We start from the raw sequence: 72089 nt of genomic DNA on the forward strand, positions 1-72089 counted from the left end.
AGCCCTAGTTATGCAATTTGGTAGGATACAAATCCCATCACAGTTCAGGTGGAGCCCATCCCATTGGCACAGTTCCCTCCTTCCCCAATACTGATGCCTATTTCCCATGAAGTCAAACCCCCTTCTTCTATACCAATTCTTGAGCCATGCATTTAACTCTCTAAACTTAAATGAGATTCTCCCTTATCCTTCTAAATTCCAGCTAGTAAAGGCTCAGAGCCATCAGAGCCTTCATTTGAATAAGCCTTTCAATCCCAGAACCATTCTCCTGAACCCTCTTCAATGTCAGCACATCCTTTCTAAAATAAAGAGCCCAAAACTGCTCTCAATACACCGAGAGGCCTTAGCTTTAGCAACAGACCAATCGATTCACAATTTGTTAGCAGGAGCAAATAAAAGTAAAGCAGAGTCAAAGCAGAGCGGCCATTGTAGGAGTAGGAACAAGGCTTTGGCAGCGAGGCACGGGTAAGATTTTGTAGAGGTTGAATAAAAAGTGTGTGTGTGTGTGTATATATCTATTTTAAAAAAAATAAAGATTGTTCCTTGGTCCTTTCTAACCTCAAATCCACGCCCTTGAGGAAGGTGATTGAAACACAACCTAGGGTTCATGGAGCCTGGTTTCCTCCCTGAGCTTATGGGGGTCAGGTCTTTAAAGTGAGCCCCAAGCTATAAATGGGAAATTAAGACGAGGGGTGGTGGTAGTGAAGAATCATTATCGCCCGAGGGTTGCAACAGGGAGCCACTGACTAATTGAAATTGACATTTAAGAGCAAGTTCAATCTGTGTTTGGAGTGATATGAGCTGAGCCTCTCCTGAGATCAGCGTTCTCTCTGCCTTTAGGATAAATGGCTTGTGGTACCAGAAAGTTTATTAGATCAATTGTTTTCAGCTGATGTTCAGATTATTGCTGACACTGCTCCCAGGTGGCAAAAGATGTTACTGCAGCATTATAATCATGATTTAATGTGTACCATTTGAAGAAAGCTGGTACACAATGTGTTTGCTTAAGTGGGTTCAGCCACAGCACAGTTCCTTTACACACCAACTACAACTCAAGGTTAGACCACACAAAAGACTGCAGATGCAGGAATCTGGAGCAAAACACAAACTGCTGGAGGAACACAGCAACTTGAACAGCATCAGTGTCAGGAAACACACAATTCAGGTCAACACCTTTCATCGAGATTGCTCTACACGTGCTATGTGACCCGAGTCCCTCTAACTCGGGACTCCACAGCAACACATTGCATTTCTAGCTGTGTGTATGGACTCCTGGCTGCTGCACAGATTCCCCAACATGCTCATGGCAAGCTTCTCTTTGACCCCTTAACTGTAGTCTTTTGCCAGCCCATGGTAATGATGTCAAAGGACGGCTGCAATCTGCACACGTGTAATGGAAGACTGCAAACAGTCTGTGAGGTGGCAGCAGCAGGGTTTTGTGTAGGAGTCTGGAACGGCCAGTCACAGGAGTAAATGACAGTAATTCACTAGGTATCTTACTTACTAAGCTGTTGGAATCAGCAAACCACCACATCTCTTACTGCATTGTGCTTATCAAGATTTAATTTGATCAAAGGAAAGAGACATTTTTAAAAATTTATTAATCAAAGCAGTATATCTTTAAAAAACACACTTAGAATTTATCTGGATTGGCCTCCATTTCCTGTTTGATTCTGTTTTCCACTTCTAGCAACAGGTTAGTGTTGGTATTAGGCAGGTTATAGCTGATAAACACCTGTTTCCCAGTCTTCTTAGCTGCATTAAACATAAAGGAAGGTTTTAAGTAAGCCAAATAAGTTAGCAAAATAAAACTACAAAAGCTTAAAAACGTCAGGTCATACACAGCAGGTCAGGCAGCATCTGTGGAGAAAAAAACTTACTATTTCACTCCACTACCCTTTCATCAGAACTGGGAAAAGTTAGAAATAAGATATTTAAAGTTGTGATAGGATGGAAACCAAGAGAGAGTGCTTGATACAAGCAGTGGTGCTGCTGAGAGAGGGTGAGAGAGACTGTTTAGTTATGAATGAGGGCAAGGGAACAACACCTTATATACCATCTGGGTAGCCTCCCAACCTGATGGCATGAACATCGATTTCTCGAACTCCTGGTAATGACCCTTCCCCCCCCTTCACCAGTCCCCATCCCCTTTTCCTGTTCTCACTGTTATCTCCTTACCTGCCCATCGCCTCCCTCTGGTGCTCCTCCCCCCTTTTCTTTCTTCCATGGCCTTTTGTCCTCTCCTGTCACACTCCCTCTTCTCCAGCCCTGTATCTCTTTCACCAATTTCTTTATCCATCCCTCCCCCTTCATGGTTTCACCTTTCACCTATAACCTCCCCCACCTTCTAAATCTGCTCCTCATCTTTTTTTCTCCAGTTCTGCTGAAGGATCTCGGCCCAAAACATCGACTATACTTTAGATCTTGTGGATCCTCCAGCATTTTGTGTGTATTGCAAGGGATCCACCATGGCTTTTCTTCTTCACTCCTCATTCAACTGCCTTTTCTCTGCACAGATAGAGCTAGCCAGCTTTCCACACAAAACCTCTCAGCTGCACCAACTGTATCAGCCCAGCCTGTGACTCCGTTGATTAACCTGTCTAGTCCTGAAACACTCACTGTGCTTCTCTCTCCATAGATGCAGCCCAGCCTGTTGTGTAGTTCCAGCATTTTACAAAACAGCTTCAAACGGAGAGTAGTATATTTCAGCATGTATTAGCATCTAACTGGATGTATTACTGTCCATAAATTACCTTGAAATGCAGTACATAGTTTTATGAGTAAGCGAGTAAATGATTCACACATCAAATGTAATCAAAATAAAAATCCTTTGCTGTTCCACCCCTCTCCCACCTCCAAATTCTTCCCAAATTTTAGGGCTGGAAAGTAACTTGACAAAAATGAAAGGGTTAATGAATTACAACAGTGAACTGGATTTTCCTCTTGTGGTTGCAGAATATAGAAATGAGCAACAGGTTAATTCAACATATGATGTTCCAACTTTAATTATTAAGAAAATGCAGGAATTGATTGTTCAGAAAGCTGTAACACCAAACATTCAGAAATTGGATTGTAGCTTTAAGAAAGGATCACAGATCTAAAAGAACCATGATAAAGGGAACCACTAGATGTGGTGTATTTGGATGTCTATAATGCATTCGATAAGTCACCAGATAGACAAAAGGTTCCGCCGCAGGGAAAGGGTTGTGGTACAGCGAAGAATGTACTCACGTGGACAGAACTGACAGAAAACAGGGTGACAATAGTTGTTTATTATTGCCACAAGTGCCAGCGAAAATCTACTCTGAATGCCATCAATAAAGACCATTTCAAAACGTAAGTATATTGAGGAATGGAACGAGGAGAAATGCAACAAGATAATGTGGAATATAGTATTGCAGAGAAGATGCAGTACAAGTAGAAAGAAAGGCCATAATCAGGCAGATTTTGAGGTCAAGAGTACATTAATGTGAGATGCCAGAACTAATCAAAAATTCTCAGATGTTGGAAATAAAAACAGAAAATGCTGGAGGCACACCAGATCAGAGAATGTCTGTGGAAAGGACTATATTAACACCACAGATGCCAAGCTTCCTTGGCCAGTGTGGGGGAGGAATTTAAGGATCCTCTTGGATCTATCACCATGTTTGTAAACTGGCCTCTCTCTCCAGCCAGTAAATGTAGGTCCTTTTCACCATATCAGAGAACACAAACTGCGAGCAAAGATTCTGTCAATGGACCTGGGTCCAGAAACACAATGGAAAACAAAATTCTTTCAAATGAATAAGTTATCTTACCAAGCCTTTGTGCTAATGAATTAGACGTGGTATCAGAGGTGTCTCCAAGGATTAGCGAGGATACTGGAGTTGGGTCCTGAAAACAAGGAGCACAAGTTACATTAGCCCGAATACTCATAACTCCTTAATCTCCTAATAAAGGAAAGCTTCATCTTTTCGTATATCACACCTGAAAATCACACTTATTGCTTTATACTTGTTCTGGCTGGTCTTGTTTCCAGTCTGACCACTGTTTTCAGAGACAGACAAAGTATATCACATTAACAACCTGTATTGGTACAATTGATGTCAACAACAGTATCCACTCTTATAGACAATAGACAATAGGTGCAGAAGTAGACCATTTGGTCCTTTGAGCCTGCACCGCCATTTTGAGATCATGGCTGATCAATTCCTATCAATACCCAGTTCCTGCCTTGTCCCCATATCCCTTGATTCCCCTATCCATAAGATACCTATCTAGCTCCTTCTTGAAAGCATCCAGAGAATTGGCCTCCACTACCTTCCAAGGCAGTGCATTCCAGACCCCCACAACGCTCTGGGAGAAGAAGTTTTTCCTTAACTGTGTCCTAAATGACCTACCCCTTATTCTCAAACCATGCCCTCTGGTACTGGACTCTCCCAGCATCTGGAACATATTTCCTGCCTCTATCTTGTCCAATCCCTTAATAATCTTATATGTTTCAATCAGATCCCCTCTCAATCTCCTTAATTCCAGCGTGTACAAGCCCAGTCTCTCTAACCTCTCTGCGAAAGACAGTCCAGACATCCCAGGAATTAACCTCGTGAATCTACGCTGCACTTCCTCTACAGCCAGGATGTCCTTCCTCAACCCTGGAGACCAAAACTGTACACAATACTCCAGGTGTGGTCTCACCAGGACTCTGTACAAATGCAAGAGGATTTCCTTGCTCTTGTACTCAATTCCCTTTGGAATAAAGGCCAACATTCCATTAGCCTTCTTCACTGCCTGCTGCACTTGCTCATTCACCTTCAGTGACTGATGAACAAGGACTCCGAGATCTCTTTGTATTACTCCCTTACCCAACTCTATACCGTTCAGATAATAATCTGCCTTCCTGTTCTTACTCCCAAAGTGGATAACCTCACACTTATTCACATTAAATGCCATCTGCCAAGTATCTGCCAGCCTATCCAAGTCACCCTGAATTCTCCTAACATCCTCATCACATGTCACACTGCCACCCAGCTTAGTATCATCAGCAAATTTGCTGATGTTATTTTCTATGCCTTCATCCAAATCGTTAACGTAAATGGTAAACAGCTGTGGTCCCAATACCCAGCCCTGTGGCACCCCACTAGTCACCACCTGCCATTCCGAGAAACACCCATTCACCGCTACCCTTTGCTTTCTATCTGCCAACCAGTTTTCTATCCATGTCAATGCCTTCCCCCCGATGCCCTGAGCTTTGATTTTACCCACCAATCTTCTATGTGGGACCTTATCAAATGCCTTCTGAAAATCAAGGTACACTACATCCACTGGATCTCCCCCCGTCTAACTTCCTGGTTACATCCTCAAAAAACTCCAACAGATTAGTCAAGCATGATTTACCCTTGGTAAATCCATGCTGGCTCGGCCCAATCCTATCACTGCTATCTAGATATGCCACTATTTCATCCTTAATAATGGACTCTAGCATCTTTCCCACCACCGATGTCAGGCTGACAGGTTGATAGTTCTCTGTTTTCTCCCTCCCTCCTTTCTTAAAAAGTGGGATAACATTAGCCATTCTCCAATCCTCAGGAACTTATCCTGAATCTAAGGAACATTGGAAAATGATTACCAATGCATCCGCAATTTCCAGGGCCACCTCCTTTAGTACCCTAGGGTGCAGACCATCTGGACCTGGGGATTTGTCAGCCTTCAGTCCCATCAGTCTTCTCATCACCGTTTCCTTCCGAATGTCAATCTGTTTCATTTCCTCTGTTACCCTATGTCCTTGGCCCATCCATACATCTGGGAGATTGCTTGTGTCTTCCTTAGTGAAGACAGATCTAAAGTACTCATTAAATTCTTCTGCCATTTCTCTGTTTCCCATAACAATTTCACCCAATTCATTCTTCAAGGGCCCAACATTGTTCTTAACTATCTTCTTTCTCTTCACATACCTAAAAAAGCTTTTGCTATCTTCCTTTATATTCCTGGCTAGCTTGCGTTTGTACCTCATTTTTTCTCCCCGTATTGTCTTTTTAGTTAAGTTCTGTTGTTCCTTAAAAACTTCCCAATCATCTGTCCTCCCACTCACCTTAGCTCTGTCATATTTCCTTTTTTTTTAATGCTATGCAGTCTCTGACTTCCTTTGTCAACCACTGAGGCCCCTTTCCCCCCTTTGAATCCTTCCTTCTCTGGGGGATGAACTGATTTTGCACCTTGTGCATTATTCCCAAGAATACCTGCCATTGCTGTTCCACTGTCTTTTCTGCTAGGCTATCCATCCAGTCAACTTTGGCCAGCCCCTCCCTCATGGCTCCATAGTTTCCCCTGTTCATCTGCAACACTGACACCTCCGAGCTGCCCTTATCCTTCTCAAATTGCAGATAAAAGCTTATCATATTGTGATCACTACCTCCTAATAGCTCCTTTACTGCGAGATCGCTTATCAAATCCTGTTCATTACATAACACTAAATCCCATCGGGCTATACGCCCCTAGAATTTTGTTGTCCTTCCTACATTTACTTATTCTTTCAGCACATTTAACTCCATGTTCCGTCAGACCATCCCTCTGTACACGAGTCCTCCTTATCACTTGTTCCGCCCCACCTTCCTCTACTACACACTTAATATTCCGGAACCGTGTAGTCCCCACCTGTCCTTTATTCTTCCTCTCGCTATCCTCGCTCACATTCTGGATCCCTGCCCCCTGCAAATTTAGTTTAACCCCCCCCAAGAAGCTCTAGCAAACTTCCCTGCAAGAATGTTAGTACCGCTCCAGTTCAGGTGTAAACCGTCCCTTCGGAACAGATCCCACCTTCCCTGGAACAAGGCCCAATTATCTACAAAACTGAAGCCCTCCCTCCTGCACCATCCTCTCAGCCACGTATTAATCTTTATAATCTTTCTGTTCCTTGCCTCACTCGCACGTGGCACAGGTAGCAATCCTGAGATTGTTACCCTGGTGGTCCTGCTCTTCAGCTTCGCACCTAACTCCCTACGCAGGACCCCCTCACTCATCCTACCCACGTCATTGGTCCCTACATGGACCACAACATCTGGATTCTTGCCCTCCCTCTCGAGAATAACCTGCACCCGATCTGAGATGTCCCGGACCCCGGCACCAGGGAAGCAACATACCATCCGAGACTCCCGATCTTCCCCACAAAATCTCCTATCCGCCCCCCTGACTATAGAATCCCCTATCACTACCGCTCTGTTCTCTTCCCTCCTCCCCTTCCTAGTCGCGGGTCCAACCTCAGTGCCAGAGACAGGACCACTGCAGCTTGTTCCTGGTAGGTCATCCCCACCAACAGTATCCAAAACGATATTCTTACTTTTGATGGGAACGGCCACAGGGGTGCTCTTCTCTCTCTGTCTGCTCCCCCTGCCTCTCTTGACTGTCACCCATTTGCCTACCTCCTGTCTTTTCGGTGTGACTACCTCCCGATAACTCTTATCTATCTCTGCCTCTGCCTCCCGAATGATCCGTAGTTCATCCAGCTCCTGCTCCAATTCCCTAACTCGGTCTGATAGGAGCTGCAGCTGGATGCACCTATTGCAGGTGTGGTCATCAGGAACAACTGTGTTGACCCTGACCTCCCACATACTGCATACGGAGCACACCACTGCTCTAACCGTCTCCCCCATTACCTGATCCCAGATTAGTCAGAATAAATGAAAAGCAGGCTTCTTGCCGAAGTCCTCTTGCGCCGAAGCCCGCTGAGCCAAATAATCTTGACCCAATAATCTCAGTTATCACTGCATCAGACACTTTAAAGAATCTCACTGCACCATCCACGACAGGTACACCAGCTCACCTGTCTGCTCCACCATTCTTACCTCAAGATTCTTTTTCTTGCAGGCATTCACAGTAGAACAACGAAGAACAACAGATCAGTGAAAAACTACAAACAGCACTTGCCACTAACCCCATGTGATTCTCTTTATCACTACTGATCTCTGACCCCAGCTTACCAAGCCACTTGGCTTCCTCTCCTGTCTGCTGAAGCATTTCTTCTCATCTAAGGCTACATCCACACTAGACTGGATAATTTTGAAAACGCCGGTTTTGCGTAAAAACAATAGGCGTCCACACTATGCGTTTTTGAAAATATCTCTGTCCACGTTGAAACGGAGATTTTGGTGAATCTCCTCCTACTGGGCATGCGCAGGACACATCTACCGAAAACAAGCGACATGTTTGGTGTCAAATCTCGCTGTTAAAGTGCCCGTTTGTGTAGTTACAGACTAGAAAAACTTAAAATGACGGACAGCTGTTGGCTCTCGCACAGGAGAACTTAAAACTAAAAAAAAAACAAATACTGGAGCGTATGGAGGCAACCGACGGAGTTCACGGACAGATTGACCCGGCTGACGACGAACATTGAAAAACTGATTAACTCTGTTGCATTAATAAAGTACCATGTTAAATGTATAAATGTTTTAATGTCTGCATCAGTGTTATCTTGTATTTCCATACGATGTTACATTAGGCTGTCACAAATCTATCGTCAAAGTACTTGCATAAATAGGTAAACCACCTTCATACGAGCAAGGACAGAAAACAGGGCAAAGTGAGTATACTTATTTATTCAGTAAGTTATGGGTCAAAGTATTTGCCGAGTACTTTTCTAACTCTTCTGGCTTCAGTCTCGTTGCCGTCTGTTCTGAAATTGTTAGGTTGCGTTCAAGAAAACAATGAAATAGCGCGCTGCCGTCTGATAGCGTTTTCAGAAGTCTCTGGTTACCCCGTCCACACTGATCTGCCCGAGCGGCGTTTTCAAAAATACCCACCCTGGAAAGCGTTTCTGAAAAGCTCCAGTTTCGGGGGATGAAAACACCATTTTAGTGTGGACGGAGGGTAAAAATGAAGAGGAAAAAGCTTCGGTTACGGATTTATCCGGTGTAGTGCGGACGTAGCCTTATTCCTGATCGCCAATTCTGAGACTGTAACCCCAATTCTGTGCACCCCACCCAGGGGAAACATCATCCCATCTGCCGAGCCCTGGAATAACATTGTATCTGAAATCATCAGCACAGCATCAGGAGCGTTGATACTGTATGCAAACATGGGAAACTCTGGTACCAGGATATGGTGACATGTGGCTTCAAGGATTTGTGGAACTTTGACTTGGGTTAATATCTTTGGGCCGGATCAATATTACTGCCTGGGTAGCCACAGAATAATAAACATGCTCTTCAGCCCAACTCATCCAATTTGACTACATCTACCTGAGCCAGTCTTATTTGCCTATGTTTGATTCATATCCTTCTGAATCTTTCCCATCCTTGTACTATCTAAATGTCTTTTAAGTACTGTAATGGTAACTACCTCTACCACATCCTCTGGTAGCTCATTCCATTTACGGTAACTACCAACCTCTGTACAAAAATGTTGCCCTTCAAATCCCCATTAAATCTTTTACTTTTCACCTTCAACTTATGACCTCGTTTTTAGTTCCCAATCCCTAGGGGAAAGACTAAGTGTGTTCATCTGAACTATATCCCCTTGTACACCTTTATAAGGTCGCCCCCTCAGTCTCCTACATTTGAAGAAATAAAGTCCTAGCCTGCCCAACCTCTCCCAACACCTCAAGTTCTGGCATGATCCTAGCAAATCCTCTCTGCACACTTTCTGGTTTAACGATGTCTCTCCTATAACAAGGTGACAATTGCATACAGTACTCCAAATGTAGTCTCACCAGCCTCTTGTACACTTGCAACTGAATGTCCTATCAGTGCCCTAATTGGTGGAACAGGTACCAGGGTTCCTGTTTCTTGTTCTCATGAAAGAAAGGGAAAATGGGCTTGGGAATCAGTCACTGACTCCCATGGCGATGAGGGTGAGGGCAATAAGCTCAAGGAGGAAAGATGTCAGTAATTGGGGAACCAATGGCTAAGAAAAAAGGTCAAAGGACCAAGGGGTAGGTCATGCGGACAAACTTAGCTCTGAAAGGACAGGAGGGGAGTTGGCAGTATAGAGAGCTGGCTTGCAGATATTTACTGTTCATTCAGATCCTGTTGAACGTGGGGAGGTTCTCTGAACCAGCAAGGTTTCAGCACTCTTCACTCGCTATGAATTAGTGTAAATCTGTCCCACTGGCTTGATGTTCAGCTCCTCCCTCCATGTCCATGTTTTACCATCTACTCAGCTCTTCTATGAAGACGTTCACCACTATATACCTTGCACCTCCCACACAACCCTCGGCCTTCTGCAGTGTTGAACTCCACATTTTTTAAATCACATCTTTCATCTTTTCTACTTCAGTAGTAATGTTTTAGCCTCTCGTCCACCTCCAGCCTCAGTATCTTACCATCAGCAGGTAGAATCTGTGCAAAGTGATGCTGACGGGCAAATCAGCACTTCCTCCCGCAGGGGTCCTATCACCATGGAAATCAGGACCAGAAATGGCCTTCATCCTTACTAATAGGCAGACATTACCTCAAAGTACAATCTTGGTCACATGGTGTCAAGGATCTGAGAATCTCTGTGGTGCCATCTCAAACAGAGAGGACAGGAAAGACATGAACTCCTTTGGTTGATTTTCCCTTTTCCCTTTCTGTCTTCTCTCGAGGATACATGCCTCAAGCCCTGAAATTTTGTACCCTCAACCTGATGGTAGTATTGCTACTGGCTTGAAAGCAAAGTTTCATTATGCTTGAGATGCACACACAACTTCATTGATCATCTCACAGACCAGCACAATCCCAAATTTCACATCCTTGTAATTTTCAGAGTTCTGTCACATATAATCCACCCTCACCCGAGTTGTCCTTTTGTGATTATCACTCAGTAATTCATTAATTCCTCTCCCCCTCCCCCCCACATGCTTGCCTAACCTTACAACAATAAGACAGGACAACTGGACAGATTAATTGATTATTCTTCACAAAAGCCACCCCTCCCCCATCCAATCAGCATTATATTTTACTTTTTCCCTTGTGCTTATCCAGATTCTAATTAAACGCACCTCAACTACTCCTTGAGGGACCAAGTTCCACGTTCTCACTACATTCTGCACAGAGATTTCTCTGGAATTCCCCTGTGAACTCATTCAAAATTACATTAAAGTCTATAGCAGCAAGTGGAGCCTGTGTACAATTCCTGTGACCCACGAACAGTCCTAACTGACTTGACAGAGGCTTAGCATTAAATTTCTCTGCTTTTCTACTCCGCTTCTGCAGAGGTTAAACGTACTTGAATCGTCTCTTTATCTGGTGTCATTTCACACACTCTGACAAACAGCACAGTCATTAATATCTCATCTGATAATCACAATGAACCGAGAGGGAACTCCCTGTGACATTCATTAAAGCTCAGCTACTGTCTGGTCTCAGCACTGGCACAGAAGGTTTGGTGGCATCCACCAGTGTTGGAATTGTTCTTGTGACTCCCAGAAGCAGGAGAAGACAGTGTGACAGTTAACACAATACAGTACAGGCCACCTGGGTTCATTTCCTGCCCTGTCTATAAGGAGTTTGTAAGTTCTCCCCGTGACTGTGTGGTTTCCTCAGGCCCTGCGGTTTTCTCCCACATTCCAAGAGGTGTACTGTTTGTAAGTCATTGTAAATTGTGCTGTGTTAGGCTAGCGTTAATCGGTTACTGGGCAGCATACTCAGGGGGCCAGAAGGATCTATTCTGCACTGTATCGCAAAAATTAAAATTAAAGTGCGGTGCAGAGAGACAAAAAATGCAAGGTCACAGCGGGATAACTGTGAGGTCAAGTCCACTATATTATACTGGGGAACCATTCAATAGCCTTATCAGAATGCAGTAGAAGCTGTCCTTAAGCTTGGTGGTACGTGTGCTTTCAGGCTCCTGTATCTACTGCCCGATGGGAGAGGGGAGAAGAGAGAATGTCTGGGACGAGTGCTGTCGTTGATTACTCTGGCAGTGAGAAGTACAAGACACCGTACATAGAGGCGAGGCTGGTTTCCATGATGTGTTGAGCTGTGAGCAGAACTCTGCAGTTTCTTGCAGTCATGGCAGAACAGTTGCCGTCCCAAGCCACGATGGTGCCTCTGTTAAGAGCTGGCAAGTGTAGAAAGGGACTTGCCAGATTTCTTTATCCTCCTCTCTTGGCCATGGCACCAATCTGGTTGTACTGTGACAGGCTACTGGTGATGTTCACTCCTAGGAACTTGGAACTCCCTTTCAGCCTTGATGTTAACAGCAGCATGTGTACCAACCCCCTTCCTGAAGTCAATGACCTGCTGACAAGTTACTGTCACTAACCTCGTCATCCCTTTCCTATACTCCAACTCATCGTTATCTGAGATGCAGACGAGTACAGTGCCAACGTGCAACGTGATCACAGATGGTCAGGACAGTTTCCTCCACCAAGCCCACAGCCCGAAAGCCTTAATATACAAAAATCTCTCAACTCTGTAAAAGGAAAAGCAAAGTCTCTCACAGAAGATCGGGAACTCTCTTCCTCAAAGGGTGCTATACAGTGAGGGGTAGGCAAGACTGTTGAGTTGAGGAAATCGGTCAGCCACAATCCAACCAAATGTCCCTAATTCACGTGAGCTGTGAAGCGGTACTAATAGTGTTCGAACGCCAGTTCCAAGATTTTACCACACTTGAAAACTAGTGCCAATGCCCTGACCTGCCCTCTGTGTCAAATCCTCCCTGTTTACTCAAACACCCTCTGCTTTTAGACAATAGACAATAGACAATAGGTGCAGAAATAGACCATTCGGCCCTTTGAGCCTGCACCGCCATTTTGAGATCATGGCTGATCAATTCCTATCAATACCCGGTTCCTGCCTTGTCTCCATATCCCTTGATTCCCCTATCCATAAGATACCTATCTAGCTCCTTCTTGAAAGCATCCAGAGAATTGGCCTCCCCTACCTTCCGAGGCAGTGCATTCCAGACCCCCACAACTCTCTGGGAGAAGAAGTTTTTCCTTAACTCTGTCCTAAATGACCTACCCCTTATTCTCAAACCATGCCCTCTGGTATTGACTCTCCCAGCATCTGGAACATATTTCCTGCCTCTATCTTGTCCAATCCCTTAATAATCTTATATGTTTCAATCAGATCCCCTCTCAATCTCCTTAATTCCAGCGTGTACAAGCCCAGTCTCTCTAACCTCTCTGCGTAAGACAGTCCAGACATCCCAGGAATTAACCTTGTGAATCTACGCTGCACTTCCTCTACAGCCAGGATGTCCGTCCTTAACACTGGAGACCAAAACTGTACACAATACTCCAGGTGTGGTCTCACCAGGGCTCTATACAAATGCAAGAGGATTTCCTTGCTCTTGAACTCAATTCCCTTTGTAATAAATGCCAACATTCCATTAGCCTTCTTCACTGCCTGCTGCACTTGCTCATTCACCTTCAGTGACTGATGAACAAGGACTCCGAGATCCCTTTGTATTTCACTGTAACATGGGGGCTGTGTGCAAAATGTCCCTACAAAATGTTAAGACGTTGCGCTGTAAAAGTGGAAATAATGATTCTTCAGGTTCCAGCCTGGACATGGGAGTCTCCCTGCCACGCTTAAGGAATCAGACTGATTGAGGAGGCAGTAACATTGCTATTCATTCCTTCGGTAGACCTAGTTCTGCAGCAAGGCACCCCAGCCCTGAGACTGTAATCCCAATACACCATCACACATCCAGCCCGGTGACTGTAATCCCAATCCACCGTCACACATCCAGCCCTGAGACTGTAATCCCAATGCACCGTCACACATCCAGCCCTGCGACTGTAATCCCAATGCGACTGTAACCCCAATACACCATCACACATCCAGCCCGGTGACAGTAATCCCAATCCACCGTCACACATCCAGCCCTGCGACTGTAATCCCAATACACCATCACACATCCAGCCCGGTGACTGTAATCCCAATGCACCATCACACATCCAGCCCGGTGACTGTAATCCCAATCCACCATCACACATCCAGCCCAGTGACTGTAATCCCAATCCACCATCACACATCCAGCCCTGAGACTGTAATCCCAATCCACCGTCACACATCCAGCCCTGAGACTGTAATCCCAATCCACCATCACACATCCAGCCCTGAGACTGTAATCCCAATCCACCGTCACACATCCAGCCCGGTGACTGTAATCCCAATCCACCGTCACACATCCAGCCCTGCGACTGTAATCCCAATACACCATCACACATCCAGCCCGGTGACTGTAATCCCAATGCACCATCACACATCCAGCCCGGTGACTGTAATCTCAATCCACCATCACACATCCAGCCCGGTGACTGTAATCCCAATCCACCGTCACACATCCAGCCCGGTGACTGTAATCCCAATCCACCATCACACATCCAGCCCTGCAACTGTAATCCCAATCCACCATCACACATCCAGCCCGATGACTGTAATCCCAATCCACCATCACACATCCAGCCCTGCGACTGTAATCCCAATGCACCGTCACACATCCAGCCCTGCGACTGTAATCCCAATGCACCGTTACACATCCAGCCCTGCGACTGTAATCCCAATGCGACTGTAACCCCAATACACCATCACACATCCAGCCCTGCGACTGTAATCCCAATGCGACTGTAACCCCAATACACCATCACACATCCAGCCCGGTGACAGTAATCCCAATCCATCGTCACACATCCAGCCCGGTGACTGTAATCCCAATCCACCATCACACATCCAGCCCGGTGACTGTAATCCCAATGCGACTGTAACCCCAATACACCATCACACATCCAGCCCGGTGACAGTAATCCCAATCCACCGTCACACATCCAGCCCGGTGACTGTAATCCCAATCCACCATCACACATCCAGCCCGGTGACTGTAATCCCAATCCACCATCACACATCCAGCCCTGAGACTGTAATCCCAATCCACCGTCACACATCCAGCCCTGAGACTGTAATCCCAATCCACCATCACACATCCAGCCCTGAGACTGTAATCCCAATCCACCATCACACATCCAGCCCTGAGACTGTAATCCCAATCCACCATCACACATCCAGCCCGGTGACTGTAATCCCAATCCACCGTCACACATCCAGCCCGGTGACTGTAATCCCAATCCACCATCACACATCCAGCCCTGAGACTGTAATCCCAATCCACCATCACACATCCAGCCCGGTGACTGTAATCCCAATCCACCATCACACATCCAGCCCTGAGACTGTAATCCCAATCCACCATCACACATCCAGCCCTGAGACTGTAATCCCAATCCACCGTCACACATCCAGCCCTGAGACTGTAATCCCAATCCACCATCACTCATCCAGCCCTGAGACTGTAATCCCAATCCACCATCACACATCCAGCCCTGAGACTGTAATCCCAATCCACCATCACACATCCAGCCCGGTGACTGTAATCCCAATCCACCATCACACATCCAGCCCTGAGACTGTAATCCCAATCCACCATCACACATCCAGCCCGGTGACTGTAATCCCAATCCACCATCACACATCCAGCCCTGAGACTGTAATCCCAATCCACCATCACACATCCAGCCCTGAGACTGTAATCCCAATCCACCATCACACATCCAGCCCTGCGACTGTAATCCCAATGCACCGTCACACATCCAGCCCTGCGACTGTAATCCCAATGCGACTGTAACCCCAATACACCATCACACATCCAGCCCTGCGACTGTAATCCCAATGCGACTGTAACCCCAATACACCATCACACATCCAGCCCGGTGACAGTAATCCCAATCCACCGTCACACATCCAGCCCGGTGACTGTAATCCCAATCCACCATCACACATCCAGCCCGGTGACTGTAATCCCAATGCGACTGTAACCCCAATACACCATCACACATCCAGCCCGGTGACAGTAATCCCAATCCACCGTCACACATCCAGCCCGGTGACTGTAATCCCAATCCACCATCACACATCCAGCCCGGTGACTGTAATCCCAATCCACCATCACACATCCAGCCCTGAGACTGTAATCCCAATCCACCGTCACACATCCAGCCCTGAGACTGTAATCCCAATCCACCATCACACATCCAGCCCTGAGACTGTAATCCCAATCCACCATCACACATCCAGCCCTGAGACTGTAATCCCAATCCACCATCACACATCCAGCCCGGTGACTGTAATCCCAATCCACCGTCACACATCCAGCCCGGTGACTGTAATCCCAATCCACCATCACACATCCAGCCCTGAGACTGTAATCCCAATCCACCATCACACATCCAGCCCGGTGACTGTAATCCCAATCCACCATCACACATCCAGCCCTGAGACTGTAATCCCAATCCACCGTCACACATCCAGCCCTGAGACTGTAATCCCAATCCACCATCACTCATCCAGCCCTGAGACTGTAATCCCAATCCACCATCACACATCCAGCCCTGAGACTGTAATCCCAATCCACCATCACACATCCAGCCCGGTGACTGTAATCCCAATCCACCATCACACATCCAGCCCTGAGACTGTAATCCCAATCCACCATCACACATCCAGCCCGGTGACTGTAATCCCAATCCACCATCACACATCCAGCCCTGAGACTGTAATCCCAATCCACCATCACACATCCAGCCCTGAGACTGTAATCCCAATCCACCATCACACATCCAGCCCTGCTTCACGTTACTCACAAATCTAGTGCTCATAGCGACCGCGAGGTTGGAGAGGGTAGGGGCGGTGCCAACCCACAGGAAGAAGCTGCCCGACATCCTTAGGACGTGAAAATACACCGACTGACCGGCCAGCCTTTCGCTGAAGTCGTGCATCGATAAGGTCCCAGTCCCCAAGCCATTCTCAGCGGCCGACATGGCCGGATCCTGTTTACTGCCGCAACCAACACGCCTCCCAGGGTCGCGACCCTGTCAATCATTCGCACACTTCCGGCTCTGCCTGTCAATCAAAGGTAGTACTTCCGGGTTCGTTGCCTACTGCCGGGCGGAGGGTAGTTGGCTACGCCAGTGATTTTGTGAGCCAACGCAAGTTTGCAGGCTGTCTTAGATACCGGACAGGGATGATGGTTCCTTTAGGGCCAGGAGAATTTATTTGTAAATTGATTTGGGGGATACGGTCACAACTGGCCACAGCAGCATTTTATTGCCTATGCTTGAGCAGCTGGGGTGAGCCGTCTTGAACTGCTGGAGGGTCTCTGCCTTTGGGCTGGGACTTCCAGAATAAAGGGTCAGTGACGGTACTGTGAGAGATTCCGATTCGCTTTATCCGCCTTGGTTGTGGAAGTCATGCGTTTGGGAGGACTGGCTCGTGGCCATTTCATAGCCCCACCCGAGCTGACTACATCTTTTCTACGTCCTTTCCCTCTGGTGTCTCTAATTCAATAATCAAGGTCTCTAAAATATAAGCACACAAAATTAAGTAGGAATAGATCATCTGGCCCTTCAGCTTGCGCCACATTTCATGATTTTAGAAGCATCTTGGTTTATTATTGTCACTGAGGTACTGTCTTACATGCGATTAATACAGATGAGTTCATCACAATGCATTCGGGTTGTATAAGGTAAAACAATAATACAATTCAGAATAAGGTGTGAAAGTACGGAGAAAATGCATTTTAAATGTGCATTGTAGGTACGTCATAACGTGGATTCACCATTTTAACAGGGGTTGCACTAGGGGAGGACAAACCAGGGTAACACACTGAATGGTAGGGCACTAAGGTGGATGGGATCCAGGAATATCGATGCATAATTCTTTGAAAGTGGTATAACAAGTAGATAGGGTCATAAAGAGAACTTTTGGTACATTGGCCTTCATAAATCAGGGCACTGAATACAAAAGTTGGGATGTTACGTAGAAGTCACATTGGTGAGGGCGTGTTTGGAATATTGTTTGCAGTTCTGGTCATCTTTCTACAGGAAGTATACCAGTGAGCTTAAAAGTGCAGAGAAAATTTACAAGGATGTTGCTAGACTTGAAGACCAAAGTTAGAAGGAAGAGTTGAAAAGGTTGGTGCTTTATTCACTGGAGCCCAGGAGACTGAGGGGAGATTTTAGAGAGGTGTACAAGATTATGAGGGGTAAAGATAGGGTGAATGTTTGCAGGCTTTTTCTTCTCAAGTTTGGGTGAGGCTTGAACTAGAGGTCATAAATTTATGATGAAAGGTGAAATATATAAGGGGAATTTGAGTGTAAACTTCACTCAGATGTTGTGCGGTACCAATAAATTAGAAATCAAATAGTCAATCAAAACAATCTCCTCTGGCTACACAATGTCCATATTGTTCCGTTTCCCCACATTAACATGCCTCTCTTATGTGTCTGCCGCTACCATCACCCCAGGCACCCACCACTCTCTGTAAAAAGATGCCCCTCACATAATCTTTGAAATTACTCTGACGTTTCTGAGATTACTCTGACATGGCTGAGAGGATGGTGCAGGAGGGAGGGCTTCAGGTTTGTAGATAATTGGGCCTTGTTCCAGGGAAGGTGGGATCTGTTCCGAAGGGACGGTTTACACCTGAACTGGAGCGGTACTAACATTCTTGCAGGGAAGTTTGCTAGAGCTTCTTGGGGGGGTTTAAACTAAATTTGCAGGGGGCGGGGATCCAGAATGTGAGAGAGAATAGCGAGAGGAAGAATAAAGGACAGGTGGGGACTACACAGTTCCGGAATATTAAGTGTGTAGTAGAGGAAGGTGGGGCGGAACAAGTGATAAGGAGGACTCGTGTACACAGGGATGGTTTGACGGAACATGGAGTTAAATGTGTTGAAAGAATAAGTAAATGAAGGAAGGACAACAAAATTCTAGGGGTGTATAGCCCGATGGGAGTTCGGGGAGCTGGGTTAAGCACAACAGGCAGCGATTCAAACAGAGAGAGGAGAAATGGGTTAAAAATTCTATATCTGAATGCACGAAGTGTCAGAAATAAGGCAGATGAGCTTGAAGCCCAGGTGCGAATGGGTAACTATGATGTTGTTGGGATAACGGAGACATGGCTGCAGGGAGATCAGACCTGGGAAATGAATGTACAAGGGTATAGGGACAGAAATGTGGGCAGAGGGGGTGGGGTGGCCCTGTTGGTGAGGAATGAGATTCAGTCCTTTGCAAGGGGGGACATAGGGTCAGGAGAAGTAGAGTCTGTGTGGATAGAACTGAGGAACAGTAAGGGCAAAAGGACCCAAATGGGTGTTGTCTACAGGCCACCAAACAGTAGTATGGATATTGGGTGCAAGTTGAATAGGGAGTTAACATTGGCATGTGGCAAAGGTAATGTCGCAGTAGTTATGGGGGATTTCAACATGCAGGTGAACTGGGAGAATCAGGTTGGTGCTGGACCACAGGATAGGGAGTTTGTAGAGTGCCTACGGGATGCATTCTTGGAACAGCTTGTACGAGAGCCGACCAGGGACAAGACTATTCTGGATTTAGTGTTATGTAATGAACAGGATTTGATAAGCGATCTCGCAGTAAAGGAGCCATTAGGAGGTAGTGATCACAATATGATAAGCTTTTATCTGCAATTTGAGAAGGATAAGGGCAGCTCGGAGGTGCCAGTGTTGCAGATTGTTATGACCCCAGCCCCCTCCTTTGTGAGAATCGCAAGAGCCCTAGTCAAGGGGGGGTCAAATGACCCAAGAGGGGGAGAGACGTGCTGAATAGACACAGGAAAATGGAAGAGAGAGGGAGACATGCGGAAGACCATGTTCCCCCGGGAAGCAGAATAAAGTGACTATGACTATTGTCTCATGAAGACCACGTGTAAAGCCCTCGGGCAACGTGGGCTGGTTGAGAGAGAGATTGACACCGCCGATCCCGTGAGGAAGATAAAAGGTGGGCTGCCGAGGCGGGGCCAGAGACGCACCAGAAGACACGCTAGAAATCCTGCGACAGCGTTTTGATAGCGACAGCCGGTGGTGGGGTTCGTGTGCGTCTTTTCCTTGCCTGGGATTGGCGACCCCACAACGGAAGAACGGCTTAGCTACAGGGGAGGCCACAGATGAGCGTTCATTCCCCCAACGAGGCTCCGACAAACCGAACTCCTCCAGGTTGGAAAACCTGTCGGGTAACTGTTTCATCCCATCTCTCTCTCTCTTTCTAACAAAAGTGCACCAACGCGACACCACAACGACAGCAGCTGGTGGAACTGCAGTGACCACAAAAGACTTTTAGATATCCAGCAAACAATATATATCTACATTACCCCTAGACAACGATAGAGCTTATTTCTGATTGATTATTACTATACCTGTGCTTTAGATTGAGTTGTGACGATGTATATGATCTGAATGTTTTGTATTAACCATACGTTTGTGCCCCTTTATAAATAAAAATGTTTGAAAACAGTAGCACCAGGCTTCAGCGGACCCATCTATCTTTGCTGGTAAATTACCCGGTTACTGGGGAACGTAACAAGATGAACGGGGAAACTATGGAGCCATGAGGGAGGAGCTAGCCAAAGTTGACTGGACAGATAGCCTAGCAGAAAAGACAGTGGAACAGCAATGGCAGGTATTCTTGGGAATAATGCACAAGGTGCAAAATCAGTTCATCCCCCAGAGAAGGAAGGATTCAAAGGGGGGAAAGGGGCCTCAGTGGTTGACAAAGGAAGTCAGAGACTGCATAGCATTAAAAAAAAGGAAGTATGACAGAGCTAAGGTGAGTGGGAGGACAGATGATTGGGAAGTTTTTAAGGAACAACAGAACTTATCTAAAAAGACAATACGGGGAGAAAAAATGAGGTACAAACGCAAGCTAGCCAGGAATATAAAGGAAGATAGCAAAAGCTTTTTTAGGTATGTGAAGAGAAAGAAGATAGTTAAGAACAATGTTGGGCCCTTGAAGAATGAATTGGGTGAAATTGTTATGGGAAACAGAGAAATGGCAGAAGAATTTAATGAGTACTTTAGATCTGTTTTCACTAAGTAAGACACAAGCAATCTCCCAGATGTATGGATGGGCCAAGGACATAGGGTAACAGAGGAAATGAAACAGATTGACGTTTGGAAGGAAACGGTGATGAGAAGACTGATGGGACTGAAGGCTGACAAATCCCCAGGTCCAGATGGTCTGCACGCTAGGGTACTAAAGGAGGTGGCCCTGGAAATTGCGGATGCATTGGTAATCATTTTCCAATGTTCCTTAGATTCAGGATCAGTTCCTGAGGATTGGAGAATGGCTAATGTTATCCCACTTTTTAAGAAAGGAGGGAGGGAGAAAACAGAGAACTGTCAACCTGTCAGCCTGACATCGGTGGTGGGAAAGATGCTAGAGTCCATTATTAAGGATGAAATAGTGGCATATCTAGATAGCAGTGATAGGATTGGGCCGAGCCAGCATGGATTTACCAAGGGCAAATCATGCTTGACTAATCTGTTGGAGTTTTTCGAGGATGTAACCAGGAAGTTAGACGGGGGAGATCCAGTGGATGTAGTGTACCTCGATTTTCAGAAGGCATTTGATAAGGTCCCACATAGAAGATTGGTGGGTAAAATCAAAGCTCAGGGCATCGGGGGGAAGGCATTGACATGGATAGAAAACTGGTTGGTAGATAGAAAGCAAAGGGTAGCGGTGAATGGGTGTTTCTCGGAATGGCAGGTGGTGACTAGTGGGGTGCCACAGGGCTCGGTATTGGGACCACAGCTGTTTACCATTTACGTTAACGATTTGGATGAAGGCATAGAAAATAACATCAGCAAATTTGCTGATGATACTAAGCTGGGAGGCAGTGTGACATGTGATGAGGATGTTAGGAGAATTCAGGGTGACTTGGATAGGCTGGGTGAGTGGGCAGATACTTGGCAGATGGCATTTAATGTGAATAAGTGTGAGGTTATCCACTTTGGGAGTAAGAACAGGAAGGCAGATTATTATCTGAACGTGTAGAGCTGGGTAAGGGAGAAATACAAAGAGATCTTGGAGTCCTTGTTCATCAGTCACTGAAGGTGAATGAGCAAGTGCAGCAGGCAGTGGAGAAGGCTAATGGAATGTTGGCCTTTATTACAAAGGGAATTGAGTTCAAGAGCAAGGAAATCCTCTTGCATTTGTACAGAGCCCTGGTGAGACCACACCTGGAGTATTGTGTACAGTTTTGGTCTCCAGGGTTAAGGAAAGACATCCTGGCTGTAGAGGAAGTGCAGCGTAGATTCACAAGGTTAATTCCTGGGATGTCTGGACTGTCTTACGCAGAGAGGTTAGAGAGACTGGGCTTGTACACGCTGGAATTAAGGAGATTGAGAGGGGATCTGATTGAAACATATAAGATTATTAAGGGATTGGACAAGATAGAGGCAGGAAATATGTTCCAGATGCTGGGAGAGTCCAGTACCAGAGGTCATTTAGATCAGAGTTAAGGAAAAACTTCTTCTCCCAGAGAGTTGTGGGGGTCTGGAATGCACTGCCTCGGAAGGTAGTGGAGGCCAATTCTCTGGATGCTTTCAAGAAGGAGCTAGATAGGTATCTTATGGATAGGGGAATCAAGGGATATGGGGACAAGGCAGGAACCGGGTATTGATAGGAATTGATCAGCCATGATCTCAAAATGGCGGTGCAGGCTCGAAGGGCCGAATGGTCTACTTCTGCACCTATTGTCTATTTCAAACCTGGGAGAAAGATGATGTCTGTCTAATCTATCTATGCCTCTCATAAATTTATAATTTTCTAGCTGATCTCCCCTCAGCCTCCATCACTCCAGAGAATGCAACCCAAGTTTGTCCAGCCTCTCGTAGCACATGCCATCTTATCCAGACAGCATCCTGGTAAACCTTTTCTGCAGCCTCTCCAAAGCCTCAACTTCCTACCTATAATGGGGTGACCAGAACTGTATGTAATGGTCCAGATGTGGGCTAATCAGAATTTTTTAAAGATGATAAGACACAGGAGCAGAATTAGGCCATTCAGCCCATCAAGTTTGCTCTGCCATTTCATCATGGCTGATTTATTACCCTCTCAACCCCATTTCCTGCCTTCTCCCTGTAATCTTTGATGCCCTGATTAATTAAGAGCCTAACAACTTCCACTTTAAATATACCCAATAGCTTGGCCTGAATTCCACAGATTCATCACCCTGCAGCACGGTCACAGGAGGCCTCTTGCATTAGCAAAGGCAAGTAAAAATAAGGTAGGGACAAGCGGAGTGGGCAGGCTTTGGCTCATCAGGCTTGGGCAAAGTAAGTATCTAGTAAATTTCTTCTTCATTCTTCGCCTGTTAGTGCATTGTTAGAGCAAGGAGGATGACTCCAGGGGCTACATTATGTTCTTTGTGTGAGTTGTGGGAATTCTGAGAGGCCTCCAGCCTCCCAGGTAACCACATCTGCACCAGCTCCTCAGAAAATGTGCTAAGGAATTGGAGCTGCAACTCGATGACCTTCAGCTCACACAGGAAACTGAAGAGATGATAGATAGGAGCTACAGGGAGCTAGTCACCCCTGAGATGCAAGAGGCAGGGAAATGGGTGACTGTCAGGAGAGGGAAAGGAAATAGGCAGCGAGTGCAGAGTCCCTCTGTTGCCGTTCCCCTCAATGAGAAGTATACTGCTTTGGATGCTGTTGGGGGTGGGGGGGGTACAACCTACCAGGGCTGAGCCACAGCAGCTGGGTCTCTGGCAATAAGGGAAGGAGGGGAGAAGAGGACCCAGGTTAATTAAACCCAAAGATGTAATGTTAAAAAGCTCCACCTGTGGAGGAATGAAAAAGAGGTTTACCGAATTTTAAAAAGGGAACTTGGGGGAAACATGCTTTGCAAGAATGGGGAGTGGCTAATGCAGCACGGGAAAGCGAGAGAAACACAGCAAACTATTAGAAACTAAAGATATAAACTGTTAAAAGTGGAATTAGTAGTAAGTATCTCTACCTTACTTGAAAACCTCGGGGTGAAAGCCCTGGGGGAGAGATGATAGCGATAAAAGATCTATTGAAGCTACGGCTTTAACAAGACAATATCGGCAGAGACGCGTGTCCACGATCTCTACCATGTAACCGGGAATTAGTTCTGTTAAATCACACCGAGGGATCTGATCAGGTTTTTTCTGTATATGTTTGTGAATCAACTTCGCAAGTATCATCAACTAGCTCATCCAATGAAACAAGATGGCGAGCCACCCAAGATCAAAGAACCAGCGCGGGAACGATATGTTTTATCATGTAGAGGATTTAATACGGTTGGATGTACAAGTTAATTTTCATTCGAAGGATCTGTCTTTGATTTTCTGAAAGAAATAATTATTTTTGCAAAGAATTTGATAAGTTACTGAACGAGAATTACATTGTTTAAAAGTTGTGATGTTGGAGAATTGTCATGAAAGGAGTTAAGATATATATAATTTGAATTTGAAGACAATCCGACTTGAACTGAATCTGCGATTAACCATAATACTTCAGAATAGGAATTCAATTAGTTTTCTAACTAACTAGGGATAACTAAAAAGGAAAGGTTAGTCTGTAAACCTTTAAATAGGAAATAACACTAGATAGATAGAAATAACTAGATAGTTAGAGAAATTAGTAATAAGGGTTATTCTAATTGTCATGACCTCAGCCCCCTCCTTTGTGAGAATCGCAAGAGAGAGAGCCTTACGGTTTGGAATGTGGGCTGGCCGCTCAGCAAGACAAAAGCCTTGGACATAGCCATTGTCTTGGGAGACACCTTTGTGGAATAAGGAATTGGACTACGTGCAAACCCTAAGGGAGGATTGAGCAAATAATTTTGAGGCAACTTCACAGTGGAGAGAAGGTTCATTGGGTTAACTCCTGGATGAAAGTGCTGACATATGAAGAGAAGTTGGGCAGGTTATGCCAATACTCAATTGGAGTTGAGAGGAATGAGAGGTGGTTCAATTGAAACAAAGGGGGATTGATAATGTGGATGCCAGGAAGGAGCAGAATTTTAGAACAAGCGATTTGCCATTTCAGTGGAGATGAGGAAGAATTTCTCAGAGGTTGTAACTCTTTGCATTTCTCCTCAGACGTCCGTGGAAGCAGCGTCATTGAGGTAGCAGTGTAAGGTAATATAATGGGTGACAGATAACCCATATTGTTCATAACAGAAACTGTTCTACATAATTAACAAACAGTGTCATTAAATTATGTTCACTTTAAGAGACAGTGTCTGACGTAATGACATCAGTGTAAGGCGACTTTTTGGTTTGTTTGTAATGGAAGTAAGGGACTGTGGCTTTTGTAAAGCATAAAATTACTCTGGTATGTTTTATTCACAAAATCCTACATTGATGACCCCAACATCTCAAATGATTTCAGAGTTATTCATTGACATTTCGACCAATGCAGTCGCTTTGAAGCCTCTGGAGTTTTGGGAGTAGCACACTACCAATTGGTTTACACAAGTGGAAGCATACTGCGAGAAATCACATGGACAATAACAAATTGTACTAAGTAGTTCCACTGCAGCCAGAGTGGTGAGTCTACTAGAAGACCCCCACCCCTTGCACGTGATAAGTATGTCACTCTGAAAACTCACCTATTCCAGACTTTTGGACTGTCTGAGTCTGAGTGTGTCAAATAGTTGCTCTCCTTTCCCAGCCTGGGTGACACTAAGCCTTCTGAACTAATGGACCACTTGCTATCTCTCCAGGACAGGCACTATCCTTGTTTTATTTTAAAGAACATGTTATGTAACAAATGCCTGATCAAGTTTGCACAGCTTTTGCTTATAGACCCGTGAGGGACTATGGGGAGCTTGCTAAAATGGCCAGGCAGAGGTGCATCATTCCTCCTCCTTGCCCTGTCAGCAGAGCCTCCAGCAGACTCATGCACATGGCTCCAAGACTGACAATGCCAGGTCTTTGCTTTTACCATGTGCGAATGCCAAGAAGTGCTGACCACCATGCAGCTTCGTCAGTGCCATGCATTGGGATATTGGGGATCTGTAAACACCGTGGGTTCAAGCCACTAGGGTCAAAGTTTGTTCATTATGGACACCCTTTCAAGGCAATGCTTTCCGTGTGACATGAGCGCTCAAGTGAGTGTGCTGCCAGCAAGGCAGAGACCAACGGACCCTCGCGGGCAGCAGCCAATGACAGCAGGATCCGGACACGAAGCATGACACTCTCCTTCTGTGGACAACACTGCACATGGGACTTCGTCTTGGCTAAGGTTGCTTGATTTCTGCTTGGTGCAGATTTCCTGTGCGCCAAACGACTGTCAGAAGATCTTACGATCTGCCAGCTTGTGGACACCAGTGACTTTCGGTCATTACCCTGTACCCCCAGTAAGTTCCTCATGACGATTCTGCCTAGCACATGCACCACTACATGTGAATTCACTCACCTGCTGGGTGAGTTCTCAAACCTCACCAAGCCCACATGTATCTCTACAGTCACAAAGCATGGGGTCGAGCACCACATTCCCACAACTGGCTCACCAGTTCATGTAGGCTGGACTCAGAAAAGCTGGCTAAGCTTGCTCATACATAAATACTCAGCATTGTACATAGGTCGTACAGCCCTCGGGTTTCACCCCTCCACACGTTTGCTCAGCCTGATGGTGGTTGCCACTCGTGCAGCAATTACCACCACCTTAACGAGGCTACCACCCCCAGTCGTTACCTGGTCCCACATATTCAAGACTTTTCGGCACGTTTACACAGATAAATTTCTTTGTTAGGTGGCTGCCATCGGGTGCCTGTGCGCTGAGGACATACCCAAAACTGCTGTTGTAATCCCGTTGGGCAAATTTGAATTTCTGCATATGCACTTAGGCTGAAAAATGCACCACAGACTTCCCAGCGAATAATGGACTCTATGTTAAAAGACTTGTATATTCTTTTTGTTTACCCGGACAATGTACTTGTCACTATCACATCTAATACCAAACACTTACCTCTTCTCTGCATGCTTTTCAAGTGCTTAAGCCAGCATGGTGGATTACTAACCCTGCTAAATGCCAGTTTTGGTTTTCTTCTCGACCACCGCATTGCCACAGAATATGCGATATTGTTGCCGTCAAAAGTCGACATTAGTATGGACTTCCCACTGCCCAACACTACCAAAGAACTGCAAGATCTTTTAGGTGTGATAAATTTCTATCACTATTTCATTCTGTGAACTGCTGAACTTATGCTCCTCCCATTCAGTGATCTCAAAAGCAATGCCCCCAATCACATGCTTGAGTGGTCAGCGGACATGATCAGGGCATTTGATGGCACCAAACGAGCTTTTTCTAACACAACCTGCACCTGCTCCCCAGTGAACCTTTAGCCACTAGTACTGATGTCTCAGACTACGCTGTGCATGAACAGTTGAGTGGAGGTGCATGGAGGGTGGAGGTCTTCTTCAGCAGGCAGTTCTGTCCCTCCTTGAGGAAATACAGCACGTTTGACTATCAGCTTCTTGGTCTCTATCTGGCCATCTGCCATTTTCATTTTCTGCTGAATGGTCAGTATTTCACAGCGTTCATTGCCCACAAACCCTTGTGTACGTGACGGACAAAGCATCCGGTCCTTTGGTCTACTTGGCAGCAATACCACCTGCCTACATTTGGAATTTACAATTAACATACAGCACATAGAAGGGAAAAGTAACGCTGTGTCTGACTGCCTCTCATGGCCTGCCATCGATGCCATACATACTGGGGTTGACTATGCCAGCTGAGCAAGCTACCGACCCAGAGGCCCGGGTTTACAGGATAGCATTCTCGTGCCTGCGGTTGGCTGATGTCAAGTTCAGGGACGCAGGGTTTTCTCTCCTGTATGACGCCTCAACAGGTTTCCCTCACCCCACAGTGCCTGCACACTGGAGGCGCACTGTTTTTAACTCCATTCACGGCCTCTCGCATCCAGGCGGGAAGGCTTCACAGAAACAGGTTTCTTTAAAGCTTGTGTGGCACAGCCTCAGGAAGGACTTATGTGACTGAAGTACAGCCTGTGTTGTGCAAAAATTAACCACCACGTGCCGGCACTATTGAGGTCCCTGAGTGATGGTTTGACTATGTCAACGTGCACCTGGTTGGTCCTCTCACCCACTCCTGCAGTTTCACGCATCTCCTTACCACGGACCATATCACCAGCTGGCCAGAGGCTGTCCCTCCAGCATCAACGATGGCTGTGGACGTGGCTTGGACATTCATCGATACTTGGGTCACTCAGCTAGGCACTCCATCTTCTGGCCCTGATCCCCAATTCCTGTCAGACCTCTGGCCCGCAATGGCTCAGAACCTCGGAGTTGAATTGCATCAGCCGCAGGTTCACCATTCCTTACAGGCTGCCCTGACAGACAAGTGTTGGCATGTTTGTCTCCCGTTGGCCCTGCTGAGGCTCAGAACAGCTCCAAAAGGGGGACCTGCGATCCTCTGCAGCTGAGTTGATGTAAAGGTGCTGGTGATTTTATTCCTGATGGCACGACAACCTAGTCAGCATTCCACCCTCCTCAGTAAACCCAATTCTTTTACACCTATTCCTACCTTCTATCATGACATACAACTTAGGTTCCAGTTGACCTGTGTTTTACCTTGTTCGTTTTTGTCTGTACTTTAACACCTACTTAAGCCCCTTTACAATGGCCCATTCCATGTTTTGGAAGAGGGTGAAAAGACTTTTATTGTAGATAGGAAGGGTAGACCTGAAGGTATTTCTGTAGATCACCTTAAACCTGCCCACCAAGACCTGAATGGTTCCACTACCATAGCCCCTACATCGTGACATGACTATGTGTGTGTCAGAACACTCCTGGATGAACCAGAGATACCTACCGTTATGCTAACCAAGGCACAGGACCTGAGCTGGTCTCCAGACAGACACACAATTCCAGTTTTGGTGAATTCTGCGGGGTGTCAGGTAATGTAATGGGTGACAGATGACACATATCATTTACAATAGAAACTTCTACAAAATTCACAAACATTGAGTTGTGTTTACTTTCAGAGACCCTGTCTGACGTAATGACGTCAATGTAAATTGACTGCTTTTATTTAGGCTGTGGCTTTTGTTAACCACATTAAACAACTATCGCATGTTTTATTCACAAAATCCTACAGCAGAATATTGGTGCTGAGGCCAAGATTGGAACAGCAACGATCTTATGATCTACTCTTTAAGAAAGGAGGAAGGCAGCAGGAAGGAAATTATAGACCATTTAGCCTGACCTCAGTGGTTGGGAAGATGTTAAAGTCAATTGTTAACGATGAGTTGATGGAGTACTTGGTGACACGGGACAAGATAGGACAAAGTCAGCATGGTTTCCTTAATGGAAAATCCTGCCTGATGAACCTGTTGGAATGCTTTGAGATTACAAGTAAGATAAGGGGGTTGCAGTGGACGTTTGTACAGTATACTTGGACTTTCAGAAGGCCATTGACAAGGTGCCACAAATGAGGCTGCTTACCAAGTTAAGAGCCCATGGTATTACAGGAAAGTTACTAATATAGTTAGAGCACTAATATAATAGGAGGCAGCGAGTGGGAATAAAAGGATGCTTGTCTGCTTGGCTCCTAGTAACTAGTGGTATTCCACAGGGACAGTGTTGGGACCACTTCTTTTTATGCTGTATATAAATGATTTAGATGATGAAGCAGATGGCTTTGTTGCCAAGTTTACAGACGATATGAAGATGATACAGAATAGGAGAACGGGCAAGCAAGTGGCAAATGAAATACAATGTTGGAAAATGCATGATCATGCACTTTGGTAGTAGAAATAAATGTGCAGACTATTTTCTAAATAGGGAGAAAATCCAAAACTCTGAGATGCAGAGGGACTTGGGAGGCTTTGTGCAGAACACCCTGAAGGTTAACTTGCAGGTTGGGTCGGTAGTGAGGAAGGCAAATGCCATGTTAGCATTCATTTCATGACGTCTAGAATACAAGAGCAGGGATGTGATGCTGAGGTTTTATAAGGCACTGGTGAGGTCTCACCTTCAGTGCTGTGTACAGTTTTGGGCTCACAACTTAAAAAAGATGAGTTGGCATTGGAGAGCGTCCAAAAGAGGGTCAGAAGGATGATTCCAGGAATGAAAGGGTTATTATATGAGGAACGTTTGATGGCTCTAGGTCTGTACTCACTGGAATTCAGAAGGATGAGGGGGATCTCATTGAAACCTTTCAAATGTTGAAAGGCCTAGACAGAGTAGATATGGAAAGGATGTTTCCCATGGGGGGTGGAGTCTAGGACAAGAGGGCACAGCCTCAGGATAGAGGGGTATCCATTCAAAACAGAGATGCCGAAGAAATTTCTTTAGGCAGAGGGTGGAGAATTTGTGGAATTTGTCACCACAGGTAGCTGTGGAGGCCAGGTCGTTGGGTGTATTTAAGGCACAGATTGATAAGATTCTTGATTGGACATGGCATCAAAGGTCATGGGCAGAAGGCCGGGAAATGAAAGGTAATAGGGAGAAACCTGGGAACTATAGACCGGTGAGTCTTACGTCGGTGGTCTGCAAACTACTGGAAAGGATTCTTAAGGATAGGATCTACGAGCATTTGGAAAAGTACAGTCTACTCATGGATAGTCAACATGGCTTTGTGAAGGGAAGATAGTGCCTCACGAGCCTGATTGAGTTTTTTGAAGAGGTAACAAAAGAAATTGATGAGGGTAGGGCAGTGGATGTGGTCTACATGGACTTTACCAAGGCATTTGACAAGGTTCCTCACGAGAGACTCATCCAGAAAGTCATGAGGTATGGGATAAGTGGAACCTTGGCTATTTGGATACAAAATTGTCTTAAAGGAAGAAAGCAGAGGGTAGTTATGGAAGGAAAGTATTCTGCCTGGAGGTCGGTGACTAGTGGAGTGCCGCAGGGATCTGTCCTGGGACCCCTGCTATTTGTGATTTTTATAAATCACCTGGATGTAGAGGCAGAAGGATGGGTGAGTAAGTTTGCAGATGACACGAAGATTGGAGGAGTTGTGGATGGAGCTGCAGGTTGTCAAAGGTTACAAGAGGATATAGACAGGCTGCAGAGTTGGGGAGAAAAATGGCAGATGGAGTTCAATCTGGATAAATAGCCAATAGACAATAGGTGCAGAAGTAGACCATTCAGCCCTTCGAGCCTGCACCACCATTTTGAGATCATGGCTGATCATCTACTATCAATACCCGGTTCCTGCCTTGTCCCCATATCCCTTGATTCCCCTATCCATAAGATACCTATCTAGCTCCTTCTTGAAAGCATCCAGAGAATTGGCCTCCACTGCCTTCCGAGGCAGTGCATTCCAGACCCCCACAACTCTCTGGGAGAAGAAGTTTTTCCTTAACTCTGTCCTAAATGACCTACCCCTTATTCTCAAACCATGCCCTCTGGTACTGGACTCTCCCAGCATCTGGAACATATTTCTTGCATGTGAGGTGATGCATTTTGGAAGGACAAACCAGAAGACTCAGTACAGGATTAATGGTCAGTCACAAAGGGACCTTGGGGTTCAAATCCATACATCCCTCAAGGTCGCTGCGCAGGTTGATAGGGTAGTTAAGAAGGCCTATGGGATGCTAGGCATCATTAACAGGGGGATTGAGTTCAAGAGTAGAGAGGTCATGTTGCAACTCTACAAATCTCCGGTGAGACCACACTTAGAGTATTGTGCTCAATTCTGGTCACCTCATTATAGGAAGGATGTGGAAGCTATGAAGAGGGTGCAGAGGAGATTTACTAGGATGTTGCCTGGTTTGGAGAACAAGTCAATAGACAGTAGGTGCAGGAGTAGGCCATTCGGCCCTTCTAGCCAGCACCGCCATTCACTGTGATCATGGCTGATCATACACAATCAGTACCCCGTTCCTGCCCTCTCCCCATATCCCTTGACCCCACTATCTATAAGAGCTCTATCTAACTCTCTCTTGAATGCATCCAGAGACTTGGCCTCCACTGCCTTCTGGGGCAGAGCATTCCACATATCCACCACTCTCTGGGTGAAAAAGTTTTTCCGCATCTCTGTTCTAAATGGCCTACCCCTTATTCTTAAACTGTGGCCTCTAGTTCTGGACTCACCCATCAGCGGGAACATGCTTTCTGCCTCCAGTGTGTCCAATCCCTTAATAATCTTATATGTTTCAATCAGATCCCCTCTCATCCTTCTAAATTCCAGTGTATACAAGCCCAGTTGCTCCAATCTTTCAACATATGACAGTCCCACCATTCCGGGAATTAACCTTGTGAACCTATGCTGCACTCCCTCAATAGCAAGAATGTCCTTCCTCAAATTTGGAGACCAAAACTGCACACAATACTCCAGGTGGGGTCTCACCAGGGCCCTGTACAGCTGCAGAAGGACCTCTTTACTCCTATACTCAATTCCTCTTGTTATAAAAGCCGGCATGCCATTAGCTTTCTTCACTGCCTGCTGTACCTGCATGCTTGCTTTCATTGACTGATGTACAAGAACACCTAGATCTCGTTGTACTTCCCCTTTTCCTAACTTGGCTCCATTTATATAGTAATCTAACTTCCTGTTCCTGCCACCAAAGTGGATAACCTCACATTTATCCACATTAAACTGCATCTGCCATACATTTGCCCACTCACCCAACCTGTCCAAGTCACCCTGCATTCTCATAACATCCTCCTGACATTTCACACTGCCACCCAGCTTTGTGTCATCGGCAAATTTGCTAATGTTACTTTTAATCCCTTCATCTAAATCATTAATGTATATTGTAAACAGCTGCGGTCTCAGCACCGAACCTTGTGGTACCCCACTGGTCACAGCCTGCCATTCCGAAAGGGACCCGTTAATCGCTACTCTTTGTTTCCTGTCAGCCAACCAATTTTCAATCCATGTCAGTACTCTGCCCCCAATACCATGTGCCCTAATTTTGCCCACTAATCTCCTATGTGGGACTTTATCAAAAGCTTTCTGGAAGTCCAGGTACACTACATCCACTGGCTCTCCCTTGTCCATTTTCATAGTTACATCCTCAAAAAACTCCAGAAGATTAGCCAAGCATGATTTTCCCTTCATAAATCCATGCTGACTTGGACTGATCATTCTACTGCTATCCAAATGTGTCATAATTTCCTCTTTTATAATTGACTCCAGCATCTTTCCCACCACTGACGTCAGGCTAACCGGTCTATAATTCTCTGTTTTCTCTCTCCCTCCTTTCTTGAAAAGTGGGACAACATTAGCCACCGTCCAATCAGCAGGAACTGTTCCTGAATCTAAAGAACATTGGAAAATGATTACCAATGCGCCACAATTTCTAGAGCCACCTCTTTAAGTACCCTGGGATGCAGACCATCGGGTCCTGGGGACTTATCAGCCTTCAGTCTCAACAGTCTATCCAACACCGTTTCTTGCCTAATATAAATTTCCTTCAGTTCATCCTTTACCCTAGTTCCTTTGGCCACTATTACATCTGGGAGATTGTTTGTGTCTTCCCTAGTGAAGATAGATCCAAAGTACCTGTTCAACTCATCTGCCATTTCCTTGTTCCCCATAATAAATTCACCCGTTTCTGTCTTCAATGGCCCAATTTTGGTCTTAACTATTTTTTTGCTATTCACATACCTAAAGAAGCTTTTACTATCCTCCTTTATATTCTTGGCTAGTTTACCTTTGTACCTCATTTTTTCTTGGTGTATTGCCTTTTTTGTTATCTTCTGTTGCTCCTTAAAAGCTTCCCAGTCCTTCGGTTTCCCGCTCATCTTTGCTATGTTATACTTCTTCTCTTTTATTTTTATACTGCCCTTTACTTCCCTCGTCAGCCACGGCCACCCCTTACTCCCCTTAGGATCTGTCTTCCTCTTTGGAATGAACCAATCCTGCACCTTCTGCATTATTCCCAGAAATACCTGCCATTTTTGTTCCACTGTCTTCCCTGCTAGGGTATTGTTCCATTGAACTTTGGCCAGCTCCTCCCTCATAGCTCCATAGTTCCCTTTGTTCAACTGTAATACTGACACATCCGATTTTCCCTTCTCCTTCTCAAATTGTAGGTTAAAACATATCATATTATGGTCACTACCTCCTAATGGTTCCTTTACCTCCAGGTCCCTGATCAAATCCGGTTCATTGCACAACACTAAATCTAGAATTGCCTTCTCCCTGGTAGGCTCCAGTACAAGCTGTTCTAAGAATCCATTTCGGAGGTACTCTACAAACTCCCTTTCTTGGGGTCCAGTACCATTCTGATTCTCCCAGTCTACCTACATGTTGAAATCCCCCATGACAACTGTATCATTACCTTTGCAACATGCCAATTTTAACCCTTCATTCAACTTACACCCTACATCCAGACTGCTGTTTGGGGGCCTGTAGATAACTCCCATTACGGTCTTTCTACCCTTAGAATTTCTCAGTTCTATCCATACTGACTCTACATCCCCAGATTCTATGTCCCCCCTTGCAAGGGACTGATTATCATTCCTCACCAACAGAGCCACCCCACCCCCTCTGCCAGTCAGTCTGTCCTTTCGATAAGATGTATATCCTTGAATATTCATTTCCCAGGCCCTGTCCGCTTGAAGCCATGTCTCTGTTATTCCCACAACATTGTACTTGCCAATTTCCAACTGAGCCTCAAGCTCATCTACTTTATTCCTTATACTTCGGGCATTCATATATAATACTTTTAATTCGGTACTCCCCTCTCCTTTCATATCAATTCCTATTTCACTTGGCCATACTGTATGATCTCTTCTTGAGCTTTCTACTTCATTGATTCTGTTGTCCTTTTTAACTTTTCTTATTTTCACTTTCCCTTTAACTCCATCCTTATATTTCCAGTTCATCCCCTCCCCCCCACTACTTAGTTTAAACACATCCGTGTTGCAGTGGCAAACCTGTCTGCCAGAATACTGGTCCCCCGCCTATTAAGGTGCAACCCGTCCCTTTTGTAAAATTCATCCCTACCCCAAAACAGATCCCAGTGGTCCAAGAATGTAAATCCTTGCTTCTTGCACCAGTTCCTCAGCCACACATTCAGATCCATTATCTCTCTGTTCCTGCCCTCTCCAGCACGAGGAACTGGAAGCAAACCGGAGATAACCACCCTGGAAGTCCTGCTTTTCAGCCTTCTTCCGAGTTCTCTGAAGTCCCGCTGCAGAATGTCCTTCCTCTTCTTCCCGATGTCATTTGTGCCGACATGCACTACCACTTCCGGCTGTTCACCTTCACCCTTGAGGATTCCCTGCAATCGGTCCATGATGTCCTGGATCCTTAGCACCAGGGAGGCAACACACCATCCTTAAATCTCGCCTGTTGCCGCAGAAACCCCTTTCCGTACCTCTCACTATGGAGTCCCCTACTACCATGGCTCTTCCTGATGTCTGACTCCTTGGCTCTGCTTCTGCACCAATTTTCGGCTCACAGACCTGTCCGCCTCTCAGACTGACAGTATCTTCTGTCCTGACAGCTTCCAAGAAGGTGAACCTGTTTACGAGAGGTACATCCCCTGGGGTCTCCTGTACTTCAAGCATCCTTTCCTTCCTCATCGTCGCCCCCTTTCTCTCTTCCAGTATCCTCAGTGTAATGACCTCACTGTAGGTCCTGTCCAGAAAACCCTCGTTTTCGCGGATAAACCTGAGGTCATCCAGTTCTTTCTTCAGTGATGCTCCTTCAGAAGGTGAATCTGGACACATTTTCCACAGCTGTAGCAGCCAGGGGCACCATCAGTGTCCCTGACCTCCCACATCATGCACGTAGCACACTGAATCAGCTTAGCGGTCATGTCTTCACCCTCTGCAATTGTGCCTGGCGTAGTCTCCTCGCCGAAGACTCTCGAGCCAAAGTCATATGAAGCAAGGTTAGCAGAGCTGGGACTTTTCTCTTTGGAGCGTAGAAGAATGAGAGGGGACTTGATAGAGGTCTACAAGATTATGAGAGGCATAGATAGGGTGGATAGTCAGTACCTGTTTCCCAGGGCACCAACAGCAAACACCAGAGGGCATATGTACAAAATTAAGGGAGGGAAGTTTAGGGGAGACATCAGGGGTAAGTTTTTTTACACAGAGGGTTGTGAGTGCCTGGAATGACTTGGTGGAGGCTAAAACACTAGGGGTATTTAAGAGCCTCTTGGACAGGCATATGGATGAAAGAAAAATGGAGGGTTATGGGGTAGTGTGGGTTTAGTACTTTTTAAAAAAAGGATTATATGGGTCGGCACAACCTGGAGGGCTGAAGGGCCTGTACTGTGCTGTAATGTTCTATGGTTAAATGGGGTTGAGTAAGAGAAAAAAATTAGCCATGATTGAATGGCAGAGCAGACTTAATAAGCCAAGTGGCCTAATTCTGCTGCTATGTCTTGTAGTCTTATCGTTGGCAGTGCAGCCCGAGGACTCAAATAACATGCTTGTTCCCACTTCATAGTTTGTTTGCTCTGGGTTGGGACGGAGCGTCTCCTTCAACCCCTCTCCCCTTTCCGGGCGCCGGGACGCGGGGCTCCCCGCGCTCTTTCCTCCGACATTTTGTTACATTGATTTTCTTCCTTCCTGCTCCTGAACGAGGTTTGCCCACGCCTCCCGTCACGCTGGGGTGGGGAGGAGTTTGTGAGCCGAGCCGAGCCGAGCCGGGCCGGCCGCATTCTCAGCGGAGGCGCGGACCCGGAACAGGGGCTGGGTTTGCTGCAGCCCTGTGCGATTCGCAGCCGACAAGGGCAAGGCCTCGCCCTCGAGCGGGGAATCCACCTGGCACAGCCTGCGATGCTGGTGCATGCATTGCAAGACAGGGAGAGGGTGCCACCTGCTGTGTAGTGTTAACGACATGGTGGGTGGGCGAAGAGAAAGGCGGAGCAGGCATTGAGTTTGAATCGCTGGTGGCGGCGCCGCTCAACCAGGCTCGCTCCCCATTGAACGGCAGTACCACAATCCTCACACAATGCAACTGCAGAGTAGAGAGACTTCATCTGTACTCTCCCCCCCCTACATAATGTGTAAAAAAAACGCAATCACCTCCAAATCAAACACCCGGTTATTTTGTCGTTAATTAATAAACACGTTGCAGTAATTATCAAGACTGCCGACACTTACTGAGGTGTGAATTCTGCGGGGTGGAGCGGGGTTCGTTTAGGAGGAAGTGTCCCACCATGAAAGTGGTAGTGGGAGCAGCCGTGGAGCTACGAGAACACAAACAAAGTAGAGTGTTGTCTCCGATATTCTGGGAATAGTGGAAAGGATATTTGGGGGAAATCTAGTACTGGCGTTTAAAATCGCATCTGGTTCTAATTGAAATAGGAGCAGAGGGAAACTCTTCGGGGGCAACGAACTGGCAGCCAGGGTGAATGGCAAAGAGCAGCGGACTGGAAGGATTGCTCCAAGCGTTAAGTTGTCCGCTTCGGAATCAGATCCAATTCATTTCCTTCCAGTAAGAAACGAGAGAGAGATCTGACAGTACAGGAGCAGGGCTCGTTGGGAGCTCCACACATGAGCAATACAGGCTCATGTTATGTTGGGAAATGGACAGCGACATTTCGGGAGGGCTCCCTTCATTTAGACATTTTTGGAGAACTCGATGGACTGACATATATTCATAGAGTTACACAGCATGGAAAGCCCGTTGGAACAATTTGTCTACGCTGGCCAAGATGCTTATCTAAACTAGTCCCGTTAGCCTGTGTTTGACCCATCTCCACTTTCTTCAACCACATCTTTTGGCAGCTCGTTCACCACCCTCTGCGTGAAGTTGTCCTTTTCAAATCTTTCCCCTCTCACCGCCCTCTATTTTAGTTCTCTTCCAGAGGGAAAGGCGGCCTTCAAACTATCTATGCCCTTATGGTTTGATAAACTTCACTTGAGTCTCCTACGCATCAAGGAATGAAAACCCAGTCTGCTCGACTCAGACCCCGAGTCCTGGTAACATCCTCGTAAAATTCTCCTTTGCTGGAATATTTCACCACCCCACCAAATCCTGCATTGAAGCCCAAAGCGTCTTGGTTGACGCGAGTAGCCAGACGGACGTTACTGCTCTGTGGTTGGCTGGGCCATGTCATATGTGACTTAGGCCCCGCCCTCCAGCCGTTGCTCCTCCAATCCTGGTGTCCCCAATCTGCGGCGTGGGCGGGGCTGCGGGTTTCTTGTTGGGCTGCGGAGAAGCAGCGCTGCTTAGTGTGAGCAAGCGGTGAATCTGAAGATGCGGGAGATTGTGCACATACAGACCGGCCAGTGCGGAAACCAAATCGGTGCCAAGGTACGACCCTCGGGCGGGTTCGCCCAGTATTTCACTACGACATCCCTCAACTATTCCATTTTTAAAAATCTTGCGGTAACCTATTGTAGCTGAAAAATGCTTCAAAGACAATGAATTCATGCTGAGATTGCAAAAATCGTGCCTTTGTTAAAATCTTTCGCGTAATACGCCATTTAAAATGTTATTTGTAATAAGTATTGTCTCCGATTTGCCTCTGCAATGGTCTTTATTTCTGCATGGACACTATGGAAATAAGATATAAAGGATTTCACTGTGAATGTTACAATGGACCATTCATAGGCAGTGTATACAAGGTTGGTTAAAATTGCACTGACATCTTGGATGCTGAAGTAATATTTGACTCTATTCAATGCTCCATGATTTTTTTTTCTTGCCGGTAATATCGCATTTTCAAACGTGAGTGCTTGAGTGGAAGTCTTTGTTAGCTGGTAACGGTGGGGAGTTTGTCCTGCGGCTTCTCCGGGGTGGGGGAGGGAGGATGGGGATCTGTACAATTACAGTGCGCTTTTCTGTCTCGCCAGTTCTGGGAGGTGATCAGTGATGAACACGGCATCGATCCCACCGGCTCCTACCAGGGAGATGGCGACCTACAACTGGAGAGAATCAATGTCTACTATAATGAGGCTGCAGGTACCAGATTCTGCTCCTCTTCCCTCCCCCTCCCCCTCTCCCCAACCATTTTTTTTTCTGCCGGGAGATTGTCACAGTTTTGCTTCATTCTTCCTGACAAACCTTCAATTCCCGGCACCGTCCATTATTAATTTCGTAAAGGTCCTGTGGGAATTGGAAGCAGCCGCCCTTTTCTGGGTGTTGTCCCTTCCTCCAAGGAGCTTTGGGACACATCACTGGGTGCACGGTTTGAAGCTCCTGTGATGTAACGTCCCAAGGACTGCATTTGCAAAGCCTATCGATAGATTGTACTACAAAACAGCCCATTTTTCACAAAAGCCCTTAAAGGGAGAGCGTCAAAGGAGATCACTAATTGTTCTCGGAGGCCAAGAAGGAGGGAAATTATCAGATAACTACCCATATGTTAGCATGATTTGATGAGGTGACAAGGAAGCTCCAATCCGGTGAATCTGTTCCATCACAGCATTGTTTTGTGGAGTGGGTGTCTGTCCCCATATAGACTGAGATTTTCCTTTCTGTGCCCTCCTCAGTGTTGACCATCCATCAAATTAATAACCCAGAGTAAAGCAATTTAGGGACTAGGAAACAACTGAAATGAGACAAAATCAAAAACCCTAGCTGCCAATTTCTTTGTCCCTTGGTGATGTATGCTTCACCTCCTCATCTTTGCTAGTTTCCCTGTTTACCAGTGTCACCATCTATGACAAGGATTTTGGTTTGGTTAATGTGTATTGCAGTGCCTCATGATGTAGAATATTTAGCAATGTCAATCTGAACAAAACTAATATAACTTCACTGTATCATGCAGTGGAGGTCTATTTCTCATCTGTTTTTAGTTTTTTTTAATCCTTGCCACTCTTCTCCCTTGTCGAAACAATGGTGACATCAGATGCTGCCCAACCACCCAGTTACAGAGTTAACCTGGTGGTGAGTATTGGCAGGCTGTCTGACCTCCAGGATGAATATCCACTTCTGCCGAAAATTGTAGCATCCCTGCTACTGTCAACTTTCAGGCCTGTTTGATACTGTACTCCCTGGACGAACAAATTGAGCCCATGGGGGACGCTGTTGTGTAAGTATGATGTATCTGTCCGAACCATGTGATTAATACTGTCTTGATAACAGGTTCTCAACTGGTTTGACATTTGGGTCAATTAGAACATGGACTCAGACAGCACAGGACCAGGTCTTTCTGTCCACAGTGTCTGTGCTGAAATTGCAAATTGATTAATTCTCTCCTAATATCAAACACTACTACGTTCCTGCAAATTTATCTTAGGAGCAAGTGGGTCAGGCTGAAGTAGTATGGAAATTTCTCTACAAGGCACAGTGATGTAAAATCTCAAACTCAAGGAAGTCTGCATTTTGCATGTGATATAAAACCTGCTGCTTCCACATCCAGTAAACCTATAAAACTCACCTTGGGCTTTACTCACGGTATTTGAGAATATTAAAATCTTTCTCCAATCCTGTTGAAAGGAAGAGCCCCATTTAAATTTTGAAGGAATCTACATTGATATCCATAAAGATGGATACCTTAATTTGACTGTAATGGTGATTCATAAGTTGTTAGTAACGGGAATTAGCGCAGAATCTTCAGCAGTAATCTGATAAGGAGATGGCGGTGTATGTGACTGTGTAACATAATATTGCGAAATGACCAAGTAAGAATACCAATGGTGAGACGTGCTGGGATTTATTTGAGTTGTTCTGTAAAAACTAGTTTCAGTTCGGAAGGATGTGGTCTCCACACATCAACGGGCATGGGCAGAGAACAGGAGTCACAATCGTATCACCCGCTGGAAAAGGATAAAGATTTGCTCCTGCCATTTGTCTATGTTATTCTTTCTGGAATAATGGAAAATTACAGATGTGAATTTATATTCTGATGCCAGAGGAGATGGGCTGTCCATTAAACCCTGTCTTATGAGCCCGGTCTGTTATACAGCCCCTATCTATGAATTTGTTTCTCAACACCCTTATCTTCATCCTCATAATAGTTAATTACCTCCTTCGGCGTTGGCATATGCTGGAGGTGAGGACTTTAATTGCAGGTGTTTTTGTTTTTAATTGCTCCATCCCATACTGACAGCCAGGGCTTTGTAGTGGCTTTTCAGTGACTGTAATTTCTGAGCGGAGTATGTCAACTTGGACAGCTTCCAAGCCGCCGTTGTTTTCCTCGCAGAGGAAGCCTTTCTGCTACCCTACCCATCCCACTTGAGAAGATATTCCCCAGTTGCTGGGGTTTCAGAATGGACAAGTAGTGCCACACCAACATTCTGCTCTGCAAATCAAGACATAACCTTCTTCTGCTTTAATGAATCTCAGGAATTTATTTTTGTCCTATTACACACAAAATAATTTGTCTTCCATCTAAAATTCTGATCCAGCACAATGCTAGCTTTTGTTACACAAGATGCTGACTGTATAACTTGGACTCTATAATGCTCTCACTCTGTTCCTCCCACAGTTAGCAAGTACGTACCCCGAGCCATTCTGGTGGACTTGGAGCCTGGCACAATGGATTCTGTCAGATCTGGGCCTTTTGGGCAGATTTTCAGACCTGATAATTTTGTATTTGGTATGAATCCTTTTATGCTGGAAATAGAATTGTTATTTCATTATCATTGTCTTTGCTAGCGATTGTTATGGACGAGGGCTGATGCTGAACAGCCAAATTTGAGCTTCTGTCCTTGCTTGAAAGTAAAGGGTCTCTCCCCTCCAGGTTTCTCATTCTGGAATGGGATATCTTGTCTGCTTAGTCTGCTCATGAGCTGGAAGTGTCCAATGCCAATGGCTTAGGGGATATTCAGGGAAGTGAGTTAGACTCTCTTTAGTAAATTCAATTGATAGTGCTGCCCATGGCCATAGAAACATAGAAAACCTACAGCACAATACAGGCCCTTCAGCCCACAAAGTTGTGCCGAACGTGTCCCTACCTCAGAAATTACTAGGCTTACCTATAGCCCTCTCTAAGCTCCATGTACCTACCTAAAAGCCTCTTAAAAGACCCCATCGTATCCACCTCCACCACTGTTGCTGGCAGCCCATTCCACGCATTCACCAGTCTCTGAGTAAAAAAATTTAGTCCTGACATCTCTGTACCTACTCTCCAGCACCTTAAACCTGTATCTTCTTGTGGCAACCATTTCAACCCTGGGAAAAAGCCTCTGACTATCCACAGGATCAATGCCTCTCATCATCTTGTAAACCTCTATCAGGTCACCTCTCATCCTCCGTCGCTCCAAGGTGAAAAGGCCGAGTTCACTCAACCTATTCTCATAAGGCATGCTCCCCAATCCAGGCAACATCCTTGTAAATCTCCTCTGCATCCTTTCTATGGCTTCCACATCCTTCCTGTAGTGAGGTGACCAGAACTGAGCACAGTACTCCAAGTGGGGTCTGACCAGGGTCCTGTATAGCTGTAACATTACCTCTTGGCTCCTAAATTCAATTCCATGATTAATGAAGGCCATCTTAACCACAGAGTCAACCTGCGCAGCTGCTTTGAGCGTCCTATGGACTCGGACCCCAAGATCCCTCTGATCCTCCACACTGCCAAGAGTCTTACCATTAATACTATATTCTGCCATCATATTTGACCTACCAAAATGAACCACTTCACACTTATCTGGGTTGAACTCCATCTGCCACTTCTTAGCCCAGTTTTGCATCCTATCACTGTCCTGCTGTAATCTCTGACAGCCCTCCACAATATCCACAACACCTCCAACCTTTGTGTCATCAGCAAACTTACTAACCCATCCCTCCACTTCCTCATCCAGATCATTTATAAAAATCATAAAGAGTAAGGGTCCCAGAACAGATCCTGAGGCACTCCACTGGTAACTGACCTCCATGCAGAATATGACCTATCTACAACCACTCTTTTCCTTCTGTGGGTAAGCCAGTTCTGGATCCACAAAGCAATGTCCCCTTGGATCCCATGCCTCCTTACTTTCTCAATAAACCTTGCATGGGGTACCTTATCAAATGCCTTTCTGAAATCCATATACACTACATCTATGGAGGACTTTTTACATTGGGGGTGATTCACAGGCCTGTAAATATGATGGTGCAACAAAGCCTAATGAAGGCCAGCCTCATTATCTCAGGGCAGCAGGAAGTGGGATCAGGACATGGGCCTTTGCTGTGATGGTGTAAACAAAAATAAAGGTGTCTACCACTACCATGTATGAAAATGAAATAGAAGAAAGGGCTCCCAGATCACCCAGGTGCCAGTTATGGCTGGGCCCCCAGCTCACCCAGATGCCAGCCTGCTGTATCAGAGTGTTATGGCTGGGCCCCCAGCTCACCCAGATGCCAGCCTGCTGTATCAGAGTGTTATGGCTGGGCCCCCAGCTCACCCAGATGCCAGCCTGCTGTATCAGAGTGTTATGGCTGGGCCCCCAGCTCACCCAGATGCCAGAGTGTTATGGCTGGACCCCCAGCTCACCCAGGTGCCAGTTATGGCTGGGCCCCCAGCTCACCCTGAAGCCAGCCTCCTGTATCAGAGTGTTATGGCTGGACCCCCAGCTCACCCAGGTGCCAGTTATGGCTCGGCTCCCAGCTCACCCTGAAGCCAGCCTCCTGTATCAGAGTGTTATGGCTGGACCCCCAGCTCACCCAGATGCCAGTTATGGCTGGGCCCCCAGCTCACCCTGAAGCCAGCCTCCTGTATCAGAGTGTTATGGCTGGGCCCCCAGCTCACCCAGGTGCCAGTTATGGCTGGGCCCCCAGCTCACCCTGAAGCCAGCCTCATGTATCAGAGTGTTGAAGCTGGAAGGGAGAGTGCGAGGTTCTTCTTGGTGTCTCTGGACCTCCTTGGAGGGCAGACTGGCTGATCCATTTCCATGGTAACACCAGCCCAGTGCATATCCACAATATGGCCTTGCCCTCTACTCTAGGCTGACACCTTCCCTGTAACCCCTCTATTCAGGAGGGTCCAAATGAAGAAAGAAAGCTATTCACTCAGTTTAAAACCCCCAATAATCTTTCCAAGGTGCTTTTTTTTTTTGCCTCTATGCCCATAATTTGGGAGTGTTCTGCTTGGCAGCCAGTGATTCCTGACAACTAGAGGTGTGCTTCTCACCTCCCGAAGAGCTGACAAGTGATCAAGTCAGTGTATGGCTGGGGATGGGGTGGGGGGTGCTTCCCAGACTGAGGGAGACCTGCTGTCCCCCAGCTTGCCAATATCTGAAGCAGCTGGTGCACCCAGGTGTGTCCTGGGCTCTCCCAGACGCACAGTGGAGCGCGAGGCTTCAGGAAGGACAGCCACTGTCGGCTTTGACTCCACAATGCCAGTGTCCAGTGACCCAGTGTGCCTGCAAGGGAAAGCACGGGTAATAGACTGTGCAGGTTTGGAAATATTCCTATGCAACAAGATGGCTTGAATAGGATTCCAATTCCTTGATATATCTACCTTGGCGTTTAGTACAGTTCTTCTGTAATAGAATGCTTATTCAAAGTGCTGGCATGGGCATGATGTCCAGATTGGTCTGGGAAGCAGCAAAAGTATTTAAAAATTAATTCTGTCGTTGAACAAAATCCTGTAGGCCAGAGTGGTGCAGGCAACAACTGGGCCAAAGGGCATTACACAGAAGGAGCTGAGCTGGTGGACTCGGTGCTGGACGTGGTCAGGAAAGAAGCGGAGAGCTGCGACTGTCTCCAGGGCTTCCAGCTCACCCATTCGCTGGGCGGGGGTACCGGTTCTGGCATGGGCACATTGCTAATCAGCAAGATCCGGGAGGAGTACCCCGACCGCATCATGAACACCTTTAGCGTCATGCCTTCCCCGAAGGTATCGGACACAGTGGTGGAGCCCTATAATGCCACTCTCTCTGTCCACCAGCTCGTGGAAAACACAGATGAAACCTACTCCATCGACAATGAGGCCTTGTACGACATCTGTTTCCGCACACTGAAGCTCACCACTCCCACCTACGGGGACCTCAACCACTTGGTGTCGGCCACCATGAGTGGGGTGACCACCTGTCTGCGCTTCCCAGGGCAGCTGAACACCGACCTGCGCAAGCTGGCCGTCAACATGGTGCCCTTCCCCCGCCTCCACTTCTTCATGCCGGGCTTTGCACCTCTCACCAGCCGCGGAAGCCAGCAGTACCGAGCTCTCAGCGTGCCCGAGTTGACCCAACAAATGTTCGACGCCAAGAACATGATGGCGGCCTGCGACCCTCGCCACGGCCGCTACCTGACCGTGGCGGCCATCTTCCGGGGCAGGATGTCCATGAAGGAGGTCGATGAGCAGATGCTCAACATCCAGAATAAGAACAGCAGCTACTTCGTGGAGTGGATCCCCAACAATGTGAAAACAGCTGTGTGCGACATCCCGCCACGCGGCTTGAAGATGTCCGCCACCTTCATTGGCAACAGCACAGCCATCCAGGAGCTCTTTAAGCGCATCTCCGAGCAGTTCACCGCCATGTTCCGTCGTAAAGCTTTCCTGCACTGGTACACGGGCGAGGGCATGGATGAGATGGAGTTCACTGAGGCTGAGAGCAACATGAACGACCTGGTGTCGGAGTACCAGCAGTACCAGGACGCCACGGCTGATGAGCAAGGCGAGTTCGAGGAGGAAGAAGGGGACGAGGATGCTTGAAGGTTTGGTGCCCTCCCTCCCCTTACTGTGGAAGTGTTGTTTTGTTCACCTTTCAATCTCTTGACACAGTGTGGATTTAGTTGTAAATCTTGTGGATGTCTAACATTAGAAATCTGGTAGGAGAGATTGTGTGGAAACCGTGTTGACAATTGTGACACATTCTAGGGCAGAAAATGTTTTCCATTGGGATAATCACTGATACGATTTTAAAATCTGTCAAATAAAGTTGTTCCTTTTCTAAATGAATGGAATTCCAAAGTGAGACCTGTTTTACAATATTTGTCATTTTTATTATGCGGTGCAAGGTTGTAATACAAGTTCTTGGACGTGTTCACCATCCCTGGTAAGTGGTTTCACATACTGTGCACAGAATCATTAACATCCACCTCCAGCTTTCCTCTTTACCTGTCCCTCCTCATCCTATTGAAAACGATCAGCACTTCCAGCAAGAAGAACATTCTCTTTTACCACACGATATTTTCCTCAAACATCTATCCAGCTTCCATTCAGACTGGCCACCCAGTTCTCTGCTGAGTGCTACCGTGTGGTTGATCATAGGTTCAAAATACACATTGCAGATCCAGCCCCTCCATAAACATGACAAGTTCAAAGTGGAGTTTATTGTCAGATGGACAACTACATGTATGAATAGGTGCAATGAAAGCTTATTACGTAGCATCACAGAATGATGTAGAACATCACATATAAAACCATCACAATTAGAACAAAAAGTCCCATTTTGTGTGAAGTGTTCATAGTGTTTCACTAAGCTAGTGATTAATGTTTAAGAACTGAGTAGTTGAAGGAAAATAATTGTGGTATTTCAAGCTTTTGTACCTCCTGTCTAATGGCAGTGCTGAGAAGAAGACAGTGGGGGTCTTTGGTGATGGATTTTGCTTTCTTGAGGCAGCACATCCTTTCTGCTACTGGTGGTGGGGAGGGAGATGCCTGTGATACTCTTTGGAGCAGCTTACACTCCTGCACGTTTGAATTGTAATACCAGGCTGTGATGTGGCTAGTCAGAATACTTCCAACAATACAACTGTAGAAGATTGTTTGTTGATTGTTAACTTGCTAAGAAAGTAAAGGCATCAGTGCAGTTTACTTTGGTTTGAGGAGAAGGAGGTATTCCCTAGGATGGGGTACTGCAACTTCATTGCAGGACTTCTGTGATGGTTGCAACAGGGTACAGTACTTAAACTGATTGCTGCTAGTCAGTTTTTCTTTCTTCTGCATCTTTGCCAAAGACTAATTATTTAGGTAGTCTTAGGAAGTAGCAGTAAAGTATGGAAATAATCATAAGTGAAAGAGATTCTGCAGAGCAACACACACAAAATGCTGGAGAAACTCAGCAGGTCAGGCAGCATCTATGGAGGGTTGATGTTTTGGGCCGAGACCTTTCATCAGGACTAGAAAGGAAGAGGAAAGAAGCCAGAATAAGGTGGGAAGTATGAACTGGAAGGTGACAGGTGCAAAACCAGGTGAAGGGGGAAGGTGTGTGGGTGGGGGAGGGAGCAATTATATACTGATCCTGAAATTCTGAGGCACCCTGTCTTTAGCACTGAAAGCAATGAATTGTCTTCCTGCAATCCACATCCATTTGCTGTACCCCACACCAGTTACAGGAGCATCTGGTTGGATTTCTCTTCATCCACTTAATTGTTTGGGTTAGCTCAAAGGACAGATGTCAGCTATTGAATGTATCACCTATCCAGTCTAACATTCCATATGAAGCAGGATGGCAGCAATTTGTAAAGATGTGCAGGGTTTAATCTGAGCAGCATTATTTTTGGAGCAATCAACAAAGACATCATGGCAATTACTACAGAAAACTGTTAACCAAGTGTGTGAGCTGACGTACACACCAGCAGATGGAGTGTGATTGGTATTGGGTGATTCGAGACTGCAGCCTTCTTGAGTGGCTATCACTAGCTGGGCTGTATCAAATGGCTACAGAGCTATTTGTAATAAAGAATGGTGCTCCTGTTGGATCTACAGAAGATGGATTCAAGCTATGCCACAGCATTCCGTTTTGGTAAATTCCTGACACTTGAACTGCTGTGAGAGGATCAGACATGGGACCTTTGCTCACTTTTTAACGGACTGAGCCGGTATCGGTTGGCCTACTTGCTGCGTGTATGTGAAAGGCAGTGCAGACCGCCGAACACCACCTGCTTCAGGCCGGGCCATTCAGGCACGGACGATACTACAACCATGTGATGAATAAAAAGCAACTTTATAGAATGGGAAACATTACATCATGAGGGTGCAATTTCCATAAAAACAACTGAACTAAGGATCAGTCACCATAACTGCTGCAGGGTGTGTTTACTGGTGTCTTCGGGGAGCTAGATATCTCGGCTCCAAAGAAAGCCACCCGACAATACTCACTTCTGTTACTATAGATCCTTTAACATTACCAATTTCCCATGGTGAGCCCAGAAAAGGTGGGTTCAGGGCACTGAGCACAAAAGCTAACACTAGGCTGCTGGGGGAAGAAGTCATTTTAAGGCTGAAATATTGACTCAAAGCCTCATGGGTGTGGATTAAAAGGTCCCATGGCACCATTTCAGATTAGCAGAATATTAACCACATAACCTAAACCAGTCAACTGAATGTTATCACATTATGTGTTGTGGGAGATTACTCTATGCAAGAAATATTGACTCAATGCCTCATGGGTGTGGATTAAAAGGTCCCATGGCACCATTTCAGATTAGCAGAATATTAACCACATAACCTAAACCAGTCAACTGAATGTTATCACATTATGTGTTGTGGGAGATTACTCTATGCAAGAAATATTGACTCAAAGCCTCATGGGTGTGGATTAAAAGGTCCCATGGCACCATTTCAGATTAGCAGAATATTAACCACATAACCTAAACCAGTCAACTGAATGTTATCACATTATGTGTTGTGGGAGATTACTCTATGCAAGAAATATTGACTCAAAGCCTCATGGGTGTGGATTAAAAGGTCCCATGGCACCATTTCAGATTAGCAGAATATTAACCACATAACCTAAACCAGTCAACTGAATGTTATCACATTATGTGTTGTGGGAGATTACTCTATGCAAATTAGTAGTTACATTCCCTACAGTAAAGAGTGACTCTCCCCTACAGGTGCAGCAGAAATACAAATCTTTTGCAAGTGCCACAAGTTGCTGTCCAGGGACCGCTGAGAGCCACTGTCTCCATTTTGCTCTCACCGTATTCCTATCACATCCCTTGGTCCTGGTTCTACAACCACTACACTAAGGGCCATTTACAGTGGTAACTAACCCACAAACCCATGTCTTTGGGATATGGGAGCAAACCAGAGCAGCTCTGGGAACCCCATAGAGTCATAGGGAGAACATGCAAACTCCACACAGACAGCACCGGAGGACTGGATTGATTCACGGTCCAGTTCTATAGATCTCTGAAGCAGCAGCACCATCATAATAAACTCTGACACAGAGCCACACCATGAATTAGTAAAGTAAGAGGTGTGATTAGTGAGTTTTCTTATGATAAACATCGGAGATGGTGCTAATTGTGAGGGGACTTGTCTTTGGCTATTCGAGTATATTGGGAGGTGCAGTTATCTGGTGCCGGTCAAGTTGAGGGAATGTCAGCAACAAGCCTTTCAGTAATAGTGACCATAACTGTATATTTCAAAGCTGTTATGGAAAAATATACAGATAGATTGGCTAAGGCAAACCATTAAACTAAGACAGAACCTCACATAGGTTAGCTGGAAGCATCTACCTGCAGGTAAGTCTACACCTGCATTGTGGGAAGCATTCAAAGGGGAAATAGCTGGAAATCAGTCCCAATGTGTTCCTGTAGGGTCAAAAGCCAAGGGTCAGGAGGACAGGGAACTCTGGATGTTGAGGGGTAGTGAAGGTTGGATAAAGGGAAGAGTGTGGCAGGTGCAAAGAGGAGGGAGGCCTGTCAAGAGGATAGAATGAAACTGCTGGAGGTCTGGATGAGGTTTTTAAATCCCACTATCCACAAATGATGTACCAGATGACAGTGGGTCAGCAAGTGTGAACCCTCGTTTCAAGAAGGGAGCAGGGAAAGGTGTGGTAATTACAGACCTGTAAATCTATAATGCAAACACGAGGAAATCTGCAGATGCTGGAAATTCAAGCAACACACACAAAATGCTGGTGGAACACAGCAGGCCAGGCAGCATCTGTAGGGAGAAAAAGATAGAGATTTGAAAGTGGTGGAGGGAAGGGGAAATGCAAAATGTTAGGAGAAGACCGGAGGGGGTGGGGTGAAGCTAAGAGCTGGAAAGGTGATTGGCAAAAGGGATACAGAGCTGGAGAAGGGAAAGCATCATGGGATGGGAGGCCTAGGGAGAAAGAAAGAGGGAGGGGAGCACCAGAGGGAGATGGTGAACAGGCAGAGTGATGGGCAGAGAGAGAGAAAAAAATCAAACAACTAAATATGTCAGGGATGGGATAAGAAGGGGAGGAGGGGTATTAATAGAAGTTAGAAAAGTCAATGTTCATGCCATCAGGTTGGAGGCTACCCAGCCGGTATATAAGGTGTTGTTCCTCCAACCTGAGTGTGGATTCATCTTGACAGTAGAGGCCAGACCAGGAGCACCGGACACAGTATACCACACCAGCCGACTCACAGGTGAAGTGTCGCCTGACCTGGAAGGACTGTCTGGGGCCCTGAATGGTGGTGAGGGAGGGAGTGTAAGGGCAGGTGTAGCACTTGTTCTGCTTACAAGGATAAGTGCTGGGAGGGAGATTGGTGGGAAGGGATGGGGGGGGGGAACGAGTGGACAAGGGAGTCACATAGGCCGCGATCCTTGTGGAGAGCAGAAAGCGGGGTAGGAAAAGATGTGCTTGGTAGTGGGATCCCGTTGGAGGTGGTGGAAGTTACGGAGAATTCCGTTGGAGGTGACAATCTATATTGCATGGTAGGAATTCACTGGATAGTGGTTGCTAGTAGAGGGTTGTATTACTGATTGGATCCCTGATCCACAGGGATTGGTGCTGGGACTTGTTGTTTGTAACGTACATGACTTTGGAATTGGGTATAGTCAGTAAGTTCACAAATGACATGAAGATTAGTGGAGGAAGGTGAATAAAATGAGCTGAGAAATGATGGATCGAGTTTAATCCTGATAAAGGTGATACATTTTGAGAGGTGAGGCCAAACACCATGAATGGCAGGATTCTGGGATGTATGGAGGAACAAAGGAACTTTGTACAAGAGCGTGGATCAGCACTTGGAGCTAATGTTGTGGCCATTACAGAGACTTGGATGGTGCAGGGGCAGGAATGGCTACTTCAAATGCCAGGCTTTAGATGTTTCAGGACAGGGAGGGAGGCAAAAGAGGTGGGGGTGTGGCACTGTTGATCAGAGATAGTGTCACGGCTGCAGAAAAGGAGGAAGTCATGGAGGGGTTGTCTCTGTTGGTGGAAGCTAGAAATAAGAAGGGGTCAATAACTCTACCAGGTGATTTTTATAGACCACCAAATAGTAATAGGGACATTGGGGAGCAGATAGGGAGACAGCTTCTGGAAAGGAGTAATAATAACAGGGTTGTTGTGGTGGGAGATTTTAATTTCCCAAATATCGATTGGCATCTCCCTAGAGCGAGGGATTTAGATTGGGTGGAGTTTGTTAGGTGTGTTCAGGAAGGTTTCTTGACACAATATGTAGATAAGCCTACAAGAGGAGAGGCTGTACTTGATCTGGTTTTGGGAAATTCACCTGGTCAGGTGGCAGATCTCTCAGTGGGAGAGCACTTTGGAGATAGTGATCACAATTCTATCTCCTTTACCATAGCTTTGGAGATGGATAGGAACAGACAAGTTAGGAAAATATTTAATTGGAGTAAGGGGAAATATGAGGCTCTCAGGCAGGAACGTGGAAGCATAAATTGGAAACATATGTTCTCAGGGAAATGTATGGAAGAAATGTGGCAAATGTTCAGGGCATATTTGTGTGGGGTTCTGCATAGCTACATTCCAATGAGACAGGGAAAGGATGGTAGGGTACGGGAACCGTGGTGTACAAAGGCTGTTGTATATCTAGTCAAGAAGAAAAGAAGAGCATACAAAAGGTTCAAAAAACTAGGTAATGATAGAGATCTAGAAGATTATAAGGCTAGCAGGAAGGACCTTAAGAATGAAATTAGGAGAGCCAGAAGGGGCCATTAGAAGGCCTTGGTGGACAGGATTAAGAAAAACCCCAGGGCATTCTACAAATATGTGAATAGCAAGAGGATAAGACATGACAGAATAGGACCAATCAAGTGTGACAGTGGAAAAGTGTATATGGAACCGGAGGAGATAGCAGAGGTATTTAATAAATACTTTGCTTCAGTATTCATTATGGAAAAGGACCTTGGTGATTGTAGGGATGACATGCAGTGGACTGAAAAACTTGAGCATGTAGATATCAAGGAAGAGGGTGTGCTGGAGCTTTTGGAAAGCATCCAGTTGAATAAGTTACCGGGACCGGATGAGATGTACCCAGGCTACTGTGGGAATCGAGGAAGGAGATTGCTGAGCCTCTAGCAATGATCTTTGCATCATCAATGGAGACAGGAGAGATTCCATAGGATTGGAGGGTTGCAGATGTTGTTCCCTTATTCAAGGAAGGGAGTAGGGATAGCCCAGGAAATTATAGACCAGTAAGTCTTACTTCAGTGGTTGGTAAGTTGATGGAGAAGATACTGAGAGGCAGGATTTATGAACATTTGGAGAGGCATAATATGATTCAAAATAGTCAGCATGGTTTTGTCAAAGGCAGGTCATGCCTTACGAGCCTGATTGAATTTTTTGAGGATGTGACTAAACACATTGATGAAGGTAGAGCTGGAGATGTAGTGTATATGGATTTTAGCAAGGCATTTGATAAGGTACCCCATGCAAGGCTTATTGAGAAAGTAAGACGGCATGGGATCCAAGGGGACATTGCTTTGTGGATCCAGAACTGCCTTGCCCACAGAAGGCTATTACGAACCCCGTAACTGGGTGTCTTACCAGCAAAGATAGGAGTATCCGTTGAAGTCTGATGATACTATTTTTAACAGTATTTATTAGTAAAAATACACAAAAATAATATCAATGCAAATATACAGATAATATATGTCATCAGTACTAAACCTAAAAGTGCGGGTATAATAATAATCAATAAGAAATAAGCTCTATTGTTGTCTAGGGGATAATGAATTGTCCGATGGAAGTATAAAGTTCAGTTCAGTTCATGCAAGCTGCAGTAGTTGTTGTTCGCGGTGTTGCAATTGTTGGAGAGAGAGAAAGAGAGAGAGAATAACAGCTATTAACTTGCCGACTTTCCTTTTACGATCTTGATCCATCTCCGTCCATTAGCTAGACCGTTCCGTGGAGGACTCATCACCCAGGCAAGGGTGGACACATACACAAGCCCTCACCGGTCTCGTAGCATCTCTCCTGGTGCGTCTGAGGGGTGTTCCCCAGACCCTACTTTTATCCCCACTCACGGGGTCTCAGATGTCAATCAGGATGGGATGATGCAATCTCTCAATCAGACCACTCTGGTTGCCCCCTGAGGGGTTTCAATGAATAGAACAGTACTCAATACACAATTCCTTCTTCAAGAGACAATAGCAGTAATCTCTCTCTTTGTCAATAGGAGACATTCCACCTTTGTGTATCCTTGCGTTGTCTCTCTCTCTCATTACTGACATGCTGTGTATCTCTCTCATTTCCTGGGTATCAGACCTGAAATAATAGCGATTTTGCGATTCTCAAAAAGGGGGAAGGGGCGACTTTGCGATTCTGTACCTTCTGCCCATCAGAGTCACTCCTCATTCGTAACAAGGCAAAGAGTGGTTGTAGATGGGTCATATTCTGCATGGAGGCTGGTGACCAGTGGAGTGCCTCAGGGATCTGTTCTGGGACCCAGAGTCTTCCTGATTTTTATAAATGACCTGGATGAGCAAGTGAAGGGTTGGGTTAGTAAAGTTGCTGATGACACAGAGGTTGGGTGTGTTGTGGATAGTGTGGAGTGCTGTCAGAGGTTACAGCGGGACATTGATAGGATGCAAAACTGGGCTGAGAAGTGGCAGATGGAGTTCAACCCAGATAAGTGTGAAGTGGTTCATTTTGGAAGGTCAAATATAATGGCAGAATATAGTATTAATGGCAAGACTGTTGGCAGTGTGGAGGATCAGAGGGATCTTGGGGTCTGAGTCCATAGGACGCTCAAAGCAGCTGCGCAGGTTGACTCTGCAGTTAAGAAGGCATACGGTGCATTGGCCTTCATCAACCGTGGGATTGAGTTTAAGAACTGAGAGGTAATGTTGCAGCTATATAGGACCTTGATCAGATCCCAGTTGGAGTACTGTACTCAATTCTGGTCGTCTCACTACAGGACGGACATGTAAACCATAGAAAGGGTGCAGAGGAGATTTACAAGGATGTTGCCCGGATTGGGGAGTATGTCTTATGAGAATAGGTTGAGTGAACTTGGCCTTTTCCCCTTGGAGCAATGGAGGATGAGAGGTGACCTGATAGAGGTGTACAAGAGAGGCATTGATTGTGTGGGTATCAGAGGCTTTTTCCCAGGGCTGAACTGGCTAGCATGAGATGGCATAGTTTTAAGGTGTTTGGAAGGAGGTACAGAGAGGATGTCAGGAGTAAGTATTTTACGCAGAGAGTGGTGAGTGCGTGGAATGGGCTGCTGCCGGAAGTGGTGGAGGCGGATACGATAGGGTCTTTTAAGAGACTCCTGGATGGATACGTGGAGCTTAGAAAAATAGAGGGTTATGGGTAAGCCTAGGTAGTTCTAAGGTAGGGATATGTTCGGCACAGCTTTGTGGGATGAAGGGTCTGTATTGTGCTGCAGGTTTTCTATGTTTCTAAGTCCAGAGACCTTTGAGAGTAATAGCACAGGTAGATAATATGGTTAAGATCGCACATATAATTTTGGTCTTTATTAGCCATGGTATTGAATACCAAAACACATGTGTATAACATTGGTCAGACTTCAGCTGAAGTACTGTGTGAAGATCTGGTCACCATAGTATAGGAAAGCTGTGATATTGATGGATCATTGGCAGAGGATATTCACTAGGGCAGACTGAAGAGTGTAGGTCTATTCTCCCTGGAGGTTAAGAGGAAATATCATTGAAATATATAAAATTATGAAAGGTATAGATAGGGTAGATGGCAGAAGTTTTACCACATATCAGAGATGGATAAAACTAGAGGACATATATTTAGGATAAGGGGAAGAGATCAAGAGAGGAACTGAAGGGAGAGTGGTGAGTATGTGGAATACACTACAGAACTAGACAGAATGCCGACAGCATTTCATAATTGTCTAAACAAGCACCTGAAATGCCTAGGTATGGAAGGCTAAGGGCAACATGCTGGTTGGCTTGGATATGATGAGCCAACTTAGCAGTTTTGCACCATTCTGTACCGCTCTACTGTGATATCAATGCCAAAAATATTGAAGTCAACAGAGCCATTGCAAATGGTTTTGAAACAGAGGTCACCACACGATAGGAAAGAGGCTGCAGAGAAGATCCGCCAGAACATTACCTGAGAAGGAGCATTTCAGTTATGAGAGACTGGGTTGGCTGGATTAATTTCACTTGGAGCAGAGGAGGCTTAGAAACTGAGCTGATGGAGACACCCAAAACCATAGGAGGTGCAGATAAGGTAAAGAGTAGACTAAAATAAAGAGGTTGAGAGGATTAGTAAGGGCACCTAGAATTTAGGACTCAACAGCTAATGGCATGGATGTGAGAGGTGGAGGGCTGAGGTCTAGATCTGACACCATTCTCTCTCTGTCCTCTCCTCGCTCTCATATATTAACAATAACAAAATAACTTTGATTCATTTTCTTGAAAAGCTCTTCATTAACACAAGCCAGTAAATGGGTTTGATGGTGCCTCAGTTGTTAAATCACCAGACTGGTAACCTAGAGGCCAGGACTAACAATATCTTATCTGATTCACCAATGCCGTTAGGAGAGGTAATCTGCCATCCTTATCCTCTCTGTGACTATGGATGGTTGACTTTTCATGGCTCTTTGAAGTGATACAGAAAGCCACTTAGTTAAAGAGCAGTAGGGAATGAGACCTGCCAACATTAAAAACGCCATTCACATGGCCTAACTTATCATGCGACTTCTCTGCTCATTATTGTGTACTGGATAACTTCACTCCTCAACTGTGAAATGAATTCTAACATGGCATTTGCCTTCCTCACCACCAACTCAACCTGCAAGTTAAACTTCAGGATGTTCTACACAAGGACTCCAAAGTCACTTTGCATCTCAGATTTTTGGATTTTCAACTCATTTAGAAAATAATCTGCACATTTATTTCTTCTACCATGACCGTGCATTTTCCAACATTTGCCACTCTCTCATCCATTCTCCTAATCTGTCTAAGTCCTTCTGCATCCTACCTGTTTCCTCAACACTAACTGCCCCTCCACCAATCTTCATATAATCTGCAAACCTGGCAACAAAGCCATCTATTCCATCACCTAAATCATTTATATACAGCAGAAAAAGAATTGGTCTCAACACGGAATCCCTGTTGAAAATCTAGCCACTGACAACCAATCAGAAAAGGATACTTTTATTCCCACTTGCTACTTTCTACCAATTAGCCAATGCTCAAACCATGCCAGTAACTTTACTGTAATACCATAGGCTCTTAACTTGTTAAGCGGCCTCATGTGTGGCACTTTGACAAAAGCCTTCTGAAAGTCCAAAATACAACATCCACTGCATCCCCTTTATCTATCCTACTTGTAATCCCCTCAAAGAATTCCAACAGGTTTGTCAGGCAGGATTTTCCCTGAAGGAAACCATGCTGACTTTGTCCTATCTTGTCCTGTGTCACCAAGTACTCCCATCACCTCATCCTTAACAATTGACTTTAACATTTTCCCAGCCACTGAGGTCAGGCTAAATGGTCTATAAGTTCCTTCCTGCTGCCTTCCTCCTTTCTTAAAGAGTGGAGTGACATTTGTAATTTTCCAGCCCTCTAGCACCACGCCAGAGTCCAATGATTTTTGAAAGACCATTATTAATGCCTTCACAATGTCTAGCACCACCTCTTTCAGAACCCTAGGGTGCAGTTCATCTGGACCAGGTGACTTATGCACCCTTAGGTCTTTCAACTTTGAGAGCACCTTGTAGTAGTAACTGCACTCACTTCTCTTCCCTCTCACCTTTCAACACCTGGCATACTGCTAATATCTTCCACAGTGAAAACTGATGCAAGGTACTCTTTTAGTTCATCTGCCATCTGCTTGTCCCCTGTTATTCTTTCTCCTGCTTCATTTACTAGAAGTCCAGTTTTGAACAGGTTATAGCTCCCCCCAGCAGAGATTCCAATAATCCAAGAATCTGAATCCCTGCCCCCTGAACCATTTTCTCAGCCACACATTAATCTGCATTAAATCTTCCCCATCTCTCCTTAAGCCTATGGTTTCTATTTTTAGACTCTCCTACTCTGGGAAAAGACTAACCATTCACCTTTTTTGTGCCGCTTTTATGACTTTATATACCTCAGCCACTTTCGCTCCCAGGAGGAAAGATGTCCAGGCTATCCAGTGTTTCCTTACAACTAAAGATCTCATTGAAATCTACTGAATGTTGAAAGGACTAGAAAGGATGGATGTGGGTAAGATGTTTCCTGTAGAGGGGGTATCCAGAACTAGAGGGCACAGCCTCAAAATTGAGGGGTGACCTTTTAAAACAGAGGTGTAGCTCTGGTAAGCCTCAGGCTCTCTCAGCTCACTTCCGTCTAGGGGGAGCAGCCTTCGGCCCCGCCAAACTGGGTAATCAGCTGGTGTGGATGCTGTGTGATGTCCCCACCCCGCCCAATAACAGACAGTACACCATATGCGATTAAATGATTACACTTTATAGATCTTACTGGAACTATGTACTTAATAGAGATACAATATAAAAGGAAAAGTAAAAGGTGCCAAACTTATCAAAGTTCAACCACTTCGTACACAACCATTGGAGCTCAGTTAACTAAGTCTTCCTGCCACCATTCGATCCCCTCCGACCTCCTCGACCCGCCGCCTGGGACCAATCACGGTGGTCGACCAGACGCTCCACACGAGTCTGTCCTCGTCTCCTCTCCTTGCCGAAGACCCTGGGCCTCGGACTCCCGCTCGGGGTCCATTCCATCGCCCAGCTTCCAGCACCGTGTCTCCTCTCTCCATCCCCGTGTCTCCTCTCTCCATCCCCATCGCGCCTTCTCCCCAAAGCCCGCGAAACTATAGCTTACAGACCCACAAGAAAGAATAACATCTATCCCAATTGGTTATCAAATTAATACAATTCTTGTAATCAGTAATTATAACCCAAACAAGCTGCGAGAGAAAAGCATTTGCTCAGCAGTTACCATAACAAAGAAGCCATTTTATTAGCCTTAGCAGTAACCTAGAAGAAGAAGCCCCTTACAGAGGTAAGGAGTAATTTTTGTTAGCCAGAGAGTAGTGATTCTGTGGAATGCTCTGCCATTGACTGCGGTGGAGGCCAAGTCCATGGGTACATTTAAGGCAGAAGTTGATTGTTTCCTGATCGGATAGGGCATCAAAGGATATGGCGAGAAGGTAGAACAAACTCAAATTATAATCGTGCTTATTACTTGCAAGGGAAAGTTTAAATTGTCAGTAGGTAGCTTCAATCTCACAGCTCAAAACAGATCATTTTTATACATTTACAGAGTCCAGTAATTCATCAACTTCATGTCTTTGAGGTTGTTCCATCCCATAGTTTCATTCCTGTCTTATCTGCATCCATCCTGAATGAGCCCATTTGCCTTTCAGGCTTCTCCACCGCCACCCCCAGCCCCGCACAGCCATGTCCTGTTTTTCCCTGCTGTGAAAACACTCCCTGCCATAAAAGACACATCAACAAACCAGCAAAGCACAGGTTCCATTTTGTCACATTACATTTTACAGAAGTTATAAATTCAAGATTAAAGATACATGTCTACATTCTCTCCTTTTTGTCATTTCATGACAATACCATAATCTTCAAAACACAATCATTAAGGAATGAAAACAGTAATCAGTGATTTCAGACATGCATATAATGGCAGTTTCAGAGCTTTAGTCAAGTGAAACCAATAGGTGCCCATTTTCCATATCATCTCCTTCTTAGTTCTACTATACTACACAAAAATTTCAGAAGAATCATGGCTATTATTATGATACCAATGTTATACCGTAATGTAAGGTAATCACCCACTATCCTCCCAACATCCCAAATGGCCACGATTCACTTCCTGGAGTGTTATAATTGTGAAACTGATCTCCCACTTTCTTAATCTTTTTGTTGGCTTCTCAGATGTGATCCACCAAGTGAGTTATGTCTTCAGATTCATCTGCTGTGTAAGAGCAACATCCTTGTCCAATCAGGGCACATGTGCCTCCTTTCTCGGATAAAACAAAGATCAAAGCCATTCAGTTTTGCAAGTCCTCAGTACAGACCGCCACCAGTTCTGCCAACAATTTAAATATTGCTTGTTGGATTTGATCAAGATCATATGCAGTTTAATTTGCTAACTTTTCCAATGCTGATGCCGTCTAAATCAGTTCCTGTGCTTCTTTACTGGTTCCTTAGGCAAGTATTGCCTCCCCCGGGGACAATATTACTTCCTTTTCCCTGGGGTTAGCATTGTCATTGAGGGTATATACCATCCTCTGAAACACTCATTGTTTCCAGATTGATATTGCCATACTCACCCAATGACATTCTGGTTGTTCCAATAAAGACAGGAAGGGGGTCTGTCCCATCATCGTTGTACCAAAAAGCAAACGCATCCAGGGCAGAGGGCATGGACTAATTAAACTAACAGTTCATCTCTGCTTCATTGAAGGACATGAGTGTAAAGGGCACACCCATTCCTACATCTGCCAGGACAGCCATACAAACCCAGAAGGTTGAGACATCAGTCCTATTTGCATATTCATAAGTCATTCATAAGAAAGCATTCATGGCAGTTAAGGACAAAGGCTAATCTAACCATCATTAAGACTCTCAGTGGTTTCATTTTTTGTACATCATTAGGCACCTTCTTACATTGAGACGCATGAATCCATGACAGCTTTTCCCTTACCTTGATGGCTGTGTTAGTGACCAGCAATACCTGAAATGGTCCTTCAAATCGAGGTTCCAAACAAATCTTTCTTTTAAATTTTTTCAATGATTTTAAGTTCCCTGGCCCCCTCCGTCTTATTTTCACCATGGACGTCTAGTCCCTATATACCTCCATCCCCCACCGAGATGGTCTCAAAGCTCTTTGTTTTTTTTGGGATTCCAAACCTAACCAATTCCCCTCTACCACCACTCTCCTCCGTCTAGCAGAATTAGTTCTAACTCTCAATAATTTCTCCTTTGGCTCCTCCCACTTCCTCCAAACCAAGGGTGTAGCCATGGGCACCCGTATGGGTCCCAGTTATGCCTGCCTTTTTGTTGGCTTTGTGGAACAGTCCATGTACCAAGTCTATACCGGTATCCATCCCCCTCTTTTCCTTCGCTACATCGACGACTGCATTGGCGCTGCCTCCTGCATGCATGCTGAGCTCGTCGACTTCATTAATTTTGCCTCCAACTTTCACCCTGCCCTCAAATTTACCTGGTCTATTTCCGACACCTCCCTCCCCTTTCTTGATCTTTCTGTCTCCATCTCTGGAGACGGCCTATCTACTGATATCTACTATAAGCCTACAGACTCTCACAGCTACCTGGACTATTCCTCTTCCCACCCTGTCTCTTGCAAAAATGCTATCCCCTTCTCACAATTCCTCTGTCTCCGCTGCATCTGCTCTCAGGATGAGGCTTTTCATTCCAGGACGAAGGAGATGTCTTCCTTTTTTAAACAAAGGGGCTTCCCTTCGTCTACCATCAACTCTGCTCCCAAACGCATCTCTCCCATTTCCCGCACATCTGCCCTCACTCCATCCACCCGCCACCTCACTCGGGATAGGGTTCCCCTTGTCCTCACCTACCACCCCACCAGCCTCCAGGTCCAACGTATAATTCTCCGTAACTTCCACCACCTCCAACGGGATCCCACTACCAAACACATTTTTCCCTCCCCCTCCTTTCTGCTTTTTGCAGGGATCGCTCCCTACACGACTCCCTTGTCCACTTGTCCCCCCCATCCCTTCCCACCGATCTCCCTCCTGGCACTTATCCTTGTAAACGGAACAAGTGCTACACCTGCCCTTACACTTCCTCCCTCACCACCATTCAGGGCCCCAGACAGTCCTTCCAGGTGAGGTGACACTTCACCTGTGGGTCGGCTGGTGTGGTATACTGCGTCTGGTGCTCCCAGTGTGGCCGTTTATATATTGGTGAGACCCAATGCAGACTGGGAGACCGTTTCGCTGAACACCTACGCTCGGTCCGCCAGAAAAAGCAGGATCTCCTAGTGGCCACACATTTTAATTCCACGTTCCATTCCCATTCTGATATGTCTATCCATGGCCTCCTCTATTGTCAAAATGAATCCAAACTCAGGTTGGAGGAACAACACCTTATATACCGGCTGGGTAGCCTCCAACCTGATGGCATGAACATTGACTTCTCTAACTTCCGTTAATGCCCCTCCTCCCCTTCTTACCCCATCCCTGACATATTTAGTTGTTTGCCTGTTCTCCATCTCCCTCTGGTGCTCCCCCCCCCTTTCTTTCTCCTGCGGCCTCCCGTCCCATGATCCTTTCCCTTCTCCAGCTCTGTATCACTTTCGCCAATCACCTTTCCAGCTCTTAGCTTCATCCCACCCCCTCCGGTCTTCTCCTATCATTTCGCATTTCCCCCTCCCCCCCACTACTTTCAAATCTCTCACTATCTTTCCTTTCGGTTAGTCCTGACGAAGGGTCTCGGCCCGAAATGTCGACAGCGCTTCTCCCTATAGATGCTGCCTGGCCTGCTGTGTTCTACCAGCATTTTGTGTGTGTTGTTGTTTGAATTTCCAGCATCTGCAGATTTCCTGGTGTTTGCTCTTTCTTTTAAACGTCCGCACCACCACGTAGTCTCTGGGCTCAATGTCATGTCACTTAGTATTTGCTGCTGGTTGCTGGCCTTCCTTTACCAGTTGATGATAGTTTGTAATGCTTTTTTTAGGGCACAACAATAGTTCAGAATACCCTCGTCCAGGTTATGTACATCCATCTGCCTGACTCTCAGTGATGGATCAGATGGCAGGCACAAGGGCTGGGCCATTATGAATTCATGTGGGAATAGGCCAATGGTTTGGTTAGCGGTTGCTCAAATAGTCATCAGAACCAAAGTTTCCACCTTAGTCCAGTTTCCTCACAAATTTTGTTAAGTTTACTCTTAATTGTTCCATTCATCCTAGGCCTGCTAACTGAGGATAGGAGCTGCAATGGAAATGTTGATCAACCTGTAAGGTCTTGCATACTTCTTTAATTACTTTACCAGTGAAATGGGTACTGTTGTCTCTATATAGTTTCCAGGTGATCCCAAATCGCGGGATTATTTAACAAACATTTTGCTCATGTAACTGCATCATTCTTTCTCCAAGGAAATGCTTCAACCCATTGTGAGAACACTTCAATAAAGGTAAATCCATACTTATATCCTTTACACTGAGGCAATTCAATAAAGTCCATCTGTAAGTGTTCAAAAGGACCAACTGATGATTGAGTAGGAATCCCTGTTACTTGTACCAGTTTTCCCAGATTCTGTAAGGCATATATCAAACATTGTCTGCAGATTTGTTCTGCAACTTGATATACGATATACACCAGGGGCATACCAAGTTTGGTTTACTTGATCACTCATTCCTCTCTTGCCCACATCTGTCAACTCGGGCAATCCACGGTACCAATTTACCTGGGGCCACAATGTGCCCATCTGAAGCCACATACCATTGTGCTGCCTACAAGCCAGTTTTCCCCACTTTGCCCTTTTGCCCAATGGAGCAGTGGGCTGGTGTGCTTGTCCATACTCGACAGTGGGAGGTGCCATCACTGTCAACTGCATGGGGGTGCTTACTTCTGGCACAACAAGGGCGGGCCCAACAGACAGAGGTAAGGAGCAAAGCAGATGGGAAAACATAGTCATCCCATTATGCAGCTGGAGTTTCAGAGTAACTCAGAAGGATTTTCAACATATCCTTGTGTTTTTTAAACCTACAAACACACTCAGACAGAAACTCGTCCACCCCAAGGATACTACTGTACACCCAAATATAAAGACAGCAATATCCGGTGCAATGTGAACTGCAAAGATCTGTATATTGACAAGACAAAACAACCACTTTACAAGCGGGCAGCCCAACGTGGGAGGGCTAACAGCTCAGGTCAAGACTCGGCAGTATAGTTACATGGAAAGGACAAAGGACATTCTTTGATGATAACAATGTGCACAGTTTGGACAGGGAGCTCAGGTGGGTTATAGAAGCCATCTTTGTCAAACTGGAAAGCCCATCCCTGAACACCACCTATCAGTGCAGTCCTAACATCTCTACACCAGCGTCCCCACAACACTTCTCACCTCCGTTCATGCAAAGGGAAGACTAATGGCCCTCTCATTACCTTTACGACTCTTTAAAAAACTCAGATTTTATGATACTAATTTTACATGTCTTCAATTTGGGTGCTTTCTCAATTATCTTTCTTTGTATCATATTATTATTGTATGTTTATTTTTGCACTGTATTAATGTTCATTTTGATCTGGGGGTTTTTTATCTGTAGCTATGTAGAAAATGTATTAAAAAAACTAATATATAAAAAAAATTCAGAGTTTATAAACCGGAAAACTACCTATCATGGATCGAAGAAGCCTCTTGGATAAGGGGCAAAGCGTCTTCTAGACAACACAATAAGTCCAGTTGCCTTGATTTACTACTGCTTGATATTCTTACTCTAGTCTGCAAGGCCCAAAGCTGTGGACAGATATCATTGCCTCTTTTATACGCTCAAATGACTTCTCAGCTTCTAAAATAATCTAAAATCTAATGTCTATAATACCTAGTCAGCCCAGGAAACGTTTCATTTCCTTATGATTCATTGTCTATGGGGCTTTAACTATTGCCTCAATCCAAGTCTTAACCAAAGACTTTGTATCCTAGGATAGGGTACATCCCAGCTAAGTTCTGGTTGTATAAACTGTAGTTTCTGCTTTGATACTTTATAACTTTCTTAGTTTATGTAAAAGGTAGAGAGAATCCTGCTCACAAGTTTCCTTGCTTGGGGAGGTTGATAGAAAGTCATCCACATACTATATTAGAGTATAGACCCTGGGGAATCTCCCTACTTTCTTCCATTTGCAATTTACATGACAAAACAATGATGGCATCAAATCTATTTTCCAAGGAATCTCAAACACAAAATCAACATGTTGAAAGTCTTGAGCAACATCTTTTATGTTCTATAAAAGGAATTCAGTCTTGTTAATAAAAGCAACTTTTAGGATTTCTCCTAAAGTATTCCAATTTTTCCAAAATAGTTAATTTCAAATGCCCAATTTGACTGCCTACCAAAGAGCAATTTCCCCAAATGCCCATTTCCCTCTAAAATGTGGGCATCTCATATCTGGAATACAGATGCACGAATTTCCATGTCCTTAACCTGGATTCCACATGGCCAGTGAGGAATCCGGGTCTCTCTAAAGTCAATCACGTGGAAAACAAATAAAGAAACACTCTGTACAATCTCCGGTGTTCCATTTCTTTTCAAGTACTGATTTCTGTATCACATTCATAGCCCTCTTTAAATCACTGCACTGTTTCTTCAATCCCTCCACCTCAGTCTCAGCTACTTTGGCTGTTCCCTCCTGTTTACTCTTTTCTTTAACCAGCTTTTCACTTCGTAACTGAAACTGATACTTAAGTGTCAAATCTTTACTTCTCTATAAATCAGTCAGTAAGGTTCTCTTTCTGGATCAGGGTAAGACATGCCCTGCCCCATGTTTTACTTTATTTTTTATTTTCGTCTATTTACATTGACCTATATGCTCTCAATTTAGCAGTTTTCACTACAGCGTCCCAGAGGGTTTAACAAATGTTTCAATATTTACAGTAGTTTTGGCACCCAGTGTCCCTGACACCCTTTCATTATTGTATATTAACTAATTTTGTTTCTCGCATTACCTCAGTAAAATTCCACATGTCCCAGATGCTAGGTCAATCTGTATGTGTCCTTGACACTGAACCATCCAATTTGTTTGACCACCTCTTTTATTACACAAAGTTTCTGTCTTCATGCCAAATGCATCGGAGTCACGATGAGAGGAACTGATCCACTCAAGACCATGGCATTGATCGCAGTGTACAGAAAGTGAGACTGAATCCGAAGGCCAACTGCCAAGACGGAAAGTCCGCAGGAGCGAAAAGAAACTTAATTTTCGGTAATTGATTTTCCTGAGGACTTCCCCATAGGCATCCCCATCCTCAGAATTCCCCTGTTGCTGTTGCCTCTAGACAAGTGAATCTCAGTGGAACCTCCAAATTCTGTTGTGCACCATTCAGCCAGGTCATCTATATACAGTACTAGACTACAGCAAATGCAGAGTAGATCAACTTATAAGCATTTTTATTACTTGCAAGGGAAAATCTACCTCCATACATTAAGTCATCAATAGATAGCTTCAATTTCACAGCTCAAAACAAATCATTTTTATACTTTTACAGAGTCCAGTAATTCATTAACTTCAAGTCTTTGAGGTTGTTCTATCCCATAATTGCATTCCTGTCTTATCTGCATCCATCTTGAATGAGCCCATTTGTCTTTCATGCTTCTCTCCCTCCCCCACAGCTGTGTCCTGTTTTTTCTCTGCTGTCGTAATGCTCCCTGCCATAAAACACACATATCAATAAACCAGCAAAGCACACTGGGATCACACAGGTTCCATTTTGTCAGGTTCCATTTTAAAAAAGTTATAAATTTATTAAGACTTCAGGGTTACAGATATATTTCCATTACTAATGTAACGTGACGTAACTCCTGTGCTCAGTACCCTAACTGATCAAGGCAAGTGTGCCAAACACTTTTTACCACCTTGTCTACCCATGTTGCCATTTTCAGAGAGAAACATACTTACTCGTAGGTCTCTCTCTTCTCCATTCTCCAGGACTCTACCATTTACTGTGTAGGCTCTATCCTAGTTTAACTTAACAAAATGCAACATCTTGCACTTCTCTGAATTAAATTCCACCTGCATTTCTGTGGACCACTTTCCTAGTGAATTTAAATCCTGTTGATATCTGAAAAAACACAACTTCTTTCTCAACGACATCACCAATTTCAGGGTCATCTGCAAACTTGCTATAGTACAGCACACCACCTACAGTACATCCTCATTTAAATATAAATGATAAAAATGGACCCAGTACTGATCAATACAGCTCCTCACTGGTCGCAGTCTCCATTCTGGAAAACAACCCTCCATTACCACATACACTAGAGATTCTATAGATATTGGAAATCCAAAGAAAAACACAAAATGCAGGTCACCACCCTTTGACTCCTTCCACCATCAGCTTGAATCCAGTTGGCTTGCTCACTCTGGATACTTGGTCATCTAATCCTCCAGACCAGCTCACCAAGTGGGACATTGTTAAAGGCTTTGCTAAAGTTAGAAGAATTGATTCTGTAGCTGTGTTTTAAATTATGTTGTTATTCACCACAGAAGTGAATGTGCTCAGGGTTAATTTGCTTATCTGAAGATCCAATGGTATCAACTGCATTTTCCAGGAAACATCAGTAAGATAATGCACCATCAGTTCCAGCTGAATTAATTGTTCTCTGCCTTACAGTGGGGAATGTTACCTGTTGTCTAACAATGCAAGAGACATTCTGGTGAAGTCTTAAACTTTATTGTTGTGGGCATGCTATGCTCACACTTGAAGTGTGGCAACACTAGCTGGCCATCCACAGCACGTCCTCAGACTGTGTTGGTCATTGACGCAAATGACGCATTTCACTGTATGTTTCGTGTTTCAATGTATATGTGACAAACAAAGCTTTATCTTTATATTCTCTCGAAGTGCAAAACTAAATTAAATTTTGGGCAGTGATCACCCTCCCAGCACACCTCATGATGACCAGCTTCCTGACCTAAACCCTTTGTTCAAGCTGATCACTTTGACCATTTTCAAAGTGGGGCATGTGTATCTGTGTGATTACTCATTTATTGGAAGGGCCTGCAGCACTGTTGGCCCTTCCCTGTATGCTTCCTTATTTGGGCTTTGTTCACTTTCTCCAACCTTGTACCAAACTCTCCTTTTGTTTATGTGCCCAACTACTTCCTTGCCCATCCTTTCATCTGTGACACCAGCTGGAAATGGGGAGAGTATTCAACCAACAGCCCTGTCGCCCTATAAGTTGTTGGTGTAAGCACAGTTTTAAAATACCATTGCCAGTCTTGATCACTACAGCACTAGAAGAATATCACAACAGTCAGAAAGATGCAGGAGAGAGCAACCAAATTTTTGATAGGATGGTGGAATAATCATGCGAAGGATTGTGAATTTGGATCATTAATTGTGGATTATTTTAGGACATGATGGATAGATTACCAGATGGTGGATCAATGAAATGGGTGGCTGAGTTATTGAAACTGGGCACTTTTATGAAGGAAGTGCAGTTGGTGGATGATATCCAGCCAAAGGAACTCAGCAGGACAGGCAATGGAAAGGAATAAAGGGTTGTCTTTTCGGGTTGAGATTCTTCATCAAGTCAGCCTGAAATGTTAATCCTTTATTTCTTTCCTTAGATGCTGCCTGATTTGCTGAGTTCCTCCAGCATCCAGCATCTGCAGAATCTCTTGTGTTCACCTATGGAAGATGATAACATTGCTGTTGTTTCGAACCTAAAGCAAGGTCCCAAGGTAGACATTTCACCATGGTCCGTGAGAGATCCCTTGTTCTAATTTGTACATGTATCAGCAAAGTAATCAGTAGAAACATTTCAATGAGGAGTGGCCAGTCTATAACATGAACTCAGAGGGAGGTGATTTGCTGAATGGTATCCTTACCCTTGACCTGAGCTCAATGTGAGTTTGGTGGGCTTGAAAGCAGTAGGTGAGTTTGTGCTTTTGAGTAGCAAAGTGCCCTCTCACTTTCATTATCAGATTTTCTTGCGTTCCACTTTGTTTGGCAGCAGATAGAAAGAGACTGACTGCTGTGGTCAATGGACAAGTCCATAAGTATTGAATCCTGATACCAGCCAGAAATGAAAAGGCAAAATGTGTCATTCTTGAGCTTCTACCAACCAGCTATTCCAATGATAGGAAAGGCCTGTGCTTTAACATCCCTGAATTGCTCTGTTGGAAAGGACATTGGAAAAACATGTGTCTAGAGGACTCACTTTTGGAATTTGATAACAATGCAGTGCATTACACATTTCTAACAGCACCTCCACAGAGAAACCTTCTTCTATAGAAACATAGAAGTAGGCCATTTGACCCTTCGAGCCTGCACCGCCATTCAGTATGATCATGGCTGGTCATCCAACTCAGAACCCTGTACCTGCTTTCTCTCCATACCCCCTGATCCCTTTAGCCACAAGGGCCATATCTAACTCACTCTTAAATATAGCCAATGAACCGGCCTCAACTGTTTCCTGTGGCAGAGAATTCCACAGATTCACCACTCGCTGTGTGAAGAAGTTTTTCCTCATCTCGGTCCTAAAAGGCTTCCTTTTTATCCTTAAACTGTGACCCCTCATTCTGGACTTCCCCAACATTGGGAACAATCTTCCCACATCTAGCCTGTCCAATCCCTTTAGAATTTTATACGTTTCAATAAGATCCCCCCTCAATCTTCTAAATTCCAGTGAGTATAAGCCTAGTTGATCCAGTCTTTCTTCATATGAAAGTCCTGCCACCCCAGGAATCAATCTGGTGAACCTTCTCTGTACTCCCTCTATGGCAAGAATGTCTTTCCTCAGATTAGGGGACCAAAACTGCACACAATACTCCAGATGTAGTCTCACCAAGGCTTTGTACAACTGCAGTAGAACCTCCCTGCTTCTGTACTCGAATCCTCTTGCTATGAATGCCAACATACCATTTGCCTTTTTCACCGCCTGCTGTACCTGCATGCCCACCTTCAATGACTGGTGTACAATGACACCCAGGTCTCGTTGCACCTCCCCTTTTCCTAATCGGCCACCATTCAGATAATAATCTGTTTTCTTGTTCTTGCAAACAAAGTAGATAACCTCACGTTTATCCACATTAAATTGCATCAGCCATAAATTTGCCCACTCACCCAACCTATCCAAGTCACCCTGCATCCTCTTAGCATCCTCCTCACAGCTAACACTGCCGCCCAACTTTGTGTCATCCGCAAACTTGGAGATGCCGCATTTAATTCCCTCGTCTAAATCATTAATATATATTGTAAACAACTGGGGTCCAAGCACTGAGCCTTGCGGTACCCCACTAGTCACTGCCTGCCATTCTGAAAAGGTCCCATTTATTCCCACTCTTTGCTTCCTATCTGCCAACCAATTCTCTATCCACATCAATACCTTACCCCCAATACCGTGTGCTTTAAGTTTGCACGCTAATCTCCTGTGTGGGACCTTGTCAAAAGCCTTTTGAAAATCTAAATATACCACATCCACTGGCTTCCCCTATCCACTCTACTAGTTACATCTTCAAAAAATTCTATAAGATTCATCAGACATGATTTTCCTTTCACAAATCCATGCTGACTTTGTCCGATGATTTCACCTCTTTCCAAATGTGCTGTTATCACATCTTTGATAACTGACTCTAGCATTTTCCCCACCACCGATGTCAGACTCACCGGTGTATAATCCCCTGTTTCTCTCTCCCTCCTTTTTTAAAAAGTGGAGTTACATTAGCCACCCTCCAATCTAAGGAGTTTTGAAAAATTATCACTAATGCATCCACTATTTCTTGGGCTACTTCCTTAAGCACTCTGGGATGCAGACCATCTGGCCCTGGGGATTTATCTGCCTTTAATCCCTTCAATTTACCTGACACCACTTCCCTACTAACATGTGTTTCCCTCAGTTCCTCCATCTCACTAGACCCACAGTCCCTTACTATTTCCGGAAGATTACTTATGTCTTCCTTAGTGAAGACAGAACCAAAGTAGTTATTCAATTGGTCTGCCATGTCTTTGTTCCCTATGATCAATTCACCTGTTTCTGACTGTAAAGGACCTACATTTGTCTTGACCAATCTTTTTCTTTTCACGTATCTATAAAAGCTTTTACAGTCAGTTTTTATGTTCCCTGCCAGTTCTCTCATAATCTTTTTTCCCTTTCCTAATTAAGCCCTTTGTCCTCCTCTGCTGGACTCTGAATTTCTCCCAGTCCTCAGGTGTGCTGCTTTTTCTGGCTAATTTGTATGTCTCTTCCTTGGAATTGATACTATCCCTAATTTCCCTTGTCAGCCATGGGTGCACTCCTGGTTTATTCTTTTGCCAAACTGGGATGAACAATTGTTGTAGTTCATCCATGCGATCTTTAAATGCTTGCCATTGCATATCCACCGTCAACCCTTTAAGTATCATTTGCCAGTCTATCTTAGCTAATTCACGTCTCATACCTTCAAAGTTACCCTTCTTTAAGTTCAGAACCTTTGATTCTGAATTAACTATGTCACTCTCCATCTTAATGAAGAATCCCACCATATTATGGTCACTCTTACCCAAGGGGCCTTGCACGACAAGATTGCTTACTAACCCTTCCTCATTGCTCAATACCCAATCTAGAATGGCCTGCTCTCTAGTTGGTTCCTCGACATGTTGGTTCAGAAAACCATCCTGCATACATTCCAAGAAATCCTCTTCCTCAGCACCCTTACCAATTTGTTTCACCCAATCTATATGTAGATTGAAGTCACCCATTATAACTGCTGTTCCTTTATTGCACGCATTTCTAATTTCCTGTTTAATGCCATCCCCAACCTCACTACTACTGTTAGGTGGCCTGTACACAACTCCCACCAGCATTTTCTGCCCCTTAGTGTTATGCAGCTCTACCCATATCAATTCCACATCCTCCAAGCTAATGTCCTTCCTTTCTATTGTGTTAATCTCCTCTCTAACCAGCAATGCTATCCCACCTCCTTTTCTTTCCTGTCTATCCCTCCTGAATATTGAATATCCCTGGATGTTGAGCTCCCATCCTTGGTCACCCTGGAGCCATGTCTCTGTGATCCCAACTATATCATATTCATTAATAATTATCTGCACATTCAATTCATCCACCTTGTTACGAATGCTCCTCGCATGGACACACAAAGCCTTCAGGCTTGTTTTTACAACACTCTTAGCCCTTATACAATTATGTTGAAAAGTGGCCCTTTTTGATTTTTGCCCGGATTTGCCTGCCTGCCACTTTTACTTTTCTCCTTACTACTTTCTGCTTCTACCCTTATTTTACACCCCTCTGTCTCTCTGCACTTGTTCCCATCCCCCTGCCACATTAGTTTAAAGCCTCCTGAACAGCAGTAGCAAACACTCCCCCTAGGACATTGGTTCCAGCCCAGGTGCAGACCGTCCTGTTTATACCGGTCCCACCTCCCCCAGAACTGGTTCCAAACCCCCAGAAATTTGAATCCCTCCCCCTTGCACCATTTTTCAAGCCATGTATTCATCTGAAATATCCTCCTATGACTAGCACGTGGCACTGGTAGTAATCCAGAGATTATTACCTTTGTGGTCCAACTTTTTAGTTTATCTCCTAACTCCCTAAATTCACCTTGTAGGACCTCATCCCATTTTTTACCTATATCCTTGGTACCTATGTGCACCACGACCACTGGCTGTTCACCCTCCCATTCCAGAATGTCTTGCAGCCGTTCAGAGACATCCTTGACCCTTGCACCAGGGAGGCAACATACCATCCTGGAGTCTCGTTTGCGGCCGCAGAAACGCCTATCTATTCCCCTTACAATCGAATCCCCTATCACTGTAGCTCTCCCACTACCTTTCCTTCCCTCCTGTGCCGCAGAGCCACCCATAGTGCCATGAACTCGGCTGCTGCTGCCTTCCCCTGATGAGACATCTCCCCCAACAGTATCCAAAACAGTATATCTGTTTAGGAGGGAGATGACCTCAGGGGACTCCTGCATTACCTGCCTACTGCTATGCTGTCTAGTGGCCACCCCTTCCCTTTCTGCCTGTGTAGCCTTTACCTGCAGTGTGGCCAACTCACTGAACGTGCTATTCATGACTTTCTCAGCATCGCTATGTTTTACCTGTCACTACTAGTCTGCCTCTGCTCATGCTAATGATAATATTTTTTCAATGTTCATTCTTTTTAACCATAGAGATGAAGAGGACTGCAGTAGTGACAGGAAACTCCATTGTTCGAGGAATGGAGAGAAGATTCCATGCACTCAATGGAGACACACAGATGGTATGTTGCCTACCAAGAGGGATGTCTTGGATCGGGTTCACGGCATTCTAAAGGGGGAAGGTGAGCAACCAGAAGTTGTGGTACATATCGGCACCAATAACAGGCAGAAAGATGAGGAGATTTAGAATACAGGGACATCCATTCATAACTGAGATGAGGAAGAATTTCTTTAACCTGATGGTGGTGAATCTTTGGAATTCATTGCCACAGATGGCTGTGGAGGCCGTCATTGAGTATAATTAAGGTGGAAATTGATAGATTCTTGATTGATGAGGGCAATAAGGGATACGGGGAGAAGGCAGGAGATTGGGGCTGAGAGGGAAAATGGATCAGCCATGATGAAATTACTGAGCAGACTCGATGGGCCAAATGGCCTAATTCTGCTCCTATGTTTTATGGTATCATAATGCTTCCCTATTAACTGACTATCTAATCTGAATGCTCGTGTGGTGAAAACCACACATTTGCCTTAATGAG

The 72089-nt window shown here is 45.3% G+C and overlaps 2 protein-coding genes across 3 annotated transcripts; one reads left to right on the forward strand and one right to left on the reverse strand.

The window, feature by feature from the left end:
• Positions 1-1541: 1541 nt before the first annotated feature.
• On the reverse strand, positions 1542-16828 carry psmg4 (proteasome (prosome, macropain) assembly chaperone 4). The gene is made up of 3 exons (XM_073073047.1): positions 16595-16828; positions 3798-3873; positions 1542-1755 (listed from the first exon to the last, which is right to left on the reverse strand). Exons 1-3 carry the CDS (start codon positions 16769-16771, stop codon positions 1634-1636), a joined length of 375 nt encoding a protein of 124 aa, XP_072929148.1. The 5' UTR covers positions 16772-16828; the 3' UTR covers positions 1542-1633.
• A 21018-nt stretch (positions 16829-37846) lies between these two features.
• LOC140742220 (tubulin beta-2A chain) lies at positions 37847-45507 on the forward strand. Of its 2 annotated transcripts, XM_073073048.1 has the most exons (4): positions 37847-37978; positions 38521-38629; positions 41100-41210; positions 44185-45507. In XM_073073048.1, exons 1-4 carry the CDS (start codon positions 37922-37924, stop codon positions 45243-45245), a joined length of 1338 nt encoding a protein of 445 aa, XP_072929149.1. In that variant the 5' UTR covers positions 37847-37921; the 3' UTR covers positions 45246-45507. The 2 variants fall into 2 exon arrangements, with proteins under 2 accessions (XP_072929149.1, XP_072929150.1); XM_073073049.1 differs by lacking the exons at positions 37847-37978; positions 38521-38629 and adding an exon at positions 39564-39701.
• The last annotated feature ends 26582 nt before the right edge of the window (positions 45508-72089 follow it).

Source organism: Hemitrygon akajei, chromosome 20 (assembly GCF_048418815.1).
Source record: "Hemitrygon akajei chromosome 20, sHemAka1.3, whole genome shotgun sequence".
In the NCBI taxonomy this organism is placed as follows: Eukaryota; Metazoa; Chordata; class Chondrichthyes; order Myliobatiformes; family Dasyatidae; genus Hemitrygon; species Hemitrygon akajei.

Coding starts and splice junctions, on each gene's coding strand:
- psmg4 (XM_073073047.1), bottom strand. CDS start 16,771: ATGTCGGCCGCTGAGAATGGCTTGGGGACTGGGACCTTATCGATGCAC. Junction 3,874..16,594: donor TCGCTATGAGCACTAGATTT/GTGAGTAACGTG, acceptor CCTTGTTTTCAG/GACCCAACTCCAGTATCCTC. Junction 1,756..3,797: donor TTCATTAGCACAAAGGCTTG/GTAAGATAACTT, acceptor TGTTTAATGCAG/CTAAGAAGACTGGGAAACAG.
- LOC140742220 (XM_073073048.1), top strand. CDS start 37,922: ATGCGGGAGATTGTGCACATACAGACCGGCCAGTGCGGAAACCAAATC. Junction 37,979..38,520: donor GAAACCAAATCGGTGCCAAG/GTACGACCCTCG, acceptor CTGTCTCGCCAG/TTCTGGGAGGTGATCAGTGA. Junction 41,211..44,184: donor ACCTGATAATTTTGTATTTG/GTATGAATCCTT, acceptor AAAATCCTGTAG/GCCAGAGTGGTGCAGGCAAC.